This window comes from Vitis vinifera, chromosome 12, assembly GCF_030704535.1.
Source record: "Vitis vinifera cultivar Pinot Noir 40024 chromosome 12, ASM3070453v1".
Taxonomy (NCBI): Eukaryota; Viridiplantae; Streptophyta; class Magnoliopsida; order Vitales; family Vitaceae; genus Vitis; species Vitis vinifera.
In genome coordinates, this window is record NC_081816.1 from 19,477,750 (window position 1) to 19,549,838 (window position 72,089).

Below are 72,089 nucleotides of genomic sequence, written 5' to 3' on the forward strand. Positions count from 1 at the left end.
ATTTTAGATGATTATTTGTGATTTAAATTCGCATTTAGAATTACATTAAACTAATTAACTTAGCTAAATTATTTAATTAATTTAATTAACATAGTAAATTATGTAATTAATTTAATTAACATGGTTAACATGATATACTTATTTTCATATTCAATTATGACTAATTTCAATATTTAGTAAATTTGTCATAAAATTACATTTAGATTTTAAAAATTAACTTAGGTAATTTATTTAATTAGTTAAATTAACATGAACTACTATATATGGAATATTAAATATGCTCAATTTTTTATATTATCGCAATTTATTTTCATATTCAATTATGATTAATTTCAATATTTAGTAAATTTGTCATAAAATTACATTTAGATTTTAAAAATTAACTTAGGTAATTTATTTAATTAGTTAAATTAACATGAACTACTATATATGGAATATTAAATATGCTCAATTTTTTATATTATCGCGATTTATTTTCATATTCAATTATGATTAATTTCAATATTTAGTAAATTTGTCATAAAATTACATTTAGATTTTAAAAATTAACTTAGGTAATTTATTTAATTAGTTAAATTAACATGAACTACTATATATGGAATATTAAATATGCTCAATTTTTTATATTATCACGATTTATTTTCATATTCAATTATGATTAATTTCAATATTTAGTAAATTTATCATAAAATTACATTTAGATTTTAAAAATTAACTAGGTAATTTATTTAATTAGTTAAATTAACATGAACTACTATATATAGAATATTAAATATGCTCAATTTTTTATATTATCGCGATTTATTTTCATATTCAATTATGATTAATTTCAATATTTAGTAAATTTGTCATAAAATTACATTTAGATTTTAAAAATTAACTTAGGTAATTTATTTAATTAGTTTAATTAACATAGATTTAAATTTAAGTGTATTTTTCTTGCAATAGATTTAACATGGCTAGTGAAGGTGGTTCTGCCGTGCCAGGGCGAGATCCAACTTGGAAGTATTATTCATCAATTGAGGGTAATCGAAATGGAACAATTTGTAATTTTTGTGGGTTGGTAATGAAAAGTGGAGGCATCACACGATTCAAGTCTCATTTAATGCATAAGGACCCGCATAACAACACCAAAAAGTGTCCAAGAGTGCCGCCCGAAGTGAAAGAAGAGATACGATTGTTGGTACATGACAAACAAAAAGCAAAAGCAAAGAAAAATGCTGATATTGAAGAAATTCGTAGTCAATTATGTGGCACAATGAGGACGCATCATACACATTTGGTAAACGAAGATGATGATGATGAAGATGCTGAGGATGAAGATGTGTATATGTATCCGACAGATATGCACCCAGATGAGCGAGATGCATATCGATCTGCAGTTCGTGCCTCGAAAGCATCTAATAGGGAACGTGAACAACATGAGAATATTGTAGGAAGCAAACGCAAATTGGGAGAGTCTTCTACTGGTATACTGTCGATGATGCGAAAATCACAGAGTATGCGACATTCGCATCATTCACCCCCTATTGCCCTTTCGCTTTACAAGTCTTCTGCAGCAAAACAAAAAAATATCAAAGATATATTCAAGGGTGGTGCAATTAAAGAAACGATGGGACGCTTAATCAGCAAATTCTTCATTTATGAGAGTGTCGTACCCGCAAAAGCAAAGTCTCATCACTTCAAGAATATGATTATTGGTGCACAACAAGCAGGTAATTACTAATTTATCAAATGTTATATTCTGTTATACTTTTAGTAAGTATAGTATTTTGTGACATGTTTTACATATGAAGTGCAGGAATGGGAATCGAACCTCCATCTCCATATGAAATAAATAACAAATACTTTGAAATGGAGTACAAAGAAATGGAAGCTTATGTGAACCAACAAAGGGAAAAATGGAAGACATATGAGTGCACAATAATGTCAGATGGATGGACAGGGCCCACAAAATTAAGTATTATTAATTTCATGGTTTATTCTAAAGGGACCATAGTGTTCCTTAAGTCAGTCGATGCATCAAACTATATCAAATACCACAAGTCGGTAAGGAAAATGTGGTCCAAATTGTCACAGATAATGGGTCGGTATTCATGAAAGCAGGGAAACAATTGATGAAGAAGTATAACTTATATTGGACTCCGTGTGCGGCACATTGCATCGACTTAATATTTGAAGACATCGGTAAAAGACCCAATGTTATCGAGGTGATAAACAATGCTCACAAGATAACTAACTTCATTTACAATCATGGTTGTTTACTAGCACAAATGAGAAAGTATTGTGGTGGAGACATTGTTCGACCAGGAGCTACAAGGTTTGCTACCAATTATATTACTCTTGATAGTCTTCTAAAAAAAAGGGCTGATTTGAAAAAATTGTTTATGAGTGATGAATGGGCACAACACAAACTCAGTCGAACAAAACTTGGACAAGAATTGGAGCAATTATTGTTTGACCATACGTATTGGGACAGATTGACAAATATAGTTTCATTATATGAGCCATTATACGTGGTGCTTCGACTTGTGGATTCTGAAGTTGTTCCCACAATGCCATTTGTGTACGAGCTTATGCACACGATGAAAGAAAACCTTATTCGTCAAGGAGCTGGAGATTGGATGTTCAAAATAATACAAGATCGTTGGCAGAAAACACTAAAACATCCACTTCATGCAGCAGGTACTTAAATACTATATATCTTTATAAGTTTTTACTTTGTATTTAAGTTTCTTTTTAAAAAATAATACTAACTCTACTAAATTTTATTGTAGCATACTTCTTGAATCCAAGATTTCAATATAGGCGTGGAGTTGGTAGTGATCCGGAACTACTTCAAGCTGTCCATGATGTTTTTGCAAAATTAGATCCAACTACTGAATCGCTTGGTCAATTTGGAAATGAGGTGAATAAAAAATTGTTATTTTTGTCAATAAAACAATAATTTCATTCATCAATTTATTTGAACGTCTACTAACAAATTAAATGTTGAATACATAGCTTGTACTTTTTCAAGATGCAAAAAGAGGATTCGGTGATCGAGCGGCAATTGCATCAAGGTCAACCATGGTGTCTGGTGAGTCTTTATAGAAAAAAATTGATTATTATTATTGTAAATTCACCACATAAGTATTTATATGATTATCAAATTCGTTGTAGCTGAATGGTAGTTTATGTATGGGAATCAAACACCTACATTGAGAAAGTTAGCCATCAAAGTTCTCTCACAAACTGCGTCATCTTCTGCATGTGAGAGAAATTGGAGCACGTTTGCTCTCATCCACACAAAGCAACGAAATCGTTTGGCTTACCCTCGATTGGAGCAATTAGTGTTTTGTTACTATAATATGAGGCTAAAGTTACGCGATATGGAGGCAGAAAATGATCGAGTTGCTGAAAAAGATTACCTTGATCTTCTTGACATTTCAACCGAGGTGGGTGAAAAAGAAGATAATCAGTTGTTCCAGTGGGTTAGGCCTATACACTTGGATGACGAAGTTGGAAATCCTGATCCACGAATTGCCACTCATGCTCGAGAATTTGGAGTTAATGTTGAATGTGTGTTGTCCGAAGAAGTTCACTCTGAAAGTTTTAGCAAAGATACTGATGATTCACTTCATGCGACATTGCATTCCCACCAAGAGATTGACTCCACAAGTGCTGGCCATAGTAGTAGACCTAGTGCTGCAGGTACTTTTGCTTCTGGTTACGATGGTTCAAGAGGTGGAACTAATGATGGAGGTGATAATGGGGGAGGAGATATTGATGAACGTCGACATAGTCAATATCCAATCAATCAATTTACTTGTGAAAATGATTTCACACACTGCACACAGGATGAAGACCATGGCTCTAGAAGAGATGGTCCAGGCATAGGAGCTATTAGGAGGCCTTATAGAGGAAGAGAACGAATGATGGAACCATATAACGAGGAGTTACTTTTAGGGAGTTTTGAATCTATGAGTATAGGGACTCAATTTAGTGACTCCTCGAATGAGGCTAACGTCTACCCTCCTCATGTGATGAGTTATGGTCAACCTTCAAGTTCAAGAGATGAAGAGTATGGTATGTCGCATTATTCCCCTTCTAGACAAATACCATACCAAATTCCATATCAGATGGAAGAAGGATTTGGCGTTAACACATGGGTGAACTTTGAGTATCCTATCCATGTAGAAGCAGTAGGCAGGACTCAAGAGATATATGCATGGCATGTTAGAATTTATAACCAATATTATCGAGGCTCATTGACTTGGTACCAATATTGTCTCCAACAGCAAGTCGGGGTTCCTTCATCTATCAATCCCATTGAACCACATCGATCCTCATTTTGGTACTAAAGGGACATTGCAATGTAATGTGTACAAATTATTGTTATTTAATGAAATGAAGTATTTGATGTGACTTTATAATGAAAACAATTACGAAATTAACATTTCTTATAGATCGACATGATATAATTACATCTAATATCGCAAATTATATCATATATATATCAAATTTTTCAATAAAACAAGTCTATTATACTTCTAATTATATTATTATGAGGTTTTTCTTACATTTCCATGAGTTTTTAACAATTTTAAGCCTACCAATAATATCCGCCGATATATCCAAAAATATCTCCGATATATCCGATATATCCGTAAAATCGAATTACCGATATATCCGTGATTACCGATATTTTCATCCTTGATGACAATTGATACATATAAATATCTAATGTAACCTTGTGTAATGACCCGCTCTCAATTGTGTAGATTTTGTCCGTTTTGAGTCCAATTGGCTCTTATGGCTTTAAAATTTGCCTATAAAGATAAAATGAACCAATAAATATATAGTGCCATGAACTTTTCCTCTATCCGATGTGAGATATCATAATCATCCTCCATGTGAACATAATGTCCTACCTCATGGGATTGAGGGGTTAAACATATAAACATCTCTTATAGGGTCTAAAAAATCTTTCATACTGAAGATCTCACATTAGATAGGAGAAAAAGTTTATGACACTATATATGTATGCGTTCCTTTTAAAAGTGTGCGTGAAGCCATGAGGGTTCATTGGGCTCAAAGTTGATAATATCTAAATAGTTGGAAGCATGTCTTTACAAAAGGTATCATAGCCAATCTTCGATCTCAATGTGGGAATTTTTTTGGTCCTATAAGGGTTGTTTGTTTGTTTGACCTCACAATCTCATGGGGCATAACGAAGACATTGTGTCTTCATGGGGGGCATGGTGGTGATTGTTTTTGGGATTGAGTCCTTAAAAGCAAGACATAATGTAATAAAGTTTGACTTCATTGTCCATTTGTTATCCTTTTTAACCATTAACATTGATTTGATAATCAGTCCATATATCTTGCATTGTACATAACTTGGATGCATTAGGAGTTGCATAAAGGTACATGTCATGGGTTCCTTCTAAAATAATAAATTTTTCACAATTGATTCATAGTTTTAGGCAATCCAATAGAGACTGTAGTGCACTACCTACTAATTGGAGGGAAAACTTATCTTGGTCGTTGAGATGAGTTTCCCTTGATGAGTGCACTAGTGTGTATGGTTACACATTGGACATAACTTACGGTAAATCATGATGTAAGGTTGTTAGATTGTCATGATTTGCTAAGCTATTATGTTACATGGACTCTAAACCTTGAGATGATATTTAGTTTGTGCTAAAATCAACAAAAGACTTTGACTTATGGGTAAGACCCTAATGTGGTCATATATCCTTAAAAATTGAACCGCTATTGATGGAAGTTGGCGGCAAAGGTATTCTTAATTGAAGCATCATGATATCTCATGAGATTGAGATAATGTGTCCCCTTAGGTGATCCAAAAGATATGTGATCATGAAATATGTGACCTAATAATTCCTTTAGTGAAATTTAACATATGCTCCTTGGAGTTAGAGTATGTTAGTTGGTCATATGATAGAAAGATCATGAAATCTGTGATGTAATAATTCCTTTAGTGAAATTTAACATATGCTCCTTGGAGTTAGAGTATGTTAGTTGATCATATGATAGAAAGATCTGTAACTCAAGAATTGGAAAGGTAATCTCAATAGATTGATATCACTAACGTGTTAGATTACAGACATCAATTTAGGGAGGGATGTGGTTTGCATGTAATAAATAGTGAATCATATACCTGAGCTTTGTCTTGTTGTAATTTCATAAGATATTGGAGTGTGGTTGACTTTATTTAATAGAGTGTTGAGCTAACTTCAAATTGGATTATGAGAAAGGTAGTATTTTCTAATAGGTCTTAATGGTCACCGCTTGAACTCCTAGTTCATGGTGACACACATTTTGAAGGTCTTTTGGATATATAATTCACAAGTATGCATAAGGACATTTTGGTAAAAATGCAAGATAGCAGTAGATCTTATGAATTGATTTTCTAGAATAGGGTAAATATTAATTAAAGCCCATTAGGGCTAATTAATTAATTAAGACATAAGTAGGTTGAATTAGGTGACCCAAACCTAATTTGGGTTCAAGTCACTTAAGCTCATAGGGAAGCCTAATTAAACCCCCTTAGGGATTAAGACTTCAAGCTTGTAGTTCAATTTTTTGAAATTCTAGAGAGAGAAACCTTAGTCACCCTCAAAGAGAAAGAAAGAGAGGTCCACCTTTCTTTTGCGCCTAGCATCCATGGAGGAAGAGATAAGATGGAAGATCGTTGGATAAACTAGTTCTACAATGACTATAGTCCTTCGCTATATGAGATTCAATCTGGAAACATCCAAATTGCAAGTTTCAACTTTTTCTCTTTAGATCTAGTATTTTTATGGTTTTTATAGTCATAAATTTTTGCTACTTTATATCTAGAGAAGCTTAGGATAGATGCATGTACTTTATGTGATCTAGGGCCAGGGAATGAAGTAATCCGAAGTTTAAAGTCATGGGGATCCATTGGGTTCAAACGGGATAATATCAACACTCTTGGGAGTAGGTCATTACACATTGGGTTTTTGTTTGTCTGCTTGTTGTTTGTTTTGTTTTTTGTTTTTTGTCTTTTAAGTTTCATTAATTTAAACTCTTAAATAAACTTAAATGTTTAAGTGCATTTTTATTTTTATAATAAGTATGAAAAGAATATAAATTAAATAATGCAATAATTTTTATAATTATAAAATAATAATATATATAATTTTTAACATGTGAATAAAATTAAACATTATATTTTCCTCATATTTTAAATATATATTCACACTTAAAAACAATGAATATCTTTGTCTAATTTGCATTTATAGAGATATATTATCATTGCTAATTGTGTTATTCACAATTTTGTAAGGATGCATGCTTGTAGTGATCTTATATTTGAAGGATATATGATAGGTGTTGCTCATTTATCATCTAATAGCATGCAAGGGGAGGAAATATAATCAAGGATGTTGTGGAGGTAAATGTTACTCAAACTTAATTGCATTATATGACTCATGTTTGTTATAAGATTGCTCGAGAAACATGGATATCAATTGAACAAAAGTAAATTATCTTTCAAACTTTGTATTCTTAACTTTGATTGTACTTAGAGTTATTATTGAATGTAAGAGACAATATATGCAAATATATAATAAAAACATTATAAATACAATTGCATATAAAATAAAAATGTAGGGAAGAAAGAATGCAAACACAAGATTTTTATAATAGTTCAATGCAATTCGGTCTACCTCCACTTTCCTCTAACTTTAATCTCAAGCTTGAGGTTCCACTAATTTAAGGCTTCCAACCCAAGCCTTCAAGTAATACAATTGAATCATGGTTCCAATCAACCCTCTTAGACTTTTGGCTCTAAGTACCCTTTATAATATTCAAGAGATACCTCACTCTTGAATAACCTCTCAAGTGATATCCCACAATTGAGAATCCTTAAATGATACCTCACACTTAGACTTTACTTTTTAAATATTTACAAATGAAGATAGGAAATGATCTCACAAAATCTTAGTATAAATTTTAAGCTCAAATGATACAAGATAAGCTAAGATTGAATGGTGCACTAATGATATGCAAGTTTTAAAACAATGTGCATTTTGAAAACACTCTCTGAAGGCTCAAATATATTCAAGGAAGATTTAAGAAGGTTAAACTCTTAAAACAATGAAGATTGAAATATTTTTATAGATGAAAAAAAACCAAACTAGCCATTAGGGGTTTGTCCAGTCGAGATTTAGTTTGATCGATTCACTAACCGTTGACATTTAATGTATGACAGGTGACTGTTGGACTTCAACTGCCCCTTGACCAATACTCGATCATATGAGGTTCAACATCAACCAGTCGAATGAGCGTTCTGGAAGAGAGAGAATGTTTTTGCACTCTTTAATTGATTGAGCTGAACAAGTCGACTAGTTCCTCAACTGATTCAACCGGTTGAGCCGTTTTTTGCTCAACAACCACATTTTTCAACTTAAAACCATTTAAACAAGGTTGGAAAGCATTTGACATAAGGTTTTAGTTGAAAACATGAAATCCTCCAATTTAAAAGATTTACAATAAAATAACTCTCAGATGATTTTGGTGCATAAGTAAAGAACGTAATATATAAAAAACTTAGTGCACCAACAACTTTACAAAGAGATCCTATGAAGCTTAGATCTTGAAAAACATTTCTCTTTGAGGTCTTTTTCTTCTTATTGATTTCCCTTTTGTTTGATTTTATCTTTGTGATTGCCACTTTGGAAATCTTCTTGCTTAATCACACTTAAAATATAATAATTAGTTCCAAACCATGTTTTATTATCGTAAAAAACGACATTAACCAAACCTTGGTTTCACACATTCCAACTCCAATTTTCTCATTGTGCCCTTTCTTTACCCTACAAACTCATCTGTTCCATTTGTTATCCTACAAGAAAGAAACTATAAATGACATTTTCGTTCATTGCAAGAGAGTAGAAAACTAACACGATAGAAAAACACAAAGCAAGTTTTATTGTTTCCTTCTTCAATTTTAGTTTTTTGAACTCTACTTATGAACCTTCATGCACGAAGTGAGAAGAAACCCTAAGTTCCCTATTGTGGTTCCTTTTATTTTTTAAAAATCAAACCATATTTTTCATCTTACTAATATTGTGTGTTGATCAATTGATCAAAATGATGGAAGAGGAAAATTCGTTGATGAAGAATACCAAATAGAAAAGGTATAAAATCCTGGCAAGAAGGGGAAATAAGATAAAACAATGTTCTGAAACCCCATCATCATCATTAGAAAATGAGAAGAAATCAACTGATCAATAAGCATTAATTTTCTACTTGAAATTTTGGTTTTCAATTTTTTTTATGAATTTATTTGTCATGAATTGATAATGTAATTGAATAAAACTTTTATGTAATTGAAGTTGCAATTTTTCTCTATAAAGTTATAGTCCAAGGTATGAAGTAATATTTGAATGATTAGAAAAAATTGAACCTAACTACTATCAAATTCACTATTAAGAGGTTTTAAGTTGCGTTGGTTTTGTTTGAAAATTTTTGTAATGAAGTTATTTATTATGAATTGATAATGTAATTGAATAGAATTTTTATGAAATTATTTGATCTAAATATTTAGAATTTTGATTTAAATATGTTATACTTAATGTTTTATTGATATCTTTATTTTTGTATATTTTATTAAGTCATTATTTCACGATAGTTGATATTTTGGTTAATAAAACTTTAAAAATGAAAAAAAGTTACAATTTTTCTCAGTAAGATCATAGTCAAGTCCCAAAGTAATATTTCAATAATAAGAAAAAATTGAACTTAATTGCTATCATGTTCATTGTCAATAGGTTCCAATTTTAAAATGCTTTGGTTTTGTTTAAATAGACATTAGAATATTGTCCGCATTTTTTTTAGTTGTAACTTAATAAAATATAAAAGCTTCAATTGCATCAGTATCATCAACAATATCCTTATGAAATATGGTTTCTTGTAGACTATTATCATCAAACATGACATCCTTGAATAATGTGAAAAGAGATCTATGTTAGAAAGTATTACAAAATGATGGATTTAACATAGTTGGATAAGTTTGTTAATATATTTTTACATAATTTATATTGATATTTTTACGATTTGTTATCATCTTGCAAATTGACATTCCTCATTCTCTTTCATCTTTTATATCTTAAATACCTAAAGAGGAGTACTTTCCTGGAAAAATAGCATGTTTGTTTCACTTGGTAACCATTGAAAATATTAAGAAGAAATTGACTGAACCAAAGTTGGAGATATTTAGAAAATTATGTTTTGGTCACTTTTTACTACTTCCTAAACTTAGATTTTCAACCCAAATTTTCCATTAATTGTTGTTACATCAATGTGAAATAATAATAATAATAGAAATGAAATATGGATTTTATTAAAGTTAAAGAGCTTAAGATTTAATAAAGAATAGTTTGCATTGATTACAGACTTGAGTTTTGGTCCTATTCCAAATGTCACCAAAAATCATTACGAATAAGGGGCACATACTTTAAGGGAGAAAACAAGGTGCGTAATGATGAGTTAGAGAATGTTTTTCTTTCTTTAGGAGTTGTGAAAAAAAAAATAAGAAGAAAAAAAATAAAAGAATTTGAAGATGAAGATGCGGTAAAGTTAACACTTTTGTACTTTCTAGAGCATGTTTTATTTGGGGAAAAAATAAAAAAATTTACTATATATATATATATATATATATATATATATATATATGTATATATATATATGTATGTATGTATGCAATGGGTTGCTTTGGTTGATAATTTGAATGCTTTTAACAAATATCCATAGGAGAAGATCTGTTATGAGAGGACACAATTTGGTTTGCAAAGAGCTTTAGAGAAACAAGTGTCTAAATATCAATATAATAATAAAGCAAAGAAAAAAGCTACAATTGAAGCATGTTCTTTTGTTGGATTTGCATATGCCTTCTAGGTTTAGGCATAAGAGGTTATTTCACTTATTGGATTGAAATATGCCACTTGTGTATTTAAGAGCTATCCTCGAATATTAAATCGGAATGCAACTAGTGCTCCAAGGTTTACTGAGGTTGATAAGGTCTTTTTAGAGCCTAATGTAAGTAATTTCTTACCTTTAAATTAGAGGCTAATGTAAGTAACTTTTTACCTTTAAAATTTAAGAATACAATTATATATATTATTATATTATTGTTTATTGACAATTATAGTTGATTTGAATTATGTACTTATCTTTTCATTTTCTCCAACACCCACTTGAGAGGAACAACAACAGTAGTATTGCAAACATGTAGATAAACAAGGAGATTTATAAAAAATGTTGCACCAATCAACTACCTCACGAGATGGCAAAAAAGATAACTTAAGCCAAGAAGAAGCCCATATGGAATTGCAGCATATGTTGTCGCCGCTGCTACTGCATGCAGTTGCCCCATCAATTGAGGTAACTTAACCTAAACTTAGCCATCATAAATAATGCATGCATTTTTTTTGGGACTCTATTATAATGCAAGATGTTCACTCCATAATTAACATATGAAACTTGACCTTAACCAATGTTAAGTTCATTATAAATAAACTTATTGCAAGTTAAGTCCATAAGGATCATGAAAAAAACCTAAATTAAACAAGTGTCTTATTTGAAAGTGAACAAACATGTCATAACATTTATTTTTTTTAATGTTGTAAGTGTTAAATTCTTATTTCATTTATGTGCAATATTTTCAGAAATTATGGATGAAGTTTGTGAAATTCAAACAAAGCTCAGAGTCAAATTTTAGTCATTTAAAAAAGGAAATTAAGGGACTTAACTCAAAGATGGATGAATTGAAACAACTTTTGTTAGAAGTTAGTGACATGTTTACTATGTTTATATTTTCTAATACTTCAATGTTTTAACTTTTATATTTTCTCATATTTATTATTATTGGGTGGTGTATGCAACTTTAGGTTAAGAGTTTAAATGAATAATATGTTATGCATGACACTAGATTCACAAAATCTAGTACAAAGGAAAAATATAAGAATATAGGTTTTAATTTCCAAATTGAAATATTTGAGAATGTTGCAAATGATGAAGTGGAGAGAAATGACATTCCCATGGATGTGAACATTGGCATGGAAGCTTTTGGAGGCTTTTAGCTTGCAGAAAAACATATGACTGGAGATTTGAAAGATGATTACTCTATGATGATCTAGTTATTGATACAGCCAAGTTGTCTGGTATCCCAACTATGTCGAGCAAGTTTTCAATATATGTCGTACCTCACCATCTATCTTCTACCATTTTTTAAGTCAAGATGTGAAATTAAAAAATCATGTATCTTGTAGCACCCTTTTACATATCTCACCAAGATAAAGAAACTACGAAAAGAGATTGGAGAACCATTAACTTTATTTGATCATTTGTGTCCAACCTCTAAAGAAGCATTGAAATCCTTTCGAAAGTGGATAAGTCATGACCAAGGATAAGTTGTATACATCCATAGGTTTTAAATTTGTTATTTTCACAAGTTGTTAAATTACTAATGTTTTCTTCTACTTTGATGTCAAAGGTTAACAATTGACATTGACTAGCATGTAGATCAAAAATGGTTTCAATCACTGTTTAATCATGGTTCATGGCTTACTAACACAGTTCGTAAAAGATGCATTTTGTTTTTATTTTTATTTATTACTGTGTTGAGCTTACAACTAAATAATATAATTAATTTACTTTATTGTAATTGTTAGCATATGGATGTTGCCTTCTTCTTCTTTCGCAAGCAGCAAATGGAAAATTGTCATATTTTTTTCTCAAAAGTTTACCATAGTGGACATTATGTTTTGGGTATGTATAGTTTGAATTTTTGTTATCATTTTTAATTTTTTGTAATAATGTATCTCATGATGTTGGTTATTTATTTATGTATGTTAACTTTATTCTATGTAGCAAAATGCTTAGGTAAGATGGATTAAGCATGGCAAGAAATGGAATTAATTCAAATTACTTGAGAAGGACATTCTTATTGATTATGCTAATGGTTCTCAACCTATTTATTTTGTCAAATGGTTTGATGTTGATATTGTGTATGTCCCCATCAATGTTTGACCCAATCACTGGGTATCAGAAGTTGTCCACCTTACTTGAAGGATAATACATGTATATGACTCATTTATGGGCATCAATAGTAATGCAAGGTCGCAAGTTGCCATTAAACCATTAGCCAAATTGTTGCCACATATATTGAATGGTATAGCATATGACAGGGTTCATGGTGATACTAAGGTTAACTACCAAGAATGGTAAATTGAATGGTTACAAGATATTCCTCGACAAGAACATGAGTAAGTGATCTTAGATTTACTTTTATATCTTATATACTTAATCCTTAATAACAACTCTAACATTGATTATTTATGTATCATGCAATGGTGATTGTGATAAAGTAACTTATATTTCCATTCACATGGGTACAAAAAAATAAATAAATAACTATTGCAATTTTCATTCCATGTTAATTCATAGGCTACTAAAGCTATAATGATATCAAGGGATTGGTCATTTGCATGTTTTCCAATTATGCCCATATTAACCACATCGACTACAACGAGATGTGCATTTACCCTCTCCACCAAAAGGAATTCTTACTTTCATTTATTCTTGTCAGGCACCTTGTTTTAGGTAGTAAACAACTTGGTTATGAATGTGATAAGGTATTATCCAATCTATCTTATTTCCAATTGGATAAATACACTTTGAATATATATGAAAATAACAGTGCTTTAGTAGTAAAATACCGAGAGCACAAAGTGTAACATGATATGTTTTAATATCTACAAGTAACAATAGCATGTGCACATGGAATATGATCAAGATCAAATTGTCGATATGTGCATGAACAAGTGTTTAAATTCACTTGAGCATTAATGTCAGCATATTTAACATTACACTACTTGGAGTTGATAGGTTTCATTAGATATGCCACTGATATATTATGCCTTGAACAAAGTTCTTTATCAACCCACATAGTAAGTTCAATTGATATTGACATTGCTTGTTGTTGATGAGTCACAAACCATTTTTGAAGTAAGTTTCTCAATTCTTCAACCAATTGCAAAACCAAAAGATCTTTAGCATTTTTCAATATTGCATTAAGGCTTTCAATGATCCTTATGGTCATGATATTATATCTTTTTCTAGTAGAATGTGAACAAGCCCATCAATCAACTCCTACATCCATCAAATATCTTATTGCTCTTGGGTCAATCATCTCCAGTTGTTTAAATATAATATTAAACTCTAAAATATGATAGGCATGGGCAACATCATGGAACAACTTATGAATTGTAGGATTCTTGAACTTTGTCTTCAAATTTAATCCAATGTGATAAGTGCAGACATCGTGCTTCACATACAAAAATGTTTTTCTCAATGCTATTGTGCTAATTTAATATCATAAACGAATCATCAGTATGTCCAATTGCATCATGCAAATTTTTTAGAAACCATTCCCATAAAGCATCATTTTCTAAATCACTAATCCTAAAAGCTAAAGGGTATATCTGATTGTTGCCATCTTTACACAATGTAATAAATAAAGTCCCCAAGTACTTGGTTTTAAAAAATGTCTCATCAATTGCAACCACAAGCCTTATTGATGTGTGAAACCCAAAATAGATGTACCAATCAACATAAAAATGTACTTGAATTGATTGTCACAATCAATAACTATATTAGTAATGGTACCAAGTTTTTTTTACTCTAAAACATAGGAATAGGATGGTAAAACACTATAGGATTCCTTAGGTGATCCCTTAATAGAACTTAGAGCATGTTCTCTTACTCTCCAGGCCTTATCATAACAAATTTAAATTCCATACTACTTTTGAATGTCTGCTACAATGTCTTTTGATCGATATCACAAGCAACCCCTTGATATATTTTTCTTATACTCTTATCAATCAACCAACTACTTGCATGTCAATTGTCATGGGACATCATATCTAACCGACAAGTGTGTGTTGAATAGTATTTCATTATTTGAAACATACTGGAAATTCCCAACTTGGTAGCATGAACTCGCCACTTGCATTCTATATCAAAACATTCAACAAGCAATAAATTAGTCATGTATTTAGTTGTTTTGAACTCTAATTTCCTTTTGAGAGCCATCATGTACAACTTCTTTTATAATTCTTTCTTACTTGAGTATGTTTGGTGTTCTTCTAGGTGATCATCACTAATTCCACTAACTATAGGTTGTTGCTTCATGTTTTGTCCTTTATTTGTTACATCTTCGATTATGGTGGGATTATCAAGCATCAAACCATCATCTGTATCAATCATGGTCAGAATTTGTGCACTCTGAGTTGAACCAATTTTTAATGAGCCAATTTGGGTCACTTGCTCATCATTAGCAGGGTTAGTATCCATCCTATAATCCTCTTCATTTATAGCAGTCTCATTCATGTTCCAATCATGAACATTGTACCCTTCAAGTGACTCATTTTGAAATCTTGGTACATTTTCACCATTAATAGTAAGAGTTTCAACTGACTCACAATGAATGTGTTTACTTTTATACATCAACATTGGGTCCCCATCCAATTCTTTATTAATATTAGATGACATATGATATTTAGAATAAGAGTTGCAAATTGATTTCTGACTATAATTCTCAATTCTCTTTTCAATTGTGATGCGGAACAAGTAGCTTACAATTTGTATAATTTAGGCCAATAAAGAATTTCACATCCCCATCATCGGCTAGTTGTACAAAACTTGTGGATATGTTGGCATTGAATACATACTTCATTGAAAGGGAACAATTCATTGGATCTAGCTTTAGAATATGATGGACAACCCTTGATAAATCTTCACATGATACAATTTTTGAGACCTCAATGCCTTTACTTCATTCGAAATAGAAAGTATTTCCATCTCGTAACCATTCTCCTTTATATAGAAGCATTATTCCTACTTCATCAACTACTGAAATAATAAAATAATCCAATTATTGGCACCAACATACAATATGAGAATATTTTTTTAGTTACATTGGAGCATTTCCATCAATAAGTAGGTATTCATTTTTTTAAAAATCATTCATTATTAAATACATATTATTTCATTACACATATTTATTTTTTAATAAACAACAAATAAATAATATTATTAATCATGTTTACTACCTTAAAAAATACCAATAATGCTATAGAAATGCAATGTTTATAGTTATTAAATAAATTAAAATATTGTAACTCTCAACTATTTTTAACAATAAAAATATATTTATTTACTAAAAGATTGGTTATGCTGTAATTCATTTAATGTCAAAGGTAATTTGCAAAGGATTCAACTCGAATTAAGTACAATATATAAACTTAACTTATTTTAAGTTCAACTAAACATCGATAAAGTTGTGGTATACGACTAAGAAAGACAACTTTATATATTATGTCAAAACCCTATTACCATATTACATTCATATAAAAAACAAATATACAAACGATACCAAAACCATCATAAAATTCAATAGGTTTTGTTACTCACCATTATTTGATCTTTTCATATGGACAATGTTTATCCATGCTACATTTTTTAGGATGGTTGTTTCCTTCTTTTAACTTCCTTTTTTATGGTTGTAAATGATATTAAAAAAATTATAATAATTTTAAATATTTACTACATCTTATTAAATGCTTGAAAATATTTAACAAATAAAAAATGAAAGAAAAATATGTGAAAAAATAAATAAATGTATGTTGTTTATCCAACCACAGCTTTAAGCACTTTATATCAAAGAAATTTGAAAAGAATTTGTGTGTAAAATTTGAAGAAATGTACGGAAAAGAGAGAAACCGGAATAACAAAAGAAAAAGAAAAAGGGAGAATGGGGAAGAAAGAATGAAAAAAAAAAAAAAGTAAAGGGGTTAAAGTAGCTGGAGGAGTAGTGCAGGGGTATTTTTGTCCGGGAGTTTCGCCCCCTTTAGTCGGTTATCCCCTCGATATAGACTACTTTTAAAAACCGAGGGAGGGAAAATTCATCTTCATACAGAAGCACGATATTTTGGATATATATCGCGAAATTTTCATCCTTGCTGTCACCTGTGCAGCTCAGCAAAAGGCCTCCACTGCTGCCGTCACCATCACTGCGGCCAAGGTGAACATTGGCATTCTGAAGATCAACGCCTTTGCTCTACTGGGTGTCATATCTGCATTGTATCTGTTTTTGGCCTTTGCCCGTTCTGTTCTTCTTTGCAACATATAAGAAAAAAGAAAAGAAAAAAAGGAAAGATATTGTGGTGTGCTCGATGGGTGTGAACAGAGCAGGGCATACCCACAGGGATTTTGTTGGGGAATGGATTTAAAAGTATAGAAATCACACCCGTAATTTTCAGGTTTCTAGGATTTTTGAGATTCAGGCTAGATGGGCTTCTTCTTTTGGTTGGTTTCGCCACTCCAAATGGCTCTCGTTCCACACTTTTTGATTCATGTTCAGCATTTCTCTACTTAGGCCTATGTTTGGTGGCTGGGAATTTATAAGAAACTGATTTTAGCATCTGGGTATTTGGTTATATGGGATGATCTTGAGGTTTCTTAGAACTGCGTAAATCTTTCTTTCATTGCAGTCATATGGTGAATAATCGGGGGACATTGGTAACAGCTCCTGCCTTTTTCCAACTGTTTTCGATTTGTTTTGTTCTTTTTGTTTTCTTCTTCTTTATTTAATAAACAATTGCGACTATTTCTATGGCACACAATTGCGGGCTCTAAGGTCAACGTTTCTACAAACTGCCTTGCATTTTCATATTATAAACCCAACACCTCTGGTTTGCTTTTGCATCTACTTCCCTTCATTTTTGTGTAATTCATCATTCTCTTCCTCTGCAAAGAATCAGACATGGCTGGGGCTTTAGTGGGAGGAGCATTTCTCTCGGCTTCTCTTCAAGTCCTATTCGACAGGATGGCTTCTCGGCAATTCTTAGACTTTATCCGGGGACAAAAACTCATTGGTACTCTCCTAAAGAAGCTGAAGATAAACTTGCTGGCGGTTCAGGCAGTGCTCAATGATGCTGAGGTGAAGCAAATTACAGATTCACATGTCAAAGAGTGGGTGGATGAGCTTAAAGATGCTGTCTATGATGCAGAGGACCTGCTGGACGAGATTGCTAACCAAGATCTACAGAGAAAGATGGAGACCGACCCTCAAACTAGTGCACATCAGGTGTGGAATATCTTCTCTAACTCGCTTAATCCATTTGCTGATGGGGTGGAGTCCAGGGTAGAGGAGATCATTGATAGACTAGAATTTCTTGCACAAAAAAAAGATGTTCTCGGGTTGAAACAAGGTGTGGGGGAGAAACTGTTCCAAAGATGGCCTTCGACTTCTGTGGTGGATGAATCTGGTGTCTATGGTAGAGATGACAACAAAGAGGAGATAATCAAAATGTTGGTGTCAGATAATTCAAGCGGCAATGAGATAGGTGTGATATCCATTGTAGGCATGGGTGGTATTGGCAAGACCACTCTTACTCAGCTTGTATATAACGATGAGAGTGTGAAAAAATATTTTGACTTGGAAGCATGGGTTTGTGTTTCAGAAGAATTTGATCTTCTGAGGATAACAAAAACAATTTTTGAAGCAACCACTTCACGGGGTTTTACTTCTGATGTGAATGACTTAAATTTTCTTCAAGTGAAACTGAAGGAGAGCCTTAATGGAAAGAAATTTCTTCTTGTTTTGGATGATGTTTGGAACGAGAATTACAATAATTGGGACAGGCTAAGAACTCCGCTCAAAGTTGGGTCAAACGGAAGTAAGATTATTGTAACAACGCGTAGTGAAAATGTTGCATTAGTCATGCGCTCTGTTCACACTCATCGTCTGGGACAACTATCATTTGAAGATTGCTGGTGGTTATTTGCAAAACATGCATTTGAAAATGGAGATCCTAGTGCACATCCATACTTAGAAGCAATTGGCAAAGAGATTGTGAAGAAGTGTCAAGGTTTGCCTTTAGCTGCAAAAACACTTGGGGGTCTTTTACACTTTAAGGTACAAGCAGATGAATGGGATAATATCTTGAGGAGCGAAATGTGGGATTTGCCAAGCAATGAAATTCTTCCAGCTTTGAGGTTAAGCTACTATCATCTCCCTTCACATCTAAAGCAATGTTTTGCTTATTGCTCAATTTTTCCCAAGGACTATCAGTTCCAAAAGGAGAGGCTGGTTTTATTATGGATGGCAGAAGGCTTTTTGCAACAACCAAAAAGCAAGAAACGAATGGAAGAGGTAGGTGACCAATACTTTCATGAACTATTATCAAGGTCCTTTTTTCAAAAATCAAGTAGTAGAAACTCATGTTTTGTAATGCATGACCTTGTCAATGACTTGGCTCAACTTGTGTCGGGAGAATTTTGTATTCAGTTAGGGGATGGTTGGGGGCATGAAACATATGAAAAGGTTTGCCACTTGTCGTATTATAGAAGTGAATATGATGCCTTTGAGAGATTTGCGAATTTCATCGAAGTTAAGCGTCTTCGGACTCTTTTCACATTGCAATTGCAATTTTTGCCGCAGTCCTACTTGAGTAACAGGATTTTGGACAAGCTATTACCAAAATTTAGATGCTTACGGGTGTTGTCTTTGTTCAATTACAAGACTATAAATTTGCCTGATTCAATTGGCAATTTGAAGCATTTACGTTACCTGAACGTCTCGCATTCAGATATCAAAAGATTACCGGAGACAGTATGCCCTTTGTATAATTTACAAACAATTATACTCAATGAGTGCCGTTCTCTACATGAGTTGCCTAGCGGATTGAAGAAATTGATTAATCTGCGTCATCTTACTGTTCATGGATCTCGAGTTAAAGAGATGCCAAGTCATATAGGTCAATTGAAAAGTTTACAAACATTGAGTACTTTTATTGTGGGTCAAAGAAGTGGTTCAAGAATTGGAGAGCTTGGGGGGCTTTCGCAAATTGGTGGAAAGCTTCACATTTCAGAGCTGCAGAATGTGGTTTCTGGTACAGATGCCTTGGAGGCAAATTTGAAGGGTAAGAAGTATCTTGATGAATTGGTGTTGGAGTGGAATAGCAGCACTGATGGTTTACAAAATGGAGTTGATATAATTAACAACTTGCAGCCTCATAAGAATGTCACGAAGCTTACCATTGACTTCTATTGTGGTACAAGATTGCCTACTTGGTTAGGGGATCCTTCATTGTTAAATATGGTGTCCCTAAATCTCAGGAATTGTAAACATTGCTCGTCCTTGCCACCACTTGGGCAACTGTTCTCTCTCAGATACCTCTCTATATCAGGGATGTGTGGAATAGAGAAAGTGGGTACTGAATTTTATGGGAATAATTCTTCCTCAGTTAAGCCCTTCTTATCCCTAGAAACTCTAATTTTTGAGAAAATGAGGCAGTGGAAAGAATGGCTACCTTTTGACGGTGAAGGTGGAGTGTTTCCTCGTCTCCAGGTGCTTTGTATATGGAAATGTCCCAAGCTCACTGGAGAATTGCCGGACTGCCTTCCTTCCTTGACAAAACTCGAGATTAATGGATGTCAGCAGCTTGTGGCTTCCGTTCCAAGAGTTCCAACTATCCGGGAATTGAAGATACTCAACTGTCGCGAGGTTCTGCTGAGAAGTTCAGATCGTAGCTTTGATTATCTTGAAGGTTTTGAAATTGAAATTTCTGATATCTCACAGTTGAAGGAGCTGTCACATGGATTGCGGGCACTCTCAATTCTAAGATGTGTCTCTGCAGAGTCTCTACTAGAGGGAATGATGCAAAACAACACTTCTCTTCAACGCTTGGTTCTGAAACGTTGTTGTTTTTCCAGATCTTTGTGCACATGTTGTTTACCCCGTACATTGAAATCACTATGTATCTACGGTTCTCGGAGACTACAGTTCCTTCTTCCTGAGTTCCTTAAGTGCCATCATCCTTTCCTTGAATGTTTGGACATCAGGGGTGGTTATTGTAGATCTCTCTCAGCCTTCTCATTCGCCATCTTCCCTAAGCTGACTCGTCTTCAAATTCATGGTCTTGAGGGACTTGAATCCCTCTCGATTTTGATTTCAGAGGGGGGTCTCCCAGCTCTTGATTTCTTGCAAATCATTCAGTGCCCTGATCTTGTGTCTATTGAGTTGCCAGCTCTCAAGTTGACACACTATGAGATCCTTGATTGCAAGAAACTCAAGTTTCTGATGTGCACCCTTGCATCCTTTCAGACATTAATTTTACAAAATTGTCCTGAATTTCTATTTCCAGTTGCTGGTTTGCCGTCCACCCTAAATTCACTTGTAGTTCATAACTGCAAAAAACTCACACCCCAGGTGGAGTGGGGTTTGCATAGTCTAGCCTCTCTGACAGATTTCAGAATCAGTGGTGGATGTGAAGACCTGGAGTCATTTCCGAAGGAATCCCTGCTGCCCTCAACTCTCACGTCTCTCCAGATCTCAGGTCTTCCAAATCTCAGGTCTCTTGATGGCAAGGGGCTTCAGTTGCTCACTTCTGTTCAAAACTTAGAGATCAATGACTGCGGTAAGCTTCAATCCTTGACAGCAGAGGGGCTTCCCAGCTCTCTGTCATTTTTAAAAATCAGCAACTGCCCCTTGCTGAAACATCAGTATGAGTTCTGGAAAGGGGAAGATTGGCATTACATATCTCACATTCCACGCATTGTCATTGATGACCAAGTTTTGTAATGAAGGTGGCACTACATCAATTTATATTCAGGTGCTTGTTCTCTTCTAAAGATAATTTTCTTTGAGAAAATGAAATGCTGAAATACAAAATTGATTTATTATAATATTTGAAGTTTATATCAGTGTTGTTGATTTGAAATATAAATGGTAAATTCTGATGTGGCTAATCAGAGTCATCCAAACAGCCTTCTGCATCGGAAGACTCCTAAGATCTTGAGACTTTACTCAATGGACTGCAGAACTCCAGCTCAGTTCAAGAATTGTGCATCTACAACTTTCATTTGCTTGGAATGTGTTTAGAGGTCTGGGGATCGAGAAGCTGGGAACAAAAATATGAACAGAAGGAAGGCAAGATTAATCCCAGGTAGCTCATATTTACATATGCAGGGATACATTTTACATGCTGTCATATTTTTGGAGTTCATTTATCTTAGAGAAAAAAATAAAAATAAAAATAAAAACTGGGTATTTGTCATCTTGTATTCTAAGCATTGTTTCATTAATATTTCTAATCAAATATCCTTTGGAATTTTACCCTTCTGTTCTGTTGTGTTCTTACTGGCTTGAATGTTGAGAGTCTTAAATCTAAAAGAGTAGTGCCCTTGATTGTCTCTGGTTCTCCTGTCCGCAGTAGATTTATTTCCCTTAGTTGCATTCGATGTGCTCCTAAAGAGTCTTAGTTGCATTCCTCTGCTTTGTCGACACCCAAACATAACATTACACTTCTCCATACCTGGAATTAATTGTAGTAGAAAAAAGGGAATCCTAGAATGGTAGAATCAGGGAGTTCCAAATAGCTGGATATGGAGGAGAATTGGATTCTTTCTCTTGGACATGAAGATAACAAGAAGTTAGGGAACCATGATTTGGGTTTTCTTTCCCACAAGCTTGCATATACTTAATAGTTTCTGTAGAGCCCAATTCTCTTGTCATGCCCTTTTTTTTTGGGGGTTTGAATATAGAGTTGTTGAATTTTCAGATGTATTATGCTGACTGTCATTCATTACTGCAGATTTCCAATTTTGCATCTTTTGAGATGTCCTGGATGGAACACCTGCAAAAATCTTGAGGAGGGCTGAGGCTGTGAGATTCCTTCCCAAGAAGAGTAGTTTGACCATCTATTTGGTGGCCTTTTTGTTATTTGAGAATTGTGATTTTGCTGTATCTTAAGAGTATTATGAGTGAATTGAATTTCCCTCATTAAACTTTCTTTGTGTTTGGGTTGATGTAAGCCTAACCCACCCAACAAATCAGGGGCTTGCATTGACCTAGTGAGTCTTGACTTGCTGAACTAGATGGGCCTAAGCCTGGTCCTGGTTCTGCTTGACCCTTTGAAGGCTTCTTCTTCAAAGGGTGGTCCTCACTCCTTTATATCTCATCTTTTTGTGGTGCATAAGCAAGCGTCTCTTTTCAACATTTTACAACTGAGATGGGCGATTTAGTCAATTCTATAGACTATTCAAAGGTCTCTTAATGTTAGATAGTATTGAATGGCCAAGTTGCAGTGCCATTCATATCACAAACCAAAATCCCAGAGTTTGCCCCAAAACCCTGATGTTGAGTTTACCAGGCAGATTACAGGTCCTGGAAATTAAATATGTATAAGGTTGATGCATATTTTTCTTATTTATTTTCAAGGCAGGGACCGAATTGCAACTTATATGATATGGGTTGGCAGAAAATGAATCCATGTGGCATTAGTTGATAGGCCACCGTCTTCATCTACCTCTTTCTTCTATCTAAGCATCGATTTGATGATATTTTCGGACAATTGTTTTCAGAAACCGATTTAATTAAGTCAAACAACATAAACAAAACAATTTTTTTTAATGTTTTACAAAAATAAGGATGTTTATAAAATAGAAAAGCTTAAGTTGTTTTTTGAAATAATTTTTCTATTTTTATTTTATAAAAGCATTTTAAATTCAATTCATATAATATTAATTAAATTTAATACAAGTCTTATTAAAAGTGAAAATAGTTTTACAATTATAAATAAATTAAAACTAAATAATTTTTAGTAAAACATGAAAAGTAATATTACATTAAAATATTAAATTTTAATTTTTTTTATAAAATGTACTTTTGTAGTATATGTTACAAAATATGGATATTGTAAAAGTATAATTGATTTTTTTTTGGTTAAAAATAATTAATAATATTTTATTTAAAATGAATAATAAATAAAGTTTAGATTTTTTAACATATAAATTAGCCAAGTTTTTCATTATATGCACAAATTTAGTATTCAATTATGAAAGAATTATTTTGGAATACTTTGATTGTATCTACAATTAATTAGATTGATTTTTTGAATTCTAATTTATTTTCTTTAAAAATTGTTAAAGTCATTAATAAATTAATATAAAGTGTGTCACTTATAGATTTTTGGTATTAATGAGTTTATTATTTGAATTTGAAATTATTTTAAAAAATTATTAGACTCATTAATGAATCTAATGGATTAAGTCTTGTTTAATTTGGAGTTAATTTGCTTGGTGAAAAAATTGAAAAATTATGATTCTATATAGACTAATTTTTATCTATAAATTTCTAATTTTAATAGTACCTCAATTTGAGTTTTAAGGGTTTTTATTTATTTATTTTAACTATTAGTAAACACAATGCATTAAGTTTTTTTTTATTTGGAGTTTATTTGCCTAATAAAAAAATTTTAAAATAAATTTTGATCCATGACTTTTTAATATTATTGAATTCCATGACTTTCTACTACTAGTTAAATTAGTTTTTAAATTTCAAATTATTTTTAAATATTTCTTTAAATTTTTTTTATCTTTTTATTTTGTTTTTAAAAATTAGTGGAAATTCTTTAAAAACGTTTTTTTAAATTTCACTTTATTTTTTAAAATTAAAAATATAAAACAATTGTCAATGTTATGAAATTTTAAAAACAAATTTTGAATTTTAAAATAAAAAAATGTTTTTTCATGATGAAAATATCAATAATAACATATATATATATATATATATATATATATATATTGGTACTTCGATTTTATTGATATATTGTTTGTATCAATAAAAAATATATGAATTTATAAGTATTTATTTATTATTAAATATCACAAATAATATTGCGATATTTAATAATAATATGTCTAATTTTGAAATATATTTAATATTAAAATTATGCTCTATTTAATTCAATTGTATTAAATGATATAAAATAAATGATAATATATATAAATTTTTTTAATATTTATATTTCTTATATCTAATTAATATATAAATGATATAAAAAAAGTTAAGAAAATTATCACTATAATTTTTATATTTTTAATGGTCAGTTAAATTAAATTTAAAAATAAAATAATTAGAATTAATTTATCTATTAGAATATTTTGTTTTTATCATGGTATTAGTATATGTTTATTCTAGTGCACACCATTCATATATAAAATAAATGTATGAACCGACAGACAGCCCATTTTCAACATTCTTTTCTTCTTCTTCCAAGGGTCTCTTTTCGACCTTGTACAACTGAGATGGGTGATTTTGTCAATATTTTAAGCATCCAGAAAACCTAAAATCAATAATTTTATTATTATTATTGGTCCAAAAGCCTGCTGTTGGGCATACCAATTCCCATGTGGATTTTGGGTCCTAGAAGTTAAATATGTGTAAGGTTGATGCATATTTTCTTATTTATTCATAAGGGGGGGATCAAATTGCAACCCATGTGGATTCATCTGTAAATTTGGCATTTAATTGATGGGCCACCGTCTTCATCTACCTCTTTCTTCTATCCCCAGGCCCAGGCTCGTCCTCGTTGCTTTGCATCTGCTTGCTTTCCTTCTTCTCTGATCCACTATTCACTTCCCTTGCAAACCAACAGACATGGCCGGGGCTGTAGCAGGAGGAGGAGCACTTCTCTCGGCTTCTCTCCAAGTTCTATTTGATCGGATGGCTTCTCGTGACGTCCTTACCGTCCTCCAGGGACAGAAACTCAGTGCTACGCTCCTAAGGGAGTTGAAGATGAAATTGCTGGCAGTTAAGGTAGTGCTGAATGACGCTGAGGCCAAGCAAATCACGAATTCAGATGTCAAAGATTGGGTGGATGAGCTGAAAGATGCTGTGTATGATGCGGAGGACCTGCTGGACGATATCACCACTGAAGCTTTACGATGCAAGATGGAGTCTGATTCTCAAACTCAGGTACAGAACATCATCTCCGGTGAGGGTATCATGTCCAGGGTAGAGAAGATCACTGGCACACTAGAAAATCTTGCAAAAGAAAAAGATTTTCTCGGGTTGAAAGAAGGCGTTGGAGAAAATTGGTCAAAAAGATGGCCAACCACTTCCTTGGTAGATAAGTCTGGGGTGTACGGTAGGGATGGTGATAGAGAGGAGATAGTAAAATATTTGTTGTCCCATAATGCAAGTGGGAATAAGATAAGTGTGATCGCGCTGGTGGGTATGGGCGGTATTGGGAAGACCACACTTGCTAAGCTGGTGTATAATGATTGGAGGGTGGTGGAATTTTTTGACCTTAAAGCATGGGTTTGTGTTTCAAATGAATTTGATCTTGTCAGGATAACGAAAACCATTCTTAAGGCAATCGATTCTGGGACTTCTGATCACAATGATTTGAATCTGCTTCAACATAAATTGGAGGAGAGACTTACCAGGAAGAAATTCTTACTTGTCCTTGATGATGTTTGGAATGAAGACTATAATGATTGGGATTCGCTACAAACTCCATTCAATGTTGGTCTATATGGAAGTAAAATTGTTGTAACTACACGTATCAATAAGGTTGCAGCAGTCATGCATTCAGTTCATACTCATCATTTGGCAAAGTTATCCTCTGAAGATTGCTGGTCCCTATTTGCAAAACATGCATTTGAAAATGGAAATTCTAGTCCACATCCAAAGCTAGAAGAAATTGGCAAAGAGATTGTAAAAAAGTGTGATGGATTGCCTTTAGCTGCAAAAACCCTTGGGGGTGCCTTATACTCAGAGGTTCGAGTAAAAGAATGGGAAAATGTATTGAACAGTGAAATGTGGGATTTACCAAATAATGCAGTTCTTCCTGCCTTAATCTTGAGCTACTATTATCTTCCTTCACATCTAAAACGATGTTTTGCATATTGTTCTATTTTTCCTAAAGACTACCAAATTGAGAAGGATAACTTGATTTTATTGTGGATGGCAGAAGGGTTTTTGCAACAATCAGAAAAAGGCAAGAAAACAATGGAAGAGGTAGGTGATGGGTACTTTTATGACCTATTATCAAGGTCATTTTTTCAAAAGTCCGGTAGCCACAAATCTTATTTTGTAATGCATGATCTCATCAATGACTTGGCTCAACTTATTTCTGGAAAAGTTTGTGTTCAGTTGAATGATGGTGAGATGAATGAAATTCCTAAAAAGCTTCGCTACTTATCATATTTTAGAAGTGAATATGACTCTTTTGAGAGATTTGAGACCCTTAGTGAAGTTAATGGTCTTCGAACCTTCTTACCATTGAATTTGGAGGTTTGGTCTCGCGATGATAAGGTTTCAAAGAATAGATATCCAAGTGGTAGTAGGCTTGTTGTAGAGCTTCATTTGAGTACTAGAGTTTGGAATGATTTATTGATGAAAGTTCAATATTTACGAGTGTTGTCATTGTGTTACTATGAGATAACAGATTTGTCAGATTCAATTGGTAATTTAAAACACTTACGCTATTTGGACCTTACCTACACACCCATCAAAAGGTTACCCCAACCAATTTGTAATTTATATAATTTACAAACATTGATATTATATCATTGTGAATGGCTTGTTGAATTGCCTAAAATGATGTGCAAACTGATTAGCTTACGTCATCTTGATATCAGGCATAGCAGAGTGAAGAAGATGCCAAGTCAAATGGGTCAATTAAAAAGTTTACAAAAATTGAGTAACTATGTTGTGGGCAAGCAAAGTGGGACAAGGGTTGGAGAGTTGAGGGAGCTTTCCCACATTGGTGGGAGTCTTGTCATTCAAGAGCTGCAGAATGTAGTTGATGCTAAGGATGCCTTAGAGGCCAATTTGGCAGGCATGCGGTACCTGGATGAGTTAGAGTTGGAATGGGGTCGTGATAGAGGTGATGAGTTAGAGTTGGAAGGAAATGATGATAGTAGTGATGAGTTAGAGTTGGAAGGGAATGGCGATAGTGGTGATGAGGAAGGGAATGACGATAGTAGTGATAAGTTAGAGTTGGAAGGGAATGGCGATAGTGGTAATGAGGAAGGGAATGACGATAGTAGTGATGAGTTAGAGTTGGAAGGGAATGATGATAGTGGTGATGAGGAAGGGAATGACGATAGTAGTGATGAGTTAGAGTTGGAACAGAATGACGATAGTGGTGTTGAACAAAATGGAGCAGACATAGTGCTCAACTACTTACAACCTCATTCAAACTTAAAGAGACTCACTATTCATATGTATGGTGGTTCAAGATTTCCAGATTGGTTAGGAGGTCCTTCAATTCTAAATATGGTGTCCCTACGTCTCTGGGGTTGTACCAATGTGTCAGCCTTCCCACCGCTTGGGCAGTTACCCTCTCTTAAACATTTACATATATGGCGTTTGCAGGGGATAGAAAGGGTGGGTGCAGAGTTTTATGGGACTGATTCTTCCTCAACTAAGCCCTCCTTTGTATCCCTAAAATCTCTATCATTTCAGGATATGCGAAAATGGAAGGAATGGTTGTGTTTGGGAGCCAAGGTGGAGAATTCCCTCGTCTCAAGGAGCTTTATATAGAGAGGTGTCCCAAGCTAATAGGAGCCTTACCAAACCATCTGCCTTTGTTGACGAAACTAGAGATTGTACAATGTGAGCAGCTTGTGGCTCAACTTCCAAGAATTCCAGCCATCCGTGTATTGACGACGCGCAGCTGTGACATCTCACAGTGGAAGGAACTACCACCACTACTGCAGGATCTCGAAATTCAAAATTCCGACTCTTTGGAGTCCCTACTGGAGGAGGGAATGTTGCGAAGTAATACTTGTCTTCGAGAGTTGACAATCAGAAATTGTTCTTTTTCCAGACCCTTGGGCAGAGTTTGTTTACCCATTACTTTGAAATCATTGTATATAGAACTGTCTAAGAAACTTGAGTTTCTCTTACCTGAGTTCTTCCAATGTTACCACCCTTTCCTTGAATGGTTGTACATCTCCAACGGTACTTGCAATTCGTTCTTATCCCTCCCACTTGGCAACTTCCCGAGGGGCGTCTATCTCGGTATCCACTATCTCGAGGGGCTTGAATTCCTCTCCATTTCAATGTCAGACGAGGATCTTACATCTTTCAATCTGTTGTACATCTGTGGGTGCCCTAATCTTGTGTCTATTTGTTGCAAGAATCTCAAAGCTGCATGCTTTCAATCGTTGACATTACATGATTGCCCGAAATTGATATTCCCAATGCAGGGTCTTCCCTCCAGCTTAACTTCACTCACAATTACAAACTGCAACAAACTCACATCCCAAGTGGAGTTGGGTCTACAGGGACTTCACTCTCTTACCTCTCTCAAAATCTCAGATCTTCCAAATCTCAGGTCTCTTGATAGTTTGGAGCTTCAACTGCTCACCTCTCTTCAAAAATTACAGATCTGTAACTGCCCCAAGCTCCAATCCTTGACAGAAGAGCAGCTGCCCACCAACCTTTATGTTCTAACAATCCAGAACTGCCCATTGCTAAAAGATAGGTGCAAGTTTTGGACGGGGGAAGATTGGCATCATATAGCTCACATTCCACACATTGTGATCGATGACCAAGTTTTGTAATGAAGGTGGCATTACACCAATTTATAGTCAGGTACTTGTTCTATCCTAAAAATGATTGTCTCAGGAAAACTAACATAAATACCAATTTTGATTTGATCCATTATAACTACGAAAAATATGCTTTCAATTTTCTAATTATTATAACAATTTCTTGCTTTCTTTCAGGTCATCTGTGATGCTTCACTCTGGCTCTGATCAACATATCTTCATAAGGAATCCTTAATGACTCCCTTGCTTAATTGGTGCCTTGTCAAATGCTTTAGATTTCATTTAGAGTGAATTGTTGCTTAAAAGCCAAGCAGCTCTGCAGGTCTGATTTTGTAATTGTGTTTCTTGTATAATTTTATGGACCTTGAATATGTTTTCATTGGCTAATTTGCTGAAATCTGATGGCAGGCCTTCGATCCTCGTTCTCTCAACAAATTCTAGCTGTCTAGCAATGATTTCCAATGGGACCATTCTTTTGTTCTGAGTTGAGATTCATGACTCTGTTTTTGGACGATTTTTTGCATCCAAAGACCCATGAGTTGATACTCTGCTGGAGGAACAACGGAAGCTCAAGTCTGTTGGAGAGTGGAGTATGCAGCAGGCTCTATGATTCCAATTAGTGAGACATTTCAATTGATTTGGTTTAACTAAGCTACAAATTACAATATTCATAATCTCATATGTATTATCTTTTAGGTTCTTTGAGGCTGCATCTGCATTGATATCTTAGTTCTTCTCTAAAAACAACAGGTATGTTTCTTTTGATTTGCACTTTTCATAAGCTGACACATTGTGGAGTTCCATCATTCTCAACACAAGATAAACCTAATACTAAATTTTACTGAAGCTAAAACAAAAATCTTACTGCCTGAGGTTCTGTCTTTCATGAATTTTATTCAGTATGTTCATATGGCATCTGAGCAATCTAGACGTTAACATTTTCCTTAGTCTACATATTGTTTTCATCTCTTTCAGCTTTGATTAATCTGCAGATGTTCAATTTAGGCAACTCAAACTCAAAATCTTCATCTTCTGGCATGCCATCTCCTTCTCATTTACATGATTGTCATCCACCTTTGAGCTTTACTTTGTTAATGGTAAGATAATCACAATAGTTGAGCATGGTGCACAACAATGCATGCTTTCAGTCTTTAACATTACATGGTTGTCCTGAATTGACATTCCCAATAACAAACTGCGACAAATTTACATCCCAGGTGGAGTGGGACCTGCAAGGACTGGCCTCTCTTCCCTCTCTCAAAATCTCAGGTCTTCCAAATCTCAGGTCCCTGAATAGTTTGGGGCTTCAACTGCTCACCTCTTTCCAAAAATTAGAGATCCATGACTGCCCCAAGCTCCAATCCTTGAAGGAAGAGCTGCTGCCCACCTCCCTTTCTGTTCTAACAATCCAGAACTGCCCATTGCTGAAAGGTCAGTGCAAGTTTTGGACAGGGGAAGATTGGCATCATATAGCACACATTCCATATGTTGTGACCAATGACCAAGTTCAGTAATGAAGGTAACATTACACGAATTTTTAGTCAAGTACCAGTTCTGTCCTAAAAGTAATTTTCTCAGGAAAACTGACATGTTTAAACACCAATTTTAATTTGATCCATCATAAATAGGAAAACTATGCTTTAAATTTTCTAATTATTATAATAATTTCTTGCTTCTTTCAGGTTATTAGTGATTCTTCACTCTTGTAAATTGATGCTTCATATCCTCATAAGGAATCTTCTTTTAATCAATAATGCCTTGTCAAATGCTTCAGTTCAGATTTCATCCAGAGTCGATTGATGCTAACTTAAAAGCCGAGCAGCTCTGCAGGTCTGATTTAGTAACTTGCATTTCTTGTATAATTTTATGGACCTTGGATTCGTTTTCATTGGCTAATTCACTGAAACTCATGGAAGGCCTTTGATCCTAGTTTTCTCAATAAATTCAAGCTATCTAGCAACAATCCTTCCAATGGGACCACTTCTTATTGTGAGTTCAAAGACTCCCTTTCTGGAAGATTGTAGCAGATATTTTTTAGCATCCAAAGGCTCATGATTGGTGCTCTGCTTGAGGAACTAGAGAAAGCTCAACTCTGTTGGAGAGTGGAGTATGCAGCATGCTCTATGATTCCAATTAGTAAGACATTTCAATTGCTTTATTTCTCAGGTTCTCTGTGTTAATATCTGGGTTCTTCTCTAGAAACAACAGGTATGTTTCTTCTGATTCATACTTTCAATAAGCTAACACATTGTGGAGTTCCATCATTTTCAAGACACAATAAACCAAATTGTAAAGTCAACTCAAGCTAAAATAAAACTCTTACTACCTGAGGTTCTGCCCTTAATAATTTTATTCACCATGTTCGTATGACATCTGAGCAATGTAGATGTTAACATTTTCCTTAGTGCATGTAATCATTGTTTTCATCTCTTTCAGCTTTAATTAATCTGTAGATGTTCAGTTTAGACACCTCAAACTCAAAATCTTCAGCTTCTGGCAGGCCACCACTTCCTAGTCTTTGCTCATTTCCTTCCCATTTAATTACTGTCATTAACCTTTGATTTTTTTACGTCACTAATAGGAAAAGAATCATAATTGTACTACATTAGTTGAGCATGGATGCTACCGTTTAATTTCCATATTCAAGCTTTTCTTGTACTTACAAACAATAATGTGAGCTCTGAATTTTCTTCTTTTAAATTTGTGATTCTGAGGCAGATACTTGGAGAAGAGAGAAGCCAAACCACATTCAAAGTCATAGCAATGCTACTCAACTAAATTCTATATATTGGAGCACGATTTGAGCTTTTCTTCCTTACTCAAGTATAGTGCTATAAAATTTTCAGAGTCTAAAAAGTATTTATAACCCCCTATGAATTTGAATGTCAGATTCAACTGATTGTCATGTAACCATTTTTATTTTCAGACGGTAGCATTTTGAATCCTTGGAACAGTTGCAGGAGGAAGCTTCGCCAAAGCCTCCCTATGCAATACATGGGCCTTTGGTTGCAAATGAGATTTGAGGATTCTATTTTCTCTTAGAAGACTTCAACTCTTTTTTTTTTTGAGTTTTTAGCTTTGAGCTTTTACTTCCAAGTCTGCAAAGAAGAAAGAAAGCAACAACAAAGATCCATTTATAGAAGTTTTATATAGAGTGAGACTCCCATGAAAAATATTGTAGCTATTGGTTTGTCCGCCTTGAAGGTTATAGTTTTGTTTCCCGTTGGATCTTTGAGGAATGTGTCTGTTGAATCATATATTTTGAACTTACTATTGACTTTGTGTATATACATACATGTAAATGATGTTTTCTTTTTCATTCATGTGGAATTTGATTCTCTGGTGTATGCTGAAAAGTCATAAGTTTGCTCTAGGATTTTACTTGTAGTGAGGTTAGATATGCCCTTTTTCTACTTTTTGGTATATAGAATAGTTTACATCATATGCAAATCACTTCCAATCCAACCTCTTTTAGCATTTCTGATTTCTTTTATCCTCCTCAAGGTGAGGTTGGTGCAAGTTGGGCTTTTGGGCCATTTTAATAGTTCGACTTGAATCAGAGTACTTGTTTTCAAGATATGAAAACAAATAATCATTTCAACCTTGCATTGTTATATGCATCCAAACATAGGAATTGGAATCGCCAAATTCGTTCCCATTCAAGGAGAAATAGAAATGAAAAGAAAATTTTCATTCTCATTCTTTATTCCAATATACCAAATATGGCCTAAGAGATTTAGGACCGTTAATGAAGTTAATGGTCTTCGGACCTTCTTACCACTGAATTTGAGAACTTGGTCTCAATACGATAAGGTTTCAAAGGTTATGCAGCCATTGGATGGGTGTAGAAATCTTCTATGATTTTGCTTCGGTAACAGAGTTTGGAATGATTTATTGCTTAAAGTTTAATATTTAGGAGTGTTGTCATTGTGCTATTTAGACCTTATCTATGTACCCATCAAAAGGTTATCTGAATCAATGTGTAGTTTGTATTACTTACAAAAATTGATACTATATTGTTGTGATTCTCTTGTTGAATTGCCTACAATGACATGTAAATTGATTAGGTTATATCATCTTGATATTAGGCATAGTGGAGTGAAAGAGATGCCAAATCAAATCGGTCTATGAAAAAACTTACAAAAGTTGAGTAACTATAGAGCGGGGCAAGCAAAGTGGGACAAGGGTTGGAGAGTTATGGGAGCTTTCCGGCATTAGTGGGAGTCTTCAAGTGGTGCGGGTGGTGGTAGAGGTAGAGGGTGTGCCTTGAAGTGGATCCTCTAGGCCACGAATTGGAGTTCATGAATGCATTCTTTAATTTTGAAGGATTTGCAAAGAAACATTCAAATATCCAAAATCTTAAACAAAAAAAGAAAAGAAGAAAATGGAAAGAAAGAAAACAAGAAGAGACCCAACAGAATAATTTTGTATCATAGGAATAAGAGTTGAATCCCCCAACGCCCATTTTTCTTTAGATTTTATTTAAAAAAAAAAAAAAAGTTAACACTGACTTATTTTACCTTAAATTTTATTTTCAAATACTAAAAGAAAGTTGATACAACATATTTTTTATTAAATTTTATTTTCAAATAATAAAAAATAAGTTGACACGACCTCTTTTTTCTTAAATTTTGTTTTTGAATAGTAAAAAATAATTTGATATGAACTATTTTCACTTATTAAAAGTGAAAATAGTTTTATAATTATAAATAAATTTAAACTAAATAATTTTATTAAAACATGAAAATTAATATTATAATAAAATAATAAATTTTAAATTTTTTTATAAAATGTATTTTTTTTAGTATATGTTACAAAATTATGGATATTGTAAAAGTATAATTGGTTTTTTTTTTTAAGAATAAACAATAATAATTTAAAATAATAATAATTAATAATACTTTATTTAAAATGAATAATAAATAAAGTTCAATTTTCCTTTTTAACATATAGATTAGCCAAGTTTTTTTATTATATGTACAAATTTAGTATTCGATTACGAAAAAAAATTATTTTGGAATACTTTAATTGAATCTACAATTAATTATATCGATTTTTTGAATTCCAAATTCTTTTCTTTAAAAATTGTTAAAAGCATTAATAAATTAATATAAAGTGTGTCACTTGATTTTAAGTTTATTTCTTTATAGAGAAAATGTATAAAAATATAATTATGTGTTAAAAAAATAATTAGTACAATCATTATAAACCAATTTTTACTTATAGATTTTTGGTATTAATGGGTTTATTATATGAGTTTAAAATTATTTAAAAAAAAATATTAGACTCATTAATGAATCTAATGTATTAAATCTTGTTTAATTTAGAGCTTAGTAAAAAAATTGAAAAAAAAAAATGATTCTTCCTTTTAGACTAATTTTTATTTAAAATTTTTTATTTAAATTTTTTTTAATATTAATTGGACCACAATTTGAGTTTTAATGTTTTCTTTTTAAAAATAAAAAATTCTAAACTATTAGTAAAAACAATCCATTAAGTTTTTCTTGATTTGAAGTTTATTTGTTGGTGATTTTTTTTAAATAAATTGTAATCAATAACTTTTTAATATTATCGAGTTCTCCGACTTTCTAGTACTAATTAAATTGGATTTTGAATTTTAAATTACTTTTTAAATATTTCTTTAAATTTTATTTATCCTTTTATTTTATTTTTAAAAACTAATGGAAATTCTTTAAAACATGTTTCTATTTCACTTTATTTTTAAAAATAAAAAATAAAAAACAATGGTCATTGTTATGAAATTTTAAAAACAATTTTTGAATTTTGAAAATAAAAAAGTGTTTTTTAATCGCACAATGAGATACTCTTGTTTTTTTCCTAAGAGTGGGTAAGCCAACCTCAACAGGAACATTGTATCTTCTTGGCCAATAATTCTTCCACTAATTCTTGCAACTTGGATATATGAACCGACAGACAACCATTTTCAACATTCTTTTCTTCTTCCAAAGGGTCCCACATTCCCTTCTATCACTATCATTTTTTGTAGTGGACAATATTCAAGGTCTCTTTTCAACATTTTACAACTGACAAGGGTGATTTTGTCAATATTATAGACTATTCAAAGGTAGTGATTGAAGGGCATCCAAAAAATGGAAAATCAATAATTTTATTAGGGATAATTGTGTTTTAGATCCAATTAAGCTCAAAAATCAAGATTTGACCTATAAAAATTACATAATTGATGGGAACGATATAAAATATGAAAAGACCAATATACCCTTCAAAATTATTTTGAATATTTTCTACCACAATGTTTGATAAACTTTTTTATTTTAATTTTTTAATAATTATTCTGAAAATTTATTATTTTTAGAAAACTATTTTTTTTTAAAAAAATATTCTAAAAATATATCATTAAAAAAAATAATTTTGACATATTTTTAGTTATTTTTTACATACATAATTTTAAAAATATATATTTTCCAAGATGTTTGATTTTTAAATAATAATAATAATAATAATAATAATAATAATAATTTATTTTTATTTTTTTTGGAAAATGGTATATTTTTTTCCAAATCACTAAATTAAATTAAATTTTATTGAGGTTTACAAAATGAATAAAATTTTAAATTAATATTTTTTTTTACTTTTTTTTTCATAGTTAATAAATGTCATTTTTGGAATTTTAAAAATTCCATATTTTTCTTCTCAATTTTTATACTTCCCCTAAGTTTTGGACTTAAATAGTGAACTTATATGGATCAAAACTTAATTTTTTGGCTCAACTAGGTTCAAAACACAATTGTCCCATTTTATTATTAGTCCAAAATCATGTTGTTGAGTTTACTAATTACCATGTAGATTGCGGTCCTAAGAAGTGAAATATGTATAAGTTAAGTTTGATTGGTAGGATTGGATATGATAGGATATGAATCATATCCCATTAAATAAGATATTTATATTGTAGAAAAATATGATATTTTTAGATATTCATATATTATGAATATGATATTTTAAAGTAGCATATCTAATGGATATGTTATATTATATTATATTAATATTTAATAAAATAATATAAAATATAAATTATTTTCAATTAAAATAAAAATTATATCACATTCAAATATTTTCTATTTATGTTTAACAATATTTATGATTAAAATATTTAAATTTTATAAATATTTTATTATTATGTTATTTAATATATAAAAATAATTTATATATTATATATTAATATTATTTTATAAAATATTTTTTTAGTTTTTATTTTTTAATCATAAATTTAATTTATAATAAAAACTTATTTTACAAAATAAATATATTAAAAAATAAAAAATAAATTTTTGATACATGGGACATATATATCTTATATTTTATTATGAGATTAAAATATTTTATGTAAAAGAGATGAAAAAAGAAAATGGATGATTGTGGACCCTGCATTTTCGCAGCTGTGGACCCCGCATTTCGGTTCATGCGTTTCACACTCGATGGCGAGCTCGATTTTAATTTGAAAAATTGATTTATATTGATTATTAGAAAATGACTTGGAGTCGTCACTTATTTTTGTTTTATTTTTAAAAGGATAAACAAAATAAGAAAGAAAACTCTAAGTGTAACTCCTTGTTTTGGAAAAGGTGGTCTATGAAAAACCGGATCGGGCTCGAGGGTCAGGTTACTTATCGGGAAGGTACGGTAAAGACCGTAACACCCCTCTAAGTCTCTAAAGTCGGGTCTCTACTAATAAAATGAAGCTGACATGGTAATCAATAAGAAAATCAATGAATACTCAAATCGATCATGCACGTATGAGGAACAAAACAAGCATAAAGAGTGACCATGATGCGAGAAACTACGTACCTGGGTGGCGAACCAATATGCGCTATCAAGAAGGGGGTTAGTGAACCAATATAGGATGAATATACGAGTATCACAAAGCAGAACAAATCAATCACGCATGACAATCGGAACAATCAATCAATCAATCAATCATAAATCACATATGTGGGGCCCCCACATATGTGATTTCATGACTGACTGATTGATTGATTAATTAATTTATTTACCACGTTTGTTTGATTTATTATGTTCCTTGACATGCGCATAATTTTATCTATTCGTCATTCACTAATCCTGTTTCATGATAGCGCATTCGTGACTGGAGGACCAGGTACGCATCCACTCATATTTTGTTCGTTCTTTATACATGCTCTGCTTCCCACGTCGTGCATGATTAAGGTGAGTATTCATTGGCTTTCTCATTGATTGTCGTGTCAGCTTCATTATATTAGTAGAGACCCGATTTCAGGGACTTAGAGGGGTGCTACGATTCATACCGTACCTTCCTGATAAGTAACCTGACCCCTGAACTCGATCTGGTTTTTCGTAGACCACCTTTTCCAAATAAGGAGTCACACTTAGGGTTTTTCTTTCTTATTTTGTTTACCCTTTAAAAATAAAATAAAAATAAGTGGCGACTCCAAGTCATTTTCTTAATAAATAAAAATCATAATTTTTCAAATAAAAATCGAGCTCGCCATCGAGTGGGAAACGCATGAGCCGAAATGCGGGGTCCACAAAATGGCGACTCCACTGAGGATCTTTTAGAGGGTCAAGCTTGAACTTAGGATGAAGCAAACGTGGTAATTGATAGGTCGATCAGTGGGTACCTATTTCTTGATTGCACATTGAGAGTTCCCGATATCATTGGATGCATGCTTGGGTGTTTGTTTTTACTTGGGACATTGACATGTTGATTATGATGCTTGTTTATCTTGATTGAGGATTCCGATTGTGGGGATTTTTTCTGTGCTTCATCGCTATATTTGTTTGAGACGTTGACATGCTGATTATATTGATTGATCATCTTGCCTTGCTTAGCATAGTCATTCTGATTTTGCCATGATTGTTCTGTTCACCTCACATGCATGGATTCACTGGTGTATATCATTTGACTTGATGTGTTGTTTCTCTAGCTTGCACATTATCTTGATCGTCTTTTGAGCATGATGTTCGTATCACTATTCATCCTGATAGTTGTAGCTTTTTGTGTGGACATGAGTGATATATCTTGTACTCTGCTTGACTGTATGATGCATGACTGCCCTCTCTCTGCATGATTGCGTGCCGCTTGTCTGTGTGGGTCGCACATCTATCCCCTTGTCTCCCACTCTCTAGTTTCGGTCATTTCCTTCATTCTGGTTCTCGCTTTTGCAAGTGTGAGACCTTGTGCGTGCTTATACTCTGACCGAGCTAGAGATTAGGAGTAAGGTCTAGCGACGGGCTATATCGATGCACGGGAGCATTTTGGAGGAGAGCGACACTTTGATGTCGATTGGTGTCCGATCATTGAAGACCTATATAGCCCGGAGCTAGGTTTCATGGATATTTGTGTAGCTAGTATGTTTCCTTTCTCGTTTAGCTTCTTAGGGTTATCGGATGCACCCACACTGTTCACTGTGCACTCTAGTTGACCATTGAACGTTGAGAGTTTGAGAGGTTTCACCATAGGAAACCCCCTGAGATGTCGAGGTAGTGCATGTGTGCAGCGTTCCTACTTGATGGTCAATCTTGTTTTTATTTATTTGTGAAAAATTGATTTTTTTGAAAAAGACTTGGAATCATCACTTATTTTTGTTTTATTTTTTTTAAAGGAAACACAAAATAAGAAATAAAAACCCTAAGTCTAACTTCTGAAGGAAAAATAGATGTCTAAAAAATCAAGTTTGGTTATAGGGTCAAATTACTTATTGGAAAAGTACGGTGGTGAGTTGTAGCACCCCTTTAAGCCCGTATACGCACGGTTTCTACTAAACAAATTAAGGGTATTGTGGCAATCAATTAATTAATTATGGATGTCAAGAAAAATAATCAAGCAAATAGTGAAAATCAATATATACAAAAATAATGATGAAATGTAATTACAAAAATATACAAAATAAATAATAAGAGAATTATGCAAAATAATTTATTAAACTAAAAAAGGATATTAAAAAAACTAGTTTTCAAGAAATTTCAAAGGATTTTATTAAAAATGATTTTGAATTAATGATTTCAATTTATTTATTTACAAAAAAGAATAAATTTATTTTTTCAATTTTCAATTTTCAAAAAAGTTATTTACATTTATTATATCCAAAGAATTTATTACAAAATTTTAATTTGGGCGCAAAAAATATTTTTATTTACTTTTACTAGAAAATAATGAATTTTTATAATTATATTTACAAAAGTATTTCAATTTATTTTCATTTAAGAAAAGTGATTTATACAAATTACTTAAAAGACATAACTTTATTTGTAAAAAAAAATTTAATTAAACATAAATAAATAAACACTAAATAAATCTTTTATTTCTTAAAAATACTTTTAATTTCATTTTAATTAAAGAAAAAGAATTCATTTAAAAAAAATATTTTTTGGACAATTTTATTAAAAATTAATTTTTGGGACAACTTTATTTACAAAACAATTTTTGAATAATTTTTATTAAACAAAGAAATTTTTGGACAATCATTATTAAAAACAATTTTTCAAATTCTATTAAAAACATTTTTTTTTGGATTTTTCTAAAAACATTTTTTTTGAATTTTTATTAATAATGAAAAAAACTTTCTTTTATTAAGAAGAGTATTTTAAAATTATTATTTTATTAAAACATATTTACTAAATTCTTCCTCTTATTTAAACAAAATTTTTAATTTGTTGGATGTTCAATTTTATACACACTCAATAAATATATTTTTAATTTGTTGGATATTCAATTCTATACACACTCAATAAATATATTACAAATAAAAATTTATAAGAACTAATAAAAATAAAACCAAATAAAAGTGAGAAATTAAATATGTACCAAAATAAATTTATAACAAGCTCAATCTCTTCATACAACTTTTTGATTATCAATTTTCTTTCATGAAGTTCCGTGCTCCATGTGTCATAAATCGGCACTCAGTCAACAAAATTGCAATATAGGCTAATGCAAAAACAAAAATAGTCCAAATGTAAATATTTAGAAATATACAAAATTCCAAACAAATATTCAAATTCAAATTTCAAATTAGTCTCATAAATTTCACCAATTAAAAATAGGCCAAAATTAACAAATATAACCCAACAAAAATATCCTCATGCCAATAGCTATAGTGCAAATTTTTTTAATTAATTACTAAAATACAAGCATCTAGTCCAAATACAATAAATTAAAATAAATTTAATTAGACCTAAATTTAATATCTCATAATTCAAACCTAATTTAATAAGCAAATTCAAATTCACAACTAAAATTAAGCCCAATTTAATATCCAATAAATATACAAGCCCAAAACACAAAAATCATCAGCCCAAATCACAATCAAAACCAAACTCAATTTAACAAATAAATAACAAAATAAATTAAACCTAAAATCACAAACCATCGCAAATAAATAATAATAATAATAATAATAATAATAATAACCAAATGTAGGAAAAAATGGGTGGAAGGGGAGGTGATCCCAATTGCCGGAAATGACGTTGCTGGTGGCAGCTTGCTGGCGATGACTAATCGGCCGTGAATATGGAGATGGGTTTCATGGTAAATAAAGAGAAATGAAAAAGAAAAAGAAATAGAAGGAAAAAATGAGGGGGGCGTGTGGCAGTGTGTGGAAGAAGAAGATGGAGAAAAAAATGGAGAAGCAAAAAAAAAGTATAGGGCCGGCGTGTGTGGGAGTTAGCAAATGGAAAAAAAAAATAAAAAATAAAAAAAAAAATGAAAGAAAGGAGCTGAGGAGATGGGTAGATCGGCCGACTGCTAGGAATTGGAGGGAGTGAAAAAATACACTGAAAAACAATGGGGGCTTGGGCCATGTGGGAGTAAGGGAAGATAGAGGAGAAAAAAAATGGAGCAAAAAAATGCAGGCCCATGTGGGAGTTTATAGGGAGAGAAAGGGCTAGAGAAAGAAAATAAGAAAAATGGGGAAGAAGAAAATGAATGGAATTGGGGGCCGACCGTCCACCTTGGAATCGGGGGGAAAAGAAATAAAAAAGGAAAAAGAAAATAAAAAATGATAAAGAGGGGAGATGGAGAGCTTTGACGTTGAAGGTATGAGGTATGAGGGGCAGGTAAGGGTAGGTGGAGGAAGAAAAAGAAGAGAGTAGAGAGAAAAATAATAATAATAAATAAAATAATTTATAAAATAATAAAAATTAAGAATTAAAGGACGAATGAGTAAAAAAAAACACATATAATCAAGATTTAAAATTTATTAATAAAATTGAATTCAAAATTAATATAAAAATAAAATTTGAACAAATTTCACATCTCATCACTTATTCTCTCCTATAATTAATTAAATATAGGACATGATAAGTGATGAGATAAATTATCATATCTTATTATTAATCAAACACCATATAAGGTATAATATACTTTTTTTATCTTATATTATGTTTCAAGCATGGTCCTCAGCTTCGTGTATATTTTCTTATTTATTCACAAGGGAGGGATCAAATTGCACTCCATGTGAATTAATCTGTACATCTGGCTTTAGTTGATAGGCCACCGTCTTCACCTTCCTCTTTCTTCTATCCAAGGATCAGGCGCTTGCTCATTGCTTTGCATCTGCTTTCTTTCATTCTTCTCTGATCCACTATTCACTTCCCTTGCAGACCAACAGACATGGCCGGGGCTGTAGCAGGAGGAGGAGCACTTCTCTCGGCTTCTCTCAAAGTTCTACTTAATCGGATGGATTCTCCCGAGGTCCGCACCTTCCTCCGAGGACAGAAACTCAGTGCTACGCTCCGAAGGGAGTTGAAGATGAAATTGCTGGCAGTTAAGGCAGTGCTGAATGACGCCGAGGCCAAGCAAATCACGAATTCAGATGTCAAAGATTGGATGGATGAGCTGAAAGATGCTGTGTATGATGCGGAGGACCTGGTGGATGATATCACCACTGAAGCTTTACGATGCAAGATGGAGTCTGATTCTCAATCTCAGGTACGGAACATCATCTTTGGTGAGGGGATCGAGTCCAGGGTAGAGGGGATCACTGACACACTAGAATATCTTGCACAAAAAAAAGATGTTCTCGGGTTGAAAGAAGGCGTTGGAGAAAATTTGTCAAAAAGATGGCCGACGACTTCCTTGGTAGATGAGTCTGGGGTGTACGGTAGGGATGCTGATAAAGAGAAGATAGTTGAGTCTTTGTTGTTCCATAACGCAAGTGGGAATAAGATAGGTGTGATCGCCTTGGTGGGTATGGGCGGTATTGGAAAGACCACCCTTACCCAGCTGGTCTATAATGATAGGAGAGTGGTGGAATATTTTGATCTTAAAGCATGGGTTTGTGTTTCAGATGAATTTGATCTTGTCAGGATAACGAAAACCATTCTTATGGCATTCGATTCTGGGACTTCTGGAAAATCGCCTGATGACGATGATTTGAATCTGCTTCAACTTAAATTGAAGGAGAGACTTAGCAGGAAGAAATTCTTACTTGTCCTTGACGATGTTTGGAATGAAGACTATAATATTTGGGATTTGCTGCGAACTCCATTCAGTGTTGGTCTAAATGGAAGTAAGATTATTGTAACCACACGAATCAAGAAGGTTGCTGCAGTCATGCATTCAGCTCCTATTCATCCTTTAGGACAGTTATCCTTTGAAGATTGTTGGTCCCTATTTGCAAAACATGCATTTGAAAATGGAGATTCTAGTTCACATCCAAAGCTAGAAGAAATTGGCAAGGAGATTGTAAAAAAGTGTGATGGATTGCCTTTAGCTGCAAAAACCCTTGGAGGTGCCTTATATTCAGAGGTTCGAGTAAAAGAATGGGAAAATGTATTGAACAGTGAAATGTGGGATTTACCAAATAATGCGATTCTTCCTGCCTTATTCTTGAGCTACTATTATCTTCCTTCACATCTAAAACGATGTTTTGCATATTGTTCTATTTTTCCTCAAGACTACCAATTTGACAAGGAAAACTTGATTTTACTGTGGATGGCAGAAGGGTTTTTGCAACAATCAAAAAAAGGTAAGAAAACAATGGAAGAGGTAGGTGATGGGTACTTTTATGACCTATTATCAAGGTCATTTTTTCAAAAGTTTGGTAGCCACAAATCATATTTTGTAATGCATGATCTCATTAGCGACTTGGCTCGATTTGTTTCTGGAAAAGTTTGTGTTCATTTGAATGATGATAAGATAAATGAAATTCCTGAAAAGCTTCGTCACTTATCAAATTTTAGAGGCGGATATGACTCCTTTGAGAGATTTGACACCCTTAGTGAAGTTCATTGTCTTCGGACCTTCTTGCCATTGGATTTGAGGACTCGGCATCGGTTTGACAAGGTTTCAAAGTCAAGAAATCCAGTTAAGAGTGGAAGGTATGGTGGAGTGTTTTACTTGAGTAATAGAGTTTGGAATGATTTATTATTGAAAGGTCAATATTTACGAGTGTTATCGTTGTGTTATTATGAGATAACGGATTTGCCGGATTCAATTGGTAATTTAACACATTTACGCTATTTGGACCTTACCTACACACCCATCAAAAGATTACCTGAATCTGTTTGTAATTTGTATAATTTACAGACATTGATATTATATTATTGTGAGCGTCTTGTTGGATTGCCTGAAATGATGTGCAAAATGATTAGCTTACGTCATCTTGATATCAGGCATAGCAGAGTGAAAGAGATGCCAAGTCAAATGGGTCAATTAAAAATTTTAGAAAAATTGAGTAACTATAGAGTAGGCAAGCAAAGCGGGACGAGGGTTGGAGAGTTGAGGGAGCTTTCCCACATTGGTGGGAGTCTTGTCATTCAAGAGCTGCAGAATGTGGTTGATGCTAAGGATGCCTCAGAGGCCAATTTGGTAGGCAAGCAGCGTTTGGATGAGTTAGAGCTGGAATGGAATCGTGATAGTGATGTTGAACAAAATGGAGCATACATAGTCCTCAACAACTTACAACCTCATTCAAATTTAAGGAGACTCACTATTCATAGATATGGTGGTTCAAAATTTCCAGACTGGTTAGGAGGTCCTTCAATTCTGAATATGGTGTCGCTACGTCTCTGGAATTGTAAGAATGTGTCAACCTTCCCACCGCTTGGGCAGCTACCCTCCCTTAAACATTTATATATATTGGGGTTGGGGGAGATAGAAAGAGTGGGCGCTGAGTTTTATGGGACTGAGCCCTCCTTTGTATCCTTAAAAGCTCTATCATTTCAGGATATGCCAGTATGGAAGGAATGGTTGTGTTTGGGAGGCCAAGGTGGAGAATTCCCTCGTCTCAAGGAGCTTTATATAAAGAATTGTCCCAAGCTAACTGGGGACTTACCAAACCATCTGCCTTTATTGACGAAACTAGAGATTGAAGAATGTGAGCAGCTTGTGGCTCCACTTCCAAGGGTTCCAGCCATCCGTGTATTGACGACGCGCAGCTGTGACATCTCACAGTGGAAGGAACTGCCACCACTATTGCGGAGTCTCTCAATTACAAATTCCGACTCTGCGGAGTCTCTACTGGAGGAGGGAATGTTGCAAAGCAACGCTTGTCTTGAAGATTTGAGCATCATAAACTGTTCTTTTTCCAGACCCCTGTGCAGAATTTGTTTACCCATTGAATTGAAATCATTGGCCATCTATGAGTGTAAGAAACTAGAGTTTCTCCTACCTGAGTTCTTCAAATGTCACCACCCTTCCATTAAACATTTGGAAATCTTAGGTGGCACTTGCAATTCTCTCTCATTCAATATCCCACACGGCAAGTTCCCAAGGTTGGCTAGGATTCAAATCTGGGGTCTCGAGGGGCTTGAATCCCTCTCCATTTCAATTTCGGGCGGGGATCTTACAACTTTTGCTTCGTTGAACATCGGAAGGTGCCCTAATCTTGTGTCTATTGAATTGCCAGCTCTCAACATCTCACGATATTCAATCTTCAATTGCGAGAATCTCAAGTCGCTGCTGCACAACGCTGCATGCTTTCAATCATTAGTGTTAGAAGATTGTCCGGAATTGATATTCCCAATACAGGGTCTTCCCTCCAACCTAACTTCACTATTTATTAGAAACTGCGACAAACTCACATCCCAGGTGGAGTGGGGTCTGCAAGGACTGCCCTCTCTTACCTCTCTCACAATCTCAGGTCTTCCAAATCTCATGTCCCTGGACGGTATGGGGCTTCAACTGCTCACCTCTCTTCGAAAATTACAGATCTGTGACGGCCCCAAGCTCCAATCTTTGACAGAAGAGCGGCTACCCAGCTCCCTTTCTTTTCTAACAATCCGCGACTGTCCATTGCTGAAAGATCGGTGCAAGTTTTGGACAGGGGAAGATTGGCATCTTATAGCTCACATTCCACACATTGTGATCGATGACCAAGTTTTGTAATGAAGGTGGTATTACACCAATTTATAGTCAGTTACTTATTCTGTCCTCAAAGTAATTTTCTCAGGAAAACTGACATGTTAAATACCAATTTAATTTCACCAGCTATTAGGTTATAATATTCTTATTTCTAAACTAAATAGAGGGTATGAATAGGAAAAATATGCTTTAAATTTTCTAATGATTATAATAATTTCTTGTTTTCTTTCAGGTTATCCATAATTCTTCACTCTGCCACTGATGCAACATATCTTCATCAGGAATCTTTTCAGACTCCTTTGCTTAATTAGCGCCTTGCCGAATGCTTTAGATTTCATCTAGAGTAAATTGATGATTAAAAGCCAAGAAACTCTGCAGGTCTGATTTAGTAACTTGTGTTTCTTGTATAATATCATGGACCTTGAGTTCATTTCCATTGGCTAATTCACTGAAATCTCATGGCAGGCCTTTAGTTCTAGTTTTCTCAAAAAACTGGAGCTGTCTAGCAATGATTTTTCCAATGGGACCACTTTTTGTTGAGTTCAGAGTAAAGACTCTCTTTCTAGAAGTAGCCGAGATTTTTTGCATCCAAACTACAGAAAGCTCGATTCTGTTGAGAGTGGGGTATGCTCTATAATTCCAATTAATAATCCTTTAGGCATTATTTTTTAGGTTCTCTGAGGCTGCATCTGTTGTAATATCTCAGTTCTTCTCTAAAGGCAACAACTATGTTTCTTTTGGTTCGTACTTTCCATAAACTGACACCTTGTGGAGTTCCATCATTTTCAAAACAAGATAAACCTAATACTAAATTCTACTGAAGCTAAAACAAAAATCTTACTGCCTGAGGTTATATCTTTTGATGAATTTTATTCACTATGTTCATATGGCATCCGAGTGACCTGGATGTCAACATTTTCCTTGGTGCACATGTTGTTTTCATCTCTTTTAGCTTTAATTAATCTGCAGATGTTCGGTTTAGGCACCTCACCTCCTAGTCACGCTCATCTGATTCTCATTTACATGATTGTAAACTAATAGTAAATGATAATATGAGCTCTGATTTTCATTTTTTAAATTTGTAATTCTGAAGCAGATACTTGGAGAAGAGAGAAGGCAAACCATATTCAATGTCATAGCACTGCAGAGTATGGTTTTGTTCCTCCCAAGTTCAGGTCAGTTGAGTTGAATCTTATTAATACTTGAAGGATGCATGATCAAATAGTGTCATAGCACTATTTGTTATATTGGCTTTGTGCTAAGAAATTGTGAACTAATTGGATCTACTCATACCACCTCCCTCCATAGAGGAATTTTAATAACTAAATTCTATTGATTTGAGCATGATTTGAGCTTTTGTTCTCTCCTCAGTTTATAGTTCATAGTTTTGCAATAAAATTTTTAAAAGTCTAAAAATTATCTATAACCCCACATGAATTTCACTGTCAAATTCTTCTGAGTAACATGTGACTATTTTTATTTTCAGATGGTGGCATTTTGAATCTTTGGAGCAGTTCCCGGAGGAAGCTTTGCCAAAGCCTCCCTATGCAATATATGGGCCTTTGGTTGCAAGTGAGATTTGAGGATTTTATTTTATCTTGGAAGACTTCAACTCATTTTTGTGAGTTTTGTGCTTTGAGTTTTACTTCCAAGTATGTGCAAAGAAGAAAGGAACGACAAAGATGGATTCACTGGAGTTTTATATGGAGTAAGACTCCCATGAAAAATATTGTAGCAATTGGTTTGTCAGCCTTGAAGGTTGTAGTTTTATTTCCCATTTTGTTCTTTGAGGAATGTGTTTGTTGAATCATATATTTTGAACTTACTGATTTTGTGTATATTCATTTACATGTAAATGATATTTTAATCTTCATTCATATAGAATTTGCTTCTGTTTTATATGCTGAAAGGTTACAAGTTTGCTCTAGGGTTTCACTTCAAAGCCGCTAGATGAACAATACAAGGTCAAATATTACTTCCATTGGAATTTCCATATTGTCCTGATTCATCATGTATCCAGCTATAGGAATAATTCAAGTGAGGTTAGATATGCCCTTTTTCTAAGTTTTTATATCATATATTTGAATGAAATTCAATTTATCTAGATGCTTTTCACAAGGGTTCCTTGACATTTCAGCATTTGGATGGGAAGACTTGGAATCATTCCCAAAGGAATGCTTGATGCCCTGCACCCTTACCTCTCACCAAATCTCAGGTCTTAACTGCTCACCTCTATTTAAAAAATTACAGATCTCTGACTGCACAACTCCCTCTCTTTTCTAACAATCAGGAACTGTCCATTGCTGAAGCATTGGTGCCAATTTTGACAAAGGGAAGATCAGCATCATATAGCTCATATTCCACACATTGTGGTGGACAACCAAGTTCTGTAATGAAGGTGCTTGCTCTGTCCTGTAAAAAATTTTCTTAAGGAAAAAAAAAAAAAGTTATGCTTAAATACCAATTTTTATTTTCTTTCTGATTTGTACATCCTTAATCACTCTGGTTTTGCTTCCACATATCCTCATATCTAATCTTCTAAATTTCCCTTGCTCAGTTGGTGCCTATGTTGAATCTTTCACGCATCTGCCTATGATCAATTGATGTTTATAAAGCTGGTGCACCAAGCAGCTCTCTGTGTATGATTTCTTGACCTGTATTTTTTTTTTCTTTTGTATTTTTTGTTGTCACTTCCAAGGGTTGGGACTTTGTCTGGAAATAGGTACCAGAGACACTTTCTTGGTACTTGGCAGTTGAAGGGATCAACACTAATGTGTGGCCAATTAAATCCTTTTTACCACCTTTTGCATCCAAAGGCACATAAGATCTTGGCACTCTGCTCAAGGGTCCGCAAAAGTATAATTTAGATTAAATTCATATTAAGACAGGTACATGCTGTATGCTCAAAATGATTTTCTTTCAAAAATGTTCAGTTACCAATTCATTGAGGAGCCAAAGTTGTACTTCAAAATTTCTAATTATTTAATTTTTAAATTTCTGAGGTTAATATTGGACACTTCCTGTAAGACTGGAAGCAGCTTTCCAGGTATAAGAAGAGACTTGTCTTCTTGATATATATTTATGAGCCTCAATCTTTTCTGTGGGCTGATCTATTGATATTCATTGCAGGCTTTCAATTATGATTTTCTCTCTAAATACAAGACATTTGGCCATGATCTCCCCAGTGAAACAATATTTGATGACTCTCCCCTGTGGAACACATATTTGTAACTATTCTAAGATCTTTGAATTATGTTCAACTATATTCAAGAATCATACATCTACAAAAGTTATTTGCTGGCCTTGTTATTGGAGATTGAAGTGTGCAGGACACTCTGTTTGTCTGATATAGAGTTTTTTTTTTTTAAAGCCAGTAGTCTCGAGCAAGGATATGAAGAGGAGTAAACGGAGATTGACGACAGGTAACATATTCTTTATGCACACTTATTCAATAAGAATTGTAATTTCACATCTACGTATTGTAAGATTTATAACTTCATAAGCATTATATGCTGAATCTAACGCAAGTATCCTAAGCTTTCAGCTCTGAGTTTCTCAACATTACTTGAGGCTTTTGATAACTATCTAACCATTTCAGCTCTCTTAATGAATCGTTCATAAAATGCCTTCTTCCTTTGATTTTAGATTTTTTACTTGAGTCCAGAGGGGTATAATTTTACCTGCTGATGTCCTTACAATGCTTTAAAATAGAGATTTAATTTTCTAACCCCTAAATTGCAACTATTTTGATCATGTAATACATCGGTTTGCAGGTCATATGAAAATCAGTATCTGCAACAATAACTTATTTTTTCCAAAAACCAATGGGTATGTATTACTTGAAGCATCACTTGCCAATACTTCTAATCAAATATGTTTGAAATTTTATCCACACAATCATGAATTCTTGGACTGACTATTTATTGTTATGTAACATATTTTGAATAATGTGGATACTCAAACTAAAATCTTCATATTCTGATTTGCTTATGCTCATCTTATTCTCCTTTACATTGTCTTCATCAACATCAGGACTTTAATATTCCAGCTTTCTTGTACTATCAAATGATTAATATGTTCAGAATCTTTTGTTGATTCAATTTGTGATTCTGGGCCAGAGACTTTTAGAAGAGAGAAGGCGAAGCATATTCAAAGTGACAGCACTGCAGATTGGCTTTGTCCGCCCAAGTTCAGGTCAATAGAGTGACATCTTATTGATACTAGTGTTGATTTTCCAAACTTGATATATTAGCATCAACAGCTTCTGCAATACCTTAAGGAATTGTGAATTAATTGGATCAACTCATACCACCACCCACCATATATAAATTTTAACAACTACAAATATTTAGAGGATGGTAGCATATTTTAATGGTTTTGGTCCTAAAAGAAAATATAGGTTGAATATGTTCTAAATTTAATTTAAAGTTAGATGGTTTAACTATCAAATTCCGTCGATTATCATGTGGCAAATTTTATCTTCAGATTACCACTTTGGATCTTTGGAGCAGTTCCAGAAGGAAGATTTGTCATTGCCTGCCTTAAGTTGCATTCTAAAAGGTCCATGTGGAGTGAGCTTTTAGTCCCAAGTATGCGACAAGCAAGATATAACATGGAGGGACTTGCAGATCTGATTTTAAAGCATGAAGATGCATAGTTGTTTCTTTGAAAATAAGAAAACAATGCCAAAATCTTGATTAAGTTTTATGTGGAGTGGGACTATTAATTTGACCTTTAAGATTTCAGTCTAGTATCTTATCTTGTTCTTTGAGAAATCAATGTGCTATTGTCTTGAAGCAGTTGTTTTGAATTCCCTTGTTGAACTTGTATTTTGACTTGGAATGATGTCTTTGTATTGAGTTTTTCATCCATCTTGAATTTTCTTCTTTGCTAGATGCAGAAAAGTAACAAGTTTGGTCAAATATTACTTCAAATGGAATTTTCATGTTATGCTAGTTCATCAAAGATCATATGCTATTTTTCCGTTATTTATATTCGGATCGATTATTGAACCGGAAAAGTGATAGATTTGTAGTTCGATGGTCGGATCAGTGGTTGAACTACAGTTGACTTGTGAAATCATAAATATATGATTTATGTATTATTAAAATTAAAAATAATTATTAAAAAAAATAAAAAATGATAAATTCTATTGAAATTTTTGACAACATTCTTGTCTTTGTCGAGTTATTTCATGGAAGTTTTTACCCATAAAATCTTCTTATGTTCTATTTCATAGCACAATATATGATGTTATACCTTCATCGATATAAATCAACATATTGACCAAAATATTTATATATGACATCTACATATAAGTATTAATGATCAATTTCTCAATAAGTTTTTAACATATCATCCGTGATATAATCGCCCATCACAACATAAATAGTTGCTTAAAATATAACATGTCACTGTTTAATTGATTCATAAGCAATTATTTGCATCAATTTTAAACTTTATTTTTAGTTTTAACTTCAATTTCAATTTAAAACTTTTTCTTTAATTTTGATTTTAATTCTAATCTATGTCTTAATTTTAATTCCCATTATAATATTAATATTAATATTAATTTTTTGTTTTCATAATAATAATAATAATAATAATAAGTTTAATTTTGTGTTTAATAATAATAATAATAATAATGGGTCCTATTTTTTTTTAAGTATATTTGATAATATAAATTTTAAACCACTTAAAATTAAAAGCACTTAAAATCCACTTATTTCATTTAGCAATAGAGATCTAACTAATTATTTATAACACAACATGTTCGATGACTTTTAAATTTTTATAACTTTTTTATTCCATCCTAACCATTTTTTTTATAAAATAATGATTTTTATTATTGAATTATTTTTATTATAAAATTTCACTTCCTCTAAATTAAAACGCTTTCTTTTGAATTAAAATATTTCATTACTAATTCCTTAATACAATAAAATTAATTTCTAAAAAAATTATTTTATACAAGTTCTTTTAAAATAGAATATTTTGTTTTTATTGATTTTTAATAATTTAATACAATAAATTAGAATTCTAAACAACCTCTATTTAATCAATTTATAAGAATTACTCTCTCACGTCTTTTATTTTAAGTTTTCCTATCAATATGTATATATCATAATAATTTATTTATTTATTTTTAATTCCTTAATATGATAAAATTAAAATTATAATAAATTCTATTTAATTGATTTATAAGAATAACAATTATAAAAAATTTCTTGGTTTGTATAATTATAGAGAAAAGAAAAAAAGAAAAAGAAACAATTTAAAAGGTAGAATGTATGAACTTTTTATGTGTTGTAAAATAAAAGAATAATGATAAGAAAATACGAGAGAATAAACAAAGACATTCAAAGAAAAGTAGAATAGAATGTAGGAAAAGAACGAGATGAATTTTCATTAGAGGTATCTCCCTTTTATAGGGAGTTACAAACGGATATATATCAATATGGATGATCATTCAGAAATTTTCATAATCCGATAAATTCTTATATTTTATAACACTCCCCCTTGAATGATTATAAGAATATGCCTTATCAAAACCTTATTGGGAAAAACCCTAGTGAAGGAAAAAAAAGTACAATATTCTTTTGGATTACTACGACTGCCTCATTAAAAACCTTACCAGTAAAACCCAATGAGACAAAACCTGGACGAAGGAAAAAAGAGTGTAGCGTAGTGATATTCTTATCAATTAGCTCTCCCTCATGTTGACATGATTATGTTTTCTTTAGTAGTACAACATGGAGATCTTTGAGTCGGTGTATTCCAATGAGCTTCTTGAGTATTGCAGTTGACAATACCTTTGTGAATAGATCTACTAAATTGTCACTTGATCTTATTCATCGAATAACAATTTCATCACTCTTCTGGAGTTAATGAAAGTAAAAGGCTTGAGCAATATATGCTTAATTCTATCACCCTTGATGTATCATACTTTAATAAGTGCAATACATGTAACATTATTAACTTGGTAGCATTACCTCTAATGGATGGTAGTCCACATTTTTCCATTATTTGCTTGATTGATCTCCACAATATTGTCGTACCACCATAGATAAATACATATTTCATTTGAGATCGAGCATTGTGGGGGTTTGAAAGATAGTCAACATCTACCTTGAAGATAACATAAACCCATATTATTGTATTACATGATTGATTTTATTCCAATGTCTTTAAGGTGGTGTAGAACTATATTTCACAAGTAAATTAACAAGGAATGCAATATCTGGTTGTGTATAATTTGCAAGATTCATCGGTACACCAATAACATTGTAATATGGTACTTCTAGACCAAGTAGTTCTTCATTATCTTCTTTAGGACATAAGAGCTTATTTTTCACTTCAAGTGAATGAACTATCATCAGAGAACTTAATGAATGTGATTTATCCATATGAAGGTGCTTCAAGACTTTCTTTGTATATGTTGACTAATAAACTAATATTTCGTTTGAAAAGTACTTGATCTATAAGCTGAGGAAAAATTTTTGTTGTCCAGGATCTTTTATTTCAAATTTACTTTTCAAATAGTCAACTATTTTGGTAAGCTCTTTAAGAGTTCCAACAAAATTCAATGTTCCACATATACTATAATAATTGTAAATATTCCACATAATGAATATGCATAGACAAATAAGATAACACATACATACTTTTCACTTCAAATATTCATTGAAGTGATCATACCACAATTCTTTGGATTGCTTAATCGATACAAGGATCTTTGTAGCTTAATTGAGTATATGTTACAATGTTTGAATTAATTGCTTTAGGCATTTGAAATCCTTCAGGGTATATATATATATATCTAAAGATCCATGTAAATATGCAGTAACGACATCCATGAGACACAAATCCAGTCATTCTAAGATTGTTAAACAAATTAGATATCTAAATATGGTTGCGTCCATCATAGGAGAATATGTTTTCTCGTAGTCAATACTAGGTTTCTGTGAGAAACCTTGAGCTATGAGTCATGTTTCATATCTTGTGATTTCATTTTTCTCATTACACTTTCTTATAAAGTTTCATTTATATCCAACAAGTTTGACAACTTCAGGAGTTTGGACTACAGATCCAAATACTTCATGTTTTTCTAATGAGTCTAATTTTTTCGAGATGTATTCTTTCCATTTTGGCCAATCTTTTCTATGTTGACATTCATTCATAGTTTCTACTTTGGGATCCTCATCATTTCTTATGATGTCAATAGCTATTTGGAAAGAAAATATATTGTCAATGACAAAAGTATTTCAATCCCATTTTTCTCTATATATAAGTAAATAATTGAGACTTCATCAATATCAGGTACTTGTACTTTTTCAAGAGCTAATTGTAAAACATATGTCTTTCATAGGGTTACTCGTTTAAATTATGCCTCTTCAGGGGTTGCTTGAGACCGATAAGTCATTTTAATAACTCATTTTATATGCAACTTCTTTAAGAGTGCCACATTTCATATATCTTTCCTTGTGTTTTCCTCTTCTAGGGAATGTGTTTGTCTCTTTAGGGTCTGCCATGTTTCAAGCATGCCTTAGACTCATTATTTAATTGTCCTTCAGGGACATCAACTCATTATTTAATCGTCATTTAGGGACATCACCGCATTATTTAATTGTCCTTCAAGGACATCAATTCGTACTGTAATATTCTAGGTTAGTAAAAATGATTTTGTCACTTTCTTTGCATCAATGAAAACATTTGGTAGTTGATTTGAAATTTTTTACAAATAAATAATCTTTTAAACTTCTAGTTCACATTGATTAGTACGCTAATCAAGATAAGTCAAAGTCAATGCATTCCAAATAATTTCATATCATTCTTTTGGAACAGGCTCTTCTCCTCCCAATGATGAGAAAATTGTCTCATTAAAATGATAATATACAAAACATGTCATTCTACCTTTTAAGTGTATAGGTAAACTAGTCACTAAATAAAAACTTCTGGTTTTATAATGTACATCCATATGACCTTTTACCTTAGGGGACCAAGTTAGTCTTACTAGATTCTTCTGCATTTAACATCGTATAAATCAAATACTATTAGTGACATAATATAAGCTCTTTTGGAGCCTTTAATTAGGTTTCTATCACCTGATATAGTATTAACATTGTCTGTCATCAATGTTGTGTAATTAATAACACAAGAGTTTCATCAAAATAACAACTCATAAAGACCTTGCCTTTATAGAGTTGAAGAAATATTATCATAGAGAAAGAGTTAAATCAATGAAAAATATTAGTCATCGATGATAACTTAACTTAATAAGTTGTGTAAAAGCAATGAGAGCATATATAACACAATAAAACAAATATGAAAAAGATAATTTAAAGTTATATATTTCTTAAATATCTAAACCATTTTATTTTGTAAGTGTGAAACAATTTATACATGAAATAACTAGGAAGTATTTCAATAATCAAACTAATTGTAGTGATAGATCAATAATTTTGTTCAAAATATTATTATGATGTAAATCAATGTGCAAAAATTATTTTATAAATAAAAATTTCAAGAGAACATATCATGATTTAAAACATCTTGTTGTCTCAAAACTTTAATTGAAATACTATAAATCCATCTAAACATATATGTAAATATATAACATAATATATTGAGAACAATAGTTGAATCTATTTTAATTTCAAAATTAATTTTGGATAATGAAATTATTGCATTAATAAAAAAAGCATATGTGGCAACATGTAATAATATATTATTTTATATAACTCAAAAATTTTCAATCATAAAAACATGTTATAAAGAAAATTGACAAGTAAAATCAATTTATTAATCCTATGACCAAGTCATATATTTCATATGTATCCAAAAAATCTTAATTTGTTAAATCAAAAGATTATTGTGTATTAAACAATTAGAATAACAAAAATATTTCAAACTATCATCTCTAATACAAAAATATCATACTTTCATGCAATCCAAAATTCCACATCTATATGTAAATTTTTCTACTAATAACAATATAACTTCTAATAATAGAAATTTATAAAAACTATCAAACACTTACCTATTTGTATAACTTGATGTACAAAATATTAATCTTTTGATAATATGTAAATATTATCTATATGCTTGTTATCATAGCTTCAGACCATAACATATTTCATTATAACTTTAGGTTATATACATTTCATAAAGTTGTACAAAATTATTAGTTAACAATTTTGTTCTCTATAGCTTCTAACTATAAGAAAGTACATATTAACAACTTTGGCATAACCTTTGATTAGCACAAAGAATATTAATTTTCTTATTTTCATAACTTCGGACTATGCATGAATAATAATATTTATATAACTTATGGTTATATAATATAAATTTATAATAAAAAAAAAAATATTTTTTCATATAGCTTTTGGCCATACAAGTTTTAACAATTATTAATTTACTAACTTTTTCTTCATAGCTTTAGGTTATGAATAATTAAAATTTAAGTAATATTATAATAACATTAAACAATTGAGAATTGACAATTATGTTATGATATAACCTCTGGTTATATCATAAGAAAGTACATCAATGTCCTAATTAAGTTTTATACTAGAGTGGGACTCCTATGAATGATTAAATTGCATAGAATTCAATTTATTTATGTCTATCAATCTTTGTTTAATTTCTATAGAAAATATTAATAGAAGGAACTATTTCATATTTTAGTATAATTTAAGCTTGATTGATACTACTTCTTAAAAATGTTAAAAGGATTAAATTGAGATATGAATTACAGTACCTATTGATTTTTTATAATTTATAAAAAAAATTAAGATAGCAAAGGAAAATGAGGAGAAAGAGAATTAGTACTAGGGTTTTAAATGAGTGTGGTGATGAAGATGATGGGATAAGCCCTTCATCCAACCTTTGAGGGCTAGCAGAAGTTCTTTAAGCCCTTTTATGGGTGTTGTTTTTTTTTTTTTGAAATCTAAATAGTAAGTTAATCATTTAAAGCCAAGTCATAAGTCTACTATGAGTGAATTGAATTTCCCTCATTAAACTTTCTTTGTATTTGAGGTTGATATTGTATGGTTATGATAATTTTGTTTTTTTGACATGCAATAGAGTTTGCTCCTCCTTTGTATTGACAAGCTGCTCAATTTGCATTTTTATTTTATTTGCCAATAACAGCTTAAAGCTTGTGGAAAATTAGGTTGACAACATATCAAGTTGGGTTACATTGGAATGAGGCTTTTGGATTTTATTATTTAATAATCTCGTATGTGTGCACTAAGAGCCAGTCTGATGGTTATACTTTTTAAATAAAAAAATAAAAATTCAAGTATTGAAAAGGCTAAAACCACTTTTTAAAATCATTTTCAAATACATTATTAAGTTTAATAATATCAGTATAACTCATAGCATATTTAGATGAATATGTGATAATTAGAACCCTTTTAATATTTGAAAGTATTTATTTCCCATAAAAATTAGCTATTTTGTAAATAAATTAATAATTGTTTTAAAAATCTAAAAAAATCATTTAAGTAATTTTTAAACTAGTAACTAAGAGATGCTTCTTTTAATTATTTTTATTATGTAATATATCACCAAAAATACTATCAAGTCACCTTTTGGGTTTATATCTAGACCTTAATTTGACTAAATGGAAATAGATCTTAATATTATTAAATATCAATTTGTTTTTAATATTGAAGTGTTAATTTTTTTTTCTCAGTGATGTGTTACTATTTCTATGAGTTAAATGAAGAATCTTTATCCTTAAAAAATAATTTATTTTATTTTACTTATTTTAAATAATTTTCATAAAGATGTTTCGAAACTAATAATTTAAAAAATATTAATTTGATATATTTAGGAACAACCTTAAATATTAAAAAAAAATTATAATATGATTTTATCTCATTCAAATAAGATATTTGAAACTTAATAATTTGATAAAAAGATAGTACTTTAATATAGCTTTTAATATCCTAAAGTACCAAAACTGATTGCAATAACCAAAACTTTAGGGAAAAGTGAGTTCTAATTTACTAATTTAAAAAAATATAAACAAAAATATTCTAACTTTTATAAATCAATTTTATCTTCACTCATCTAAAAATATTTTAAAATAAATGCAATTTTTTATAACTGAAAAAAAATTAAACTTTTTATTTTTATTTTTATTTTTATTTTTTTATTTCTTTTAACCCTGAGAACTGATTTGAGATTAATAAAATAAGAAATTTTAAAAATTAAAAATACAATTAAAACTAAAAGAACTTTAAATCTAAAAATATAAAAGTAAAATATTAACTTTTACTTAGTTAAAACAATATGGTAGAAAATATAGATATCGAGAAAGTGTTGAAAATACAATAGGAGTAAATATTTAATTTTTTATTTTAAAGTTTTTTTAATTGTATTTAATTTTTATGTATTTTAGTTTTAATTGTAATTGTAATTTTAAAATTTTCTTATTTTATTGTTGATGTCAACTAACAAAATTTTTATTCAATTTTATTTTAAAAATAAAAGAAAATGAGGGAATTTATATAATACATGATATAAAATCATTATTAATTAATATAACAAAGTAAAATGATATTTCAGAAAATAATTATTTGACTTATAAAAAAGTAATGTATTTTAAAATATTTTTAAATTAATGAAAATAAAACCAATTTATAAATATTGATTTTTTTTTTCTATTTTCTTTCAAATTAGTGAGTCAAAACCTACTTTTTTTCATCAAATTATATGAAATTATAATTTGATTTATTTTTAAGTAGTTTTTTAAAAGTAAATTGGTTTTCTTTAGGAAAATAACTATTGTAAAGTTAAAAGAAAAACAACATTTTTCATTGACAGAAAATAAGAAAATAAAAATTCAACCTTTTCATTAACACAAACTTGTCTTAAAATAATTAATAATTAGGGAAAAAAAAAAGGCGAGGTCACTAGTTAATTCTTGTAAAAGCATTTCTAAAGAAGTAATAAAAGACTAGAGATTAAATACACTTTTATTTTAACCACTTGCAAACAAGCCCTCAATTAATAAACAACAAATATGATAAAATATCATTTGAGATCATATTTATTTAACATTAAAATTTCATGGCATGCTTCCTAAAACTGTGTAATTTGATTGTAATTCATTTTTCCCATGCGATTTTAAGCCTCTTCTTTATCTTTATAAAATTTTATGAGCAAACATAAAATATGATAGTCACTTAGAAAGCCTTAAGGTTGTTTGATTCTCAAAAAATTTGAATTAAAAGCAAGGGAAGAAAGTAGAAAAAAAATAAAAGTAAAAGAAAATAAAAAACTAGATATAGAGTCAATTAATTATTTGTTATGTACTATTTTAAACCCATTTAATTTATTTTAACGTTTTTATATAAAGATTGAATAAAAATATATAAGTTTCTATCTAATTTTATTTTTATTTATTTATTTTTATATTTTTCTTAATAAAATGGAATATGAGAAAAACATTTTTTTTCCTAAAAATGAAAGACTAAGCAAATGAAGTCAAATTTAGCCGAAACTTGAATTTGATAAATCTAGAAACCTTAAAAATCAACTTCTAAATCAAATGATCATAAAAAAACCATCAATTAAGCCTTAATCTAAAATGGTTCCAAATTTGCCTAAAAAAAACTTATTAATTAAGTTCCAAAAATTATGAAACTCTCAAGATCTAATATATAACAAAAACCGTTTCAACATACCATGTTGAAAATCTATTAATGTTTTCTAAATTATTTTCCTATAAAAATGAATTTGGAATTACATGACATTAGACTCTACATTCTTGCAACCCATGCTCAACATCATTTTCTTCTTCAAAGGGTGGTCCAGATTCCTTTCCATCTTATCTTTGTGTGGTGGACATTCAAGGGTCTCTTTTCAACATTTTGCAACTCAGGTGGGTGATTTTGTCAATGTCATACTGTTCAAAGTCTCTTAATGTTGTAAAGTATTGAAGGGGAAGGCCTTTCCAACATGTTATGCATCCAGAAAACATACAATCAATAATTTTATTATTGGTCCAGAAGCCTGTTGTTGAGTTTATCGTGGAGATTATAGGTCCTGCAAATTAAATATGTATAAGGTTGATGTATATTTTCTTATTTATTTGTAAGGCAGGGATCAATTGCAACCCATAAGATATGGGTGGGTAGAAAATGAGTTCATCTGTACATTTGGCATTAGTTGATAGGCCATCTTCTTCATCTACCTCTTTCTTCTATCCAAGGCCCAGGCTCTTCCTCGTTGCTTTGCATCTGCTTTCTCTCATTCTTCTCTGATCCACTACTCGCTTCCCTTACAAACCAACAGACATGGCCGGGGCTGTAGCAGGAGGGGGAGCACTTCTCTCGGCTTCTCTCCAAGTTATATTTGATCGGATGGCTTCTCGCGACGTCCTCACCTTCCTCCGGGGACAGAAACTCAGTGCTACGCTCCTAAGGAAGTTGCAGATGAAATTGCTGGAAGTTCAGGCAGTGCTGAATGATGCCGAGGCCAAGCAAATCACGAATTTAGCTGTTAAAGATTGGGTCGATGAGCTAAAAGATGCTGTGTATGATGCGGAGGACCTGGTGGATGATATCACCACTGAAGCTTTACGGCGCAAGATGGAGTCTGATTCTCAAACTCAGGTACGGAACATCATCTTTGGTGAGGGGATCGAATCCAGGGTAGAGGAGATCACTGACACACTAGAATATCTTTCACAAAAAAAAGATGTTCTCGGGTTGAAAAAAGGCGTTGGAGAAAATTTGTCAAAAAGATGGCCGACGACTTCCTTGGTAGATGAGTCTGGGGTGTACGGTAGGGATGTTAACAGGGAGGAGATAGTTAAATTTTTGTTGTCCCATAATACAAGTGGGAATAAGATAAGTGTGATCGCCCTGGTGGGTATGGGCGGTATTGGAAAGACCACACTTGCTAAGCTGGTGTATAATGATAGGAGAGTGGTGGAATTTTTTGACCTTAAAGCATGGGTTTGTGTTTCAAATGAATTTGATCTTGTCAGGATAACGAAAACCATTCTTAAGGCAATTGATTCTGGGACTCGTGATGACAATGATTTGAATCTGCTTCAACATAAATTGGAGGAAAGACTTACGAGGAAGAAATTCTTACTTGTCCTTGATGATGTTTGGAATGAAGACTATAATGATTGGGATTCGCTACAAACTCCATTCAATGTTGGTCTATATGGCAGTAAGATTATTGTAACTACACGTATCAATAAGGTTGCAGCAGTCATGCATTCAGTTCATACTCATCATTTGGCAAAGTTATCCTCTGAAGATTGCTGGTCCCTATTTGCAAAACATGCATTTGAAAATGGAAATTCTAGTCCACATCCAAAGCTAGAAGAGGTTGGCAAAGAGATTGTAAAAAAGTGTGATGGATTGCCTTTAGCTGCCAAAACCCTTGGGGGTGCCTTATACTCAGAAGGTCGAGTAAAAGAATGGGAAAATGTATTGAACAGTGAAACGTGGGATTTACCAAATAATGCAATTCTTCCTGCCTTAATATTGAGCTACTATCATCTTCCTTCACATCTAAAACCATGTTTTGCATATTGTTCTATTTTTCCTAAAGACTACCAATTTGAGAAGGAAAACTTGATTTTATTGTGGATGGCAGAAGGGTTTTTGCAACAATCAGAAAAAGGTAAGAAAACAATGGAAGAGATAGGTGATGGGTACTTTTATGACCTATTATCAAGATCATTTTTTCAGAAGTCTGGTAGCAACAAATCATATTTTGTAATGCATGATCTCATGAACGACTTGGCTCAACTTATTTCTGGAAAAGTTTGTGTTCAATTGAAGGATAGTAAGATGAATGAAATTCCAGAAAAGCTTCGTCACTTATCGTATTTTAGAAGTGAATATGATCGCTTTGAGAGATTTGAGATCCTTAACGAAGTTAACAGTCTTCGGACCTTCTTACCATTGAATTTGGAGATTTGGCCTCGGGAAGATAAGGTTTCAAAGAGAACATATCCATATGGTAGTAGGTATGTTTTCGAGTTTCGCTTGAGTACTAGAGTTTGGAATGATTTATTGATGAAAGTTCAATATTTACGAGTGTTATCATTGTGTTATTATGAGATAACAGATTTGTCTGATTCAATTGGTAATTTGAAACATTTACGCTATTTGGACCTTACCTACACACTCATCAAAAGGTTACCTGAATCAGTTTGTAATTTGTATAATTTACAAACATTGATATTATACTATTGTAAATATCTTGTTGAATTGCCTAAAATGATGTGCAAAATGATTAGCTTACGTCATCTTGATATCAGGCATAGCAAAGTGAAGGAGATGCCAAGTCATATGGGTCAATTAAAAAGTTTACAAAAATTGAGTAACTATATAGTGGGCAAGCAAAGTGAGACAAGGGTTGGAGAGTTGAGGGAGCTTTGCCACATTGGTGGGAGTCTTGTCATTCAAGAGCTGCAGAATGTGGTTGATGCTAAGGATGCCTCAGAGGCCAATATGGTAGGCAAGCAATATCTGGATGAGTTAGAGTTGGAATGGAATCGTGGTAGTGATGTTGAACAAAATGGAGCAGACATAGTGCTCAACAACTTACAACCTCATTCTAACATAAAGAGACTCACTATTTATGGGTATGGTGGTTCAAGATTTCCAGATTGGTTCGGAGGTCCTTCAATTCTGAATATGGTGTCGCTACGTCTCTGGAATTGTAAGAATGTGTCAACCTTCCCACCGCTTGGGCAGCTACCCTCTCTTAAACATTTATATATATTGGGGTTGGTGGAGATAGAAAGGGTAAGCGCTGAGTTTTATGGGACTGAGCCCTCCTTTGTATCCCTAAAAGCTCTATCATTTCAGGGTATGCCAAAATGGAAGGAATGGTTGTGCATGGGAGGCCAAGGTGGAGAATTCCCTCGTCTCAAGGAGCTTTATATAATGGATTGTCCCCAGCTAACTGGGGACTTACCAACCCATCTGCCTTTCTTGACGAGACTATGGATAAAAGAATGTGAGCAGCTTGTGGCTCCACTTCCAAGGGTTCCAGCCATCCGTCAGTTGGTAACGCGCAGCTGTGACATCTCACAGTGGAAGGAATTACCACCACTACTGAAGGATCTCTCAATTCAAAATTCCGACTCTTTCGAGTCCCTACTGGAGGAGGGAATGTTGCAAAGTAATACTTGTCTTCGAAAGTTGAGAATCAGAAATTGTTCTTTTTCGAGACCCTTGTGCAGAGTTTGTTTACCCATTACAATGAAATCATTATATATAGAGGAGTGTAAGAAACTAGAGTTTCTCCTACTTGAGTTCTTAAAATGTCCCCTCCCTTCCCTTGCCTATTTGGCGATCATCAGAAGTACTTGCAATTCTCTCTCATCCTTCCCACTCGGCAACTTCCCAAGTTTAACTTATCTCAAAATCTACGATCTCAAGGGGCTTGAATCCCTCTCCATTTCAATTTCAGATGGCGATGTTACATCTTTTGATTGGTTGAGAATCAGAGGGTGCCCTAATCTTGTGTCTATTGAATTGCTAGCTCTCAACGTGTCAAAATATTCCATCTTCAATTGCAAGAATCTCAAGCGGCTGCTGCACAACGCTGCATGCTTTCAGTCATTAATAATAGAAGGTTGTCCTGAATTGATATTCCCAATACAAGGTCTGCAAGGACTGTCCTCTCTTACCTCTCTCAAAATCTCAGATCTTCCAAATCTCATGTCCCTTGACGGTTTGGAGCTTCAACTGCTCACCTCACTTGAAAAATTAGAGATCTGTGACTGCCCCAAGCTCCAATTCTTGACAGAAGGGCAGCTGCCCACCAACCTTTCTGTTCTAACAATTCAGAACTGCCCATTGCTGAAAGATCGGTGCAAGTTTTGGACAGGGGAAGATTGGCATCATATAGCTCACATTCCACACATTGCGATCGATGACCAAGTTTTGTAATGAAGGTGGCATTACACCAATTTATAGTCAGGTACTTGTTCTGTCCTAAAAATGATAGTCTCAGGAAAACTAACATACTTAAATACCAATTTTGATTTGATCCATTATAAATAGGAAAAATATGCTTTAAATTTTCTAATTATTATAACAATTTCTTGCTTTCTTTCAGATCATCTGTGATGCTTCACTCTGGCTCTGATCAACTTATCTTCGTAAGGAATCTTTTAAGACTCCCATGCTTAATTAGTGCGTTGTCAAATGCTTCAGATTTCATTTAGAGTGAATTGATGCTTAAAAGCCAAGCAGCTCTGCAGGTCTGATTTTGTAAATTGTGTTTCTTGTATAATTATATGGACCTTGAAATTGTTTTCATTGGCTAATTTGCTGAAATCTGATGGCAGGCATTCGATCCTTGTTCTGTCAACAAACTCTAGCTGTCTAGCAATGATTTCCAATGGGACCATTTTTTTGTTGTGAGTTCAGGTTCATGACTCTCTTTTTTGGACGAAAGTAGCCGTTGCACCCAAAGAATCATGAGTTGATACTCTGCTGGAGAAACTACAGAAGCTCAAGTCTGATGGAGATTGAGAGTGGAGTATGCAGCAGGCTCTATGATTCCAATTAGTGAGAGATTTCAATTACTTCGGTTTAACTTTCTAAGCTACAAATTACAATATTCATAGTTCTTCTCTAAAAACAACAGGCATGTTTCGTTTGATTAGTACTTTTCATAAGCTGAGACATTGTGGAGTTCCATCATTTTCAACACAAGATAAACCTAATACAAAATTCTACTGAAGCTAAAACAAAAATCTTACTGCCTGAGGTGCTCTCTTTCATGAATTTTATTCACCATGTTCATATGGCATCTAAGCAATCTAAGTACATTTCCTGAGCTTTCTTGAAGCCAATCATTTAATTGAATTTTTCATGCCAAGTTCTGTGCATGGGTTCTGCTGTGCCATCCCTCCAATCATTGAACTCATCATGGGTTGACTGCTGCTGGAACTTGACATTATTTTGTTGCGCCAACAGTTTTCTATCATCAACAATACAAATTCCAAGCAAGACTCCTCCTTCAAGTGGTTGACGGCAAGCTAATAATGATGAGCTGGATGACTGGAACGGAATTGGCCACATACACTAGGGTGGCCATGCATGTCAAATCTTCATGAACGCAGGGGATGAGTGGTGGAGCAACTGGAAAGTGGGCCTACTAGCAAAATCTTCAAATTAAGTTCTCCACATTAGCAAAGCATTTGGACTTTCGACTAACGAACCCAATTCAAACCCGAGGACGCCAAACCCATTCGCACTTCGATGGGTATCTTCTTTGACATCAAGTGTGACATCCTGGCCATGCTAGAAAGGAGAACCATTTGCCTCACTGTTTCTCCTTGGTTCAAATTCAGAGTGTCTCTCATGGGTTTGGGGTTGCATTGACTTTCTTCTGCTCTTTGACAGGCTAAAATCAACCCGTTTCATGCTTTCCTTTGACTGAGCCTGATTTATGAGTGCTATGGTTCCATCCTTAGAATCATCAGATTTAAGTTCTGGGTCCGTGGTTGAGATGTTCAGTCTAATCACCATTCTCCAGATTCACCCAATAAGTAACTTCAATCTCTGGCTTGCTTAGACCGGCATTGACAATAGGGACAGCCCCAATCATAAAGGAAGCCAGTAGGAGCAGATCCGGGTCTTACAAGGCACCTCACCCCATACCTTTCATCTTAAGCCCTCCTCACCACCTGTATCCTCTTCCCTGGACCCTTTGATCACCTTTAGATCCGTAAGGACAGAACCAAAACCAGTCTCTTTCCCATTGCTAGCATCAATGACAAGCAAGACAAAACAAGCAGACCCCCGGAACCACAAAATAAGCAGGCACAGCCAAACACTATCCCCAAGAATAATGAAATTGAGAAAGGATTGGAAAACCAGGTGCAGAGAGCTAACGGGTCCAAAACAGAGCATCCATGATCACAATCCAGTTAACACCCTTGCTTCATTTAAGCCAATGGGTGACCCCAGTTGTTTTATCAATTACAAGAAGCCAGTCTCCATTTCTGGGTCTTCGCTCATAGAAGGAATCTCTGTGGGAGCCAAAACAGAGACTCGGATTGAAACACCCATGTACAGAACGGGGAGAAACAGAGAATACAGTGGAATGAAGCTTTAGAAGAGGATAAACAAGGACCAAACACCCAACAAATATGAAGAAACCCATTTCATTTTTCTTTATCTATGGGTTTAAAGGTCGGTGGATTAAACCAGGAAAATATCTTAAGAGAAAAGGCCCAAGATACAAGAAGGTTTTCAGATATGAAACAACCCATCAAAGCACAGTCAGATTATGAAACAACCAATCAAATCACAGTCAGATTATCCTTGAATGAAACTAGAGAAATAGAGGATGAAGCCACAATAACCAACCAAAGCAACCTCACAAACAATGTAAAATAATCACATGAAAAAGAGATAAGAGAAGTATGATGATCGGTAATAATCGATGAACCCAAACAATCATACCAAGCAGTGCTCCCCTCAAGCAGAAGTTTGTTTGGCTTCAAGCCAACTTCCTCTGCTCAGCTCAACCTCTCTGAATCTTGTTTTCTGAAATGCGCCTCACTCAGCTCACCACCTTCTTTCTCTGGTCTTTGCTGCCCAAAGCTTCTGCCGAAAACCTAGAATACTCTTGCCTATTTTCTTTCTCTGGTTCTCTTAGTCTCGTTCTTCTTTCTGCCGCCCAAGATTACTCAGCCCAAAATCCTCATTTTCTCCTCTAGGCAAAAATCTCTTTTCGAATACTGACTGATGCCCCTCTTCTGCACCTCACTCACTCTCTCTCTAAAGAAACGGCCCACCAAAAACCTTTCCCTCTCCATGGCCTACATTATTTCTCCCTAACTAACCTAAAAAAGGAATCCTCTATGCAGAATATCCTCAGCTTTTGGGTCGCCCACTTCCCTAAATAGAAAAGGTTTCACTATCCTACAAAAGGAAAATTCTATGGTGCCGAGGGAGGTAGCATGCCTCGGATTTTTTGTAGCCGTTGGATGAAAGATATTAAATCTCAGCCATTCAAAAGAAAAAGAAAAAATGAAAAAAAAAAAAAACTGGCTACCTATTGTCTCCCCTTCTCAACCCATTTTCCCGTTTTTCCCATCTCTTTCTTCCTGTTCTCTCCTCTTCTCAGCCCCCCTTTTCCCATTTTCCCCTCTCTTCTTCTCCATAGCTGAGCGTCTTCTCCTCCATAGTTGGTTGTGTCCCGTGCTCTCATCTCCACACTCCTCCATAGGCGACCGTCTTCTCCTCCATAGTCGGCTGTGTCCTCGTGCTCTAATCTCCACTCATCCTCGACAGTCGGGTCTCTTTTCCTCTCTTCATTCAAGGAGTGTCCAATGCCAAATTCACCACCAGCCCGCCTCCACAATCACAACCCTCTCTCAATCTTCACTCACAATCTCATCATCTTCCAAACCCCACCTCAAACAACTCTGGAATAAACTCAAAACCAACCTAAAAACCAGAGTCTACTCCAGAGGCAAAGGAACCATACGTCGAATACAAATAGTGATTACAACAGAAACCCAACATTACCATAACTTTGTCTTTGAAACCCATATCCGAAACAAATAGCCCATATCCAAAAACCTGAGAGAATCATCGGTCATGGTTTGAAAAAAGAGAAATCAGAAGATAAAAAAAGGGAAATCCTATTTTCAGAAGAAACCTAAGACCCAAATGCGAGACAATGAAGAAATGGGGGAAAGAAAGCACTGAAAAAGGAGATAGAGACCCCTCTCACCATTAATCTTCAGTCGAGTTTCTGTTTTCTCCATTTTTTACCGAGTTTCTCGATATTTTCCTCTCTTTTCCTTTCTTCTCCATACTCGACTCTTCTCTGGGTACTTGTGTTTTCTGCTCATATCCATCGGCTGTTATTTTTAGGTGCTTTTAGTTGTCTTCGTGTATTGTTGGATGTTTTCATGTTATTGGGTGTTTTCGAGTGAGATATTGTAGTCGTTTCGGGGGGCATCTTTTCGAGTTCTGTCTTTTTTCGTATCCTGTCTGTTTATGTCCATATTTAGTTTTCATATTTGAGGTTTTTTTCGGGTTTTGAAGTAAAGAGTGAGATATTCCCGCTCCCCCCTCCTCTCCATAACCCTTGTATTTTCTTCATATTTTATATTTTGTTTAAGAGGTATTTTCAGCTTTTAAATTTCGTGGTTTGAAGACCCGAATTGAAGACATAGTTGGAAGAAGAGGAAGAAGACGTGTAGTACTAAGAGAAAGAAAGCTTGACACAATTTTTTGTTAATCAAAAGGCGGTTGTGTCGAAATTATTTGCCGAGTTCTATATCAAGGAAAAAAAATATGAGTATTGATAATGTGTTTTACAATATTGTAGCCATTATATTTCATGTTTTTTGTTAGATTTATGGATTGATGACATTAATGAAAAATAATGTGGTTAGATCCATAATTGGAGATTGAAAATAATTGATATGCTAATTTTGTGACCATTTAAAATGTACATAGATTTAGGGAGGATTTTGTAGTGGTGGTGAAAGTATGTTTGATTTATTCTATTTGAAATCATATTATAAAAATTGACTTAAATGATTTAATTTAATTTATAGGAGCAAACGCAATGTTGTTGAAGTTGTTAGAAATCCAAAGAGGCCTATCGAAGCTTAGATACATTACTAGTAAGGAAAAATAGAAATATGTAAAATAATATGTTTTTTAATGTATTTTTTTGTGGTTGTTATAGTTAAATTTGTTTGAAATTGTTTTGTAGTAACCATCAATTGGCCATGATCAAAGAAAAGGATAAAAGAGTTAAGATAAATGATGATGTAAGGAGTAATATTGTTGTGTCTAATATAATTACATTTTAAAATTAGAATTTAAAGTATGTGACCAATTAATGTAGTTGAGGAAAAAATTGGGCAAAAAGTGGAATGAACTTTCAAAAGTAGAAAAAGAAGATTTCATGGCAAAGTCCAAAGAAAGTTCAAAACAATATTCACTTCAAAAGGTTGTGGTTCCAAAGGTAATTTTTTTTGTAATGAATATTTAATTTCATTACTTATGTATTTGTTGGAAATTATATTAATTTAAACATGTTTGATGTTTGTGTATTTTTTCAGTTATATCTTCAGACTTGATGCTCACCCGAGCGAGTGATTAGAGTTATTGAAGAATTAGAACCAAAGCAAAGAGCAGCCATAGAAGAAATAGGTTTTGGTAGCCTCTTGCAACTTTGATGTAGGAAAATTGATCATGGGTTATGTCTTTGGTTGATAAATAGTTTCAACCCGAACACTTATTTGTTAGAGTTGTATAATACTTGTATCAAATTATCCTTCGTTGATGTTGAATTTATTATGGAATTGAGGGCAAGAGGGTTGAAGATTGGCATGAACAAAGATGTTAGCCATGCGAATGATTTATGTAAAAAATATTGTGATAAAAAGGGGCGATTGCCATTAGTGATGTTAGAAAATCAAATTAGGGAGGATAAAGAAGGTGGAAATGATTTCAAAGTTCGTTTTGTATTATTTGTGTTGGGTGCATTATTGTGCCCAACAATGAAGCTTTTTGTGAAACGTTATTTCTTACATCTTGTGGAAGACATCGATTCAATAAAGAAGATGAATTGGGCTGAATTTGTGTTGTCTTATCTTGTGCATGGGATTAAAGAGTTTAAGATGAAACAACAAAGTGGGGTTTGCAGTTGCTTATTGTTTTTAATGGTAATGTCCTTGTAATTAATCGACATCATAGTGAATTTCGAACTTGTTATAATAAAATTTGTTAACTAACTATATATCTATGTCAAATATAATCACAGTTATTCTACCACGAGCATATATCGTTCAAAGAGAAATTTCTACCATTATATACTCGACCTTGTCCTCGGATTACTGCTTGGGGAGATGATGAAGTACTGGACATGAAAAGAAGATTGAAAAAAGTCGGTGGATATGCAAATGACAATGAAGTTATAGTTTCAAAAGTTTTTTAATATTGGTTTAAGTTTTTAGTGATTTTTAATTTGATATGTGTTATATTTTGATGAATATATTGTAGGTCAAAATATGGGTGATACAAAATGAGATAAGGGATTGTGTTGATAGAAATGCGATGACAATGGAGAGGGAGAATGAGGAGGAGCAAAAATTTGAAATCAATCCAAATAAAGATGTTATTAAACGAGTACATTTTACAATATTCATCGTGAGTATCAATATTGGTAGTGAACCCTTGTATTATTATGTTATTAATGAAGTTCCTATATATCACTAAGAACACGGTGGGAGCTTCATGGAGATGGATAAAACCTTTGAACAATTAAAGACACATCTAATTGATTTGTGTCATGATGCAAGTAGTAGTAGGTGTGAAATTTTTTTGACTAAATTAGAGAGAAATATACTACATTGAAGGGTCTCTTTGTTGGATCAAGTGGAAAACCTTTGAGAATGCACGACGAGGGAAAGAAGAATGACATTCTCTCATGCGAGAGAAGTTTGGAAGATAAGGACAATAAGAAAGGAAATGAACATTATGTTCGCACTTTGTCAATTAAGAAGTTGTGCACTGAGGACTTGAATGGAAAGAATGAAGATGCATGTGCTACATCAATTTAAGTGCATATCATTCCGGACGAAAATGTAGATATTTTACCACTTCCAATCAAAAGAAGTACAAGAGATTATGGAAAGGTATGTATCATGTAAAAGAAAAAAATTATTTTCTTTACAACTACTTAACCATTACATAGTAAATGGATGTATATTAATGGTATTTTCCATATTAGGAACCATTATGAGCATTATGTGGTTATCCCGATCATGTCATGAAAACACGTACATCAAGGGAGAGGAAACCAAGTAAATTCAAGGTCTCCCCGTTTGTACACAATTTAAGGAAGATGGGAAAATGTCAAGCATCAGAGGTTTAATACAAATAGTTTAATATCACGTTCTTATTTTGGATACTCAACATATATAGGTAATAATTATTTCTTGTTTTCGATTTAGTCAATCCCCATGTCCATTCGTGAAGACGTGGTGGATGGTCAATCATTCAATGTACTTCAATCTCTTATTGCTGATTATGTTTTCAATAAAGCATTGTCAAAAAGGTTTGTAGTGTCTAGAACATTAATAGATGTGTTGTTACAATTTTAGCCTTCATATGCTTCCAATTTAGTCAAGAATGTTTTAATATATTATTATTTTAGTGAGCTTCTTGTTGACTTTGATCATGAACATGGAGTTCGTGGAGATTTTGAGTGCTTACGCCCTAGACAAAATTTGATGGATGTTGTAAGTACCTACTTCATTTATTTCAATTGCATGCTAAATTAATTAAATTAATTTATTGAAGTTATTGTTTAACAACAGGTAATAAGTCTAGAAGCCTCAAAGCTAAATTATTTTCAGAGGCAATTTATATGCATTACAAGTATAAGATGCTATCTTCCCACGACATTTTCAGTAAGCTCATATTTCTCTTCTTGTTTACTTACGTATTAAATACAATATACTAATGTTCGTATTATGTTTTATTATTAGCAAATGATTTTGTGCGGGAGTCCTCATCCTTTTTTTGATAGAAAAACATCCATCGTGAGTAAGTACATTAGCGAATTGGATGATTGCGAGAAGGTTAGTAATTATTTCTAATGTTTAATTGCATATATGAAATTTAGAGTAGATATTGTTTTCACCTATAATATAGTAGATTTTTTGTGCCCCAACTCATATATATTGTTTTTCTAACTTTACAGCTATTTATTCCAATGCATGACGATTGCCTCGGTCATTGGTATCTGTGCGTCATTGACTTCAAAAACTCTCATATCCAAATTTTGGATTCATTACGATCGAAGAATCGATATGCATGACGATAATTTTTTTGTTTTCCTTTTATTATGCTTTTTTCTCTCTTCCATATTTATTAACACTTTCATAATAAATTAGGTTGAATTTTGTCAAACGTTCTTCAAACTGTATGACATAGGGAAAGATGTCTTCCAATTCTCCATTGATTGGGCTCCTTCGATTCTGACCCAAGATAATAGGTTAGTATGAATACATAACTCACATTACTATTGTTTATCTGAGCTATAATTATACAACCATTCAATAAGTTGTTTTTCTTTTCTTTTCTTTTTCTTAGGTGGGACTGTGGAGTGCATGTCATTAAACATATGTAGACATTCAAAAATGGTGATTCCAGGACGGTCCCCGACTTATGTAATTCTGTTAAATTACGTTGGGAAATAGCAAGTGATTTAGTTTTACACGAAGGCAATAGAGAAAAACAAACCATCGTCGTTATTGTTTGTACAAAGACATTGACACGAG

General features: G+C 32.7%; 4 protein-coding genes across 26 annotated transcripts; all 4 read left to right on the forward strand.

The window, feature by feature from the left end:
- The first annotated feature begins 16,936 nt into the window (after positions 1-16,936).
- Positions 16,937-23,075, forward strand: LOC100852516 (putative disease resistance RPP13-like protein 1). 2 transcript variants are annotated; one of them, XM_003633332.4, is made up of 3 exons: positions 16,937-21,710; positions 21,851-22,043; positions 22,692-23,075. In XM_003633332.4, the coding sequence occupies exon 1, from the start codon at positions 17,858-17,860 to the stop codon at positions 21,677-21,679; it is 3,822 nt and encodes a 1,273-aa protein (XP_003633380.1). In that variant the 5' UTR covers positions 16,937-17,857; the 3' UTR covers positions 21,680-21,710; positions 21,851-22,043; positions 22,692-23,075. The 2 variants fall into 2 exon arrangements, with proteins under 2 accessions (XP_003633380.1, XP_019078833.1); XM_019223288.2 differs by having other exon boundaries at positions 21,865-22,043.
- A 2,292-nt stretch (positions 23,076-25,367) lies between these two features.
- LOC100266892 (putative disease resistance RPP13-like protein 1) lies at positions 25,368-32,784 on the forward strand. Of its 5 annotated transcripts, none has more exons than XM_059741116.1 (9): positions 25,368-29,488; positions 29,623-29,767; positions 29,854-30,064; positions 30,142-30,195; positions 30,438-30,542; positions 30,663-30,964; positions 31,128-31,275; positions 31,612-31,653; positions 32,164-32,784. In XM_059741116.1, exon 1 carries the CDS (start codon positions 25,538-25,540, stop codon positions 28,430-28,432), a length of 2,895 nt encoding a protein of 964 aa, XP_059597099.1. In that variant the 5' UTR covers positions 25,368-25,537; the 3' UTR covers positions 28,433-29,488; positions 29,623-29,767; positions 29,854-30,064; positions 30,142-30,195; positions 30,438-30,542; positions 30,663-30,964; positions 31,128-31,275; positions 31,612-31,653; positions 32,164-32,784. The 5 variants fall into 5 exon arrangements, with proteins under 5 accessions (XP_059597099.1, XP_059597100.1, XP_059597097.1 ...); XM_059741117.1 differs by having other exon boundaries at positions 31,220-31,275; XM_059741114.1 differs by having other exon boundaries at positions 31,128-32,268; positions 32,372-32,784.
- Positions 32,785-41,886: 9,102 nt separating this feature from the next.
- LOC100244577 (putative disease resistance RPP13-like protein 1) lies at positions 41,887-50,641 on the forward strand. 17 transcript variants are annotated; one of them, XM_059741102.1, is made up of 14 exons: positions 41,888-45,792; positions 45,996-46,141; positions 46,229-46,387; positions 46,860-46,938; positions 47,250-47,521; positions 47,692-47,805; positions 47,901-47,978; positions 48,054-48,161; positions 48,321-48,402; positions 48,893-48,990; positions 49,134-49,185; positions 49,537-49,591; positions 49,882-49,957; positions 50,249-50,641. In XM_059741102.1, exon 1 carries the CDS (start codon positions 42,071-42,073, stop codon positions 45,785-45,787), a length of 3,717 nt encoding a protein of 1,238 aa, XP_059597085.1. In that variant the 5' UTR covers positions 41,888-42,070; the 3' UTR covers positions 45,788-45,792; positions 45,996-46,141; positions 46,229-46,387; positions 46,860-46,938; positions 47,250-47,521; positions 47,692-47,805; positions 47,901-47,978; positions 48,054-48,161; positions 48,321-48,402; positions 48,893-48,990; positions 49,134-49,185; positions 49,537-49,591; positions 49,882-49,957; positions 50,249-50,641. The 17 variants fall into 17 exon arrangements, with proteins under 17 accessions (XP_059597095.1, XP_059597085.1, XP_059597088.1 ...); XM_059741112.1 differs by having other exon boundaries at positions 41,887-42,388; positions 42,766-45,792; positions 47,692-48,161; positions 48,321-48,809; XM_059741105.1 differs by adding an exon at positions 48,766-48,809 and having other exon boundaries at positions 47,692-48,161; positions 48,321-48,651.
- Positions 50,642-59,662: 9,021 nt separating this feature from the next.
- On the forward strand, positions 59,663-64,548 carry LOC100249723 (putative disease resistance RPP13-like protein 1). 2 transcript variants are annotated; one of them, XM_010659460.3, is made up of 4 exons: positions 59,664-61,769; positions 62,064-63,736; positions 63,875-64,019; positions 64,107-64,548. In XM_010659460.3, exons 1-2 carry the CDS (start codon positions 60,076-60,078, stop codon positions 63,703-63,705), a joined length of 3,336 nt encoding a protein of 1,111 aa, XP_010657762.1. In that variant the 5' UTR covers positions 59,664-60,075; the 3' UTR covers positions 63,706-63,736; positions 63,875-64,019; positions 64,107-64,548. The 2 variants fall into 2 exon arrangements, with proteins under 2 accessions (XP_002271783.2, XP_010657762.1); XM_002271747.5 differs by having other exon boundaries at positions 59,663-63,736.
- The last annotated feature ends 7,541 nt before the right edge of the window (positions 64,549-72,089 follow it).

Excerpts from the sequence above, each read along its gene's own strand:
- LOC100852516 (XM_003633332.4), top strand. The coding sequence starts at position 17,858 with ATGGCTGGGGCTTTAGTGGGAGGAGCATTTCTCTCGGCTTCTCTTCAA.
- LOC100266892 (XM_059741113.1), top strand. The coding sequence starts at position 25,538 with ATGGCCGGGGCTGTAGCAGGAGGAGGAGCACTTCTCTCGGCTTCTCTC.
- LOC100244577 (XM_059741103.1), top strand. The coding sequence starts at position 42,071 with ATGGCCGGGGCTGTAGCAGGAGGAGGAGCACTTCTCTCGGCTTCTCTC.
- LOC100249723 (XM_002271747.5), top strand. The coding sequence starts at position 60,076 with ATGGCCGGGGCTGTAGCAGGAGGGGGAGCACTTCTCTCGGCTTCTCTC.